The sequence below is a fragment of the Leucopleurus acutus genome (genome assembly GCF_964270905.1).
Source record: "Leucopleurus acutus genome assembly, chromosome: 3".
NCBI lineage: Eukaryota > Metazoa > Chordata > Mammalia > Artiodactyla > Delphinidae > Leucopleurus > Leucopleurus acutus.
The window spans coordinates 58,534,564-58,606,652 of NC_139145.1; the positions used below are offsets into that span (position 1 = coordinate 58,534,564).

Sequence of the window (72,089 nt, forward strand, 5' to 3'; positions counted from 1 at the left end):
TTTGATTTGCATTTCTCTAATAATTAGCGATGTTGAGCATCTTTTCATGTGTCTGTTGGGCATCTGGATGTCTTCTTTGGAGAAATGTCTATTTGGGTCTTATGCTCATTTTTTGATTGGGTTCTTTGTTTTTGTTTGTATGTTTGTTTTTTGGTATTAAGTTGTATGAGCTGTTTGGATATTTTAGAAATTAAGCCCTTGTTGGTCGCATCGTTTGTAAATATTTTCTCCCGTGCTGTAGGTTGTCTTCTTGTTTTGTTGATGGTTTCCTTTGCTCTGCAAAAGCTAATAAGGTGGATTAGGTCCCATTTGTTTAATTTTGCTTCTATTTCTTTTGCCTTGGGAGACTAATCTAAGAAAATATTGCTGTAATTTATATCAGAGAATCATTGACCTATGTTCTCTTTTAGGAATTTTATGGTGTCATGTCTTATATTTAAGTCTTTAAGCCATTTTGAGTTTATTTTTGTGTATGGTGGGAGGGAGTACTCTAACTTCATTAATTTACATGTGGCTGTCCAGAGTTCCCAACACCAGCTGAGAAGACACTGTCTTTTCTCCACTGTTTATTCTTCTCTCCTTTGTCAAAGATTAATCGACTGTCGGTGTGTGGATTTATTTCCGGGATGCTTATTCTTTCCCATTGATCTGTATGTCTGTTTTTGTGTCTATATCACACTGTGGTTTTTTTTAATAATATTTTTTAAATTTTGGATTGCACTTGGGCAAGGGCGAGGGATCTGGTGTGTGTTTGTGTCTGTGTGTGTGTGTGTGTGTATGTGTTTTCCACTCATTGTTTTCACAGCTTGGGACTGCTAAGGTCTTTTCTTTTGTTAAGACCGTGCTGTGCGGCATAGGGGATCTTAGTTCCCTGACCAGGGATCGAACCTATGTCCCCTATATCGGGAGCACAGAATCTTAAACAATGAATCGCAAGGGAAGTTCCCACACTGTGTTTTTTGTAATTTATTTTATTGAAGCATAGTTGAGTTATGATGTTGTGATGATTTCTGATGTAGAGGAGAGTGATTCAGTTTTACATACATACAGATACTTTTACATATTCATGTCCATTACTGTTTTTCATAGGATATTGTGTATAGTTAAATGTGCTTTACAGTAGTACCTCGTTCTTGATCCATTCTTTATATAATAGTTTGCATCTGCTAATCCCAAACTGCCAATCCATATCTCTCCTTCTTGGCAACCACAGGTCTGTTATCTATGACTCTGAGTCTGTTTCTGTTTGCAGATGAGTTCGGTTTTGTCATATTTCAGATTCCACATGTAAGTGATACCATATGGTATTCGTCTTTCTCTTTCCGACTTCCTTCACTTAGTTTTGGGAAGTGGTAGTGGGAAGATATTTTCCATACCATGTCATGGAAAGACCAGAATGAAATTTTTGGCCAACCCAATGTGATAATCTCTTGGTCCATCCGTGTTGCTGCAAACGGCATTATTTCAGCATCTTTTATGGCTGAGTACTACTCCATTATATATGTATATATACACCATATCGTCTTGATCCCTTTCTCTCTTGACTGACATTTAGGGTGATCCCGTGTCTTGGCTATGGTGGGTAGTGGTCCTCTGAACCTAGGGGTGCATGTATCTCTTTGAATGATAGTTTTGTCTGGATGTATGACCAGGAGTGGAATTGCAGGATCATATGGTAATTCTAGCTGTACTTTTTTGAGGAACCTGCCTACTGTTTTTTATAGTGGCTGCAACAATTTATATTCCCCCACACACTGTAAGAGGGTTACCTTTTCTCCACACCCTCTCCAATATTTGTTATTTGTAGAATTTTTAATGATGGCCATTCTGACCCGAGTGAGGTGGTACCTCAGTGTTCTTTTGATTTGCATTTCTCTACTAATCAGTGATGTTGAGCATTTTTTCATGTGTCTATTGGCCATCTGGATGTCTTCTTTGGAGAAATGTCTGTTTGGCTCTTCTGTGCATTTTTGACAGGGATGTTCATTTTTCTTTTATACATTTGTTTGTATGAGCTGTTTGTATATTTTAGCAGTTAAGCCCTTGTCAGTCACATGCTTTGCACATCTTTTCTCCCATTCCGAAGGTGATCTTTTTCTTTTGTTGATGCTTTCCTTCGCTGTGCAAAAGCATATAAGGATGATTAGGTCCCATTTGTTTATATTTGCTTTCATTTCTTTTGTACTGGGAGACCAATCTAAGAAAATATTGCTATAATGTATGTCACAGAATGTTTTGCCTATGTTCTAGGAGTTTTATGGTGTCCTGTCTTACATTTAAGTCTTTAAGGCATTTTGAGTTTATTTTTGTATATAGTGGGAGGGAGTGTCTACCTTCATTGATTTTCATGTGTCTGTTCTCATTCCCAGTACCACTTGCTGAAGAGACTGTCTTTTCTGTCTTATATACTTGCCTCCTTCATGGAAGATTAATCGTCCATTGGTCTGTGGATTTCGTGCCGGGCTCCTTCATCTGTTACAGTGATGTATGTATCTGTTTTTTGCCTATACCACATTATGTTTCTTTCGATTTATTTTATTGAAGTATAGTTCATTTACACTGCTTTCTGCTGTACAGCACCGTGATTCAGTTTTACATATATATATATATATATATATATATACTTTCCACATTCTTTTTTAGTACAGTTTATCAGGATATCGAATGTAGTTCCCTGTGCTGTACAATAGGACCTTGTTGTTTATTTATTCTCTATAGAATAGGTTGCATCTGCTAATCCCAAACTTGCCATCCATCCTTCTCCCAGTTCCTCTCCCCCTTGGCCACCACAGGTCTGTTTTCTATGTCTTTGAGTCTGTTTCTCTTATGTTGGTAAGTTCATTTGTGTCCTATTTCTGATTCCCTGTATAAGTAATATCACATGGTATTTGTCTTTCTCCTTTTGACTTCCTGCATGTAATATGATAATCTCTAGGTCCTTCCAGGTTGCTGCAAATGGCATTGTTGCATTATTTTTTACGGCTGAGTAGTACTCCATCGTATACATGTACCACGTCTTATTTTTTTTCCAATTTTTAAATTTTATTATTATTATTCTACATCTTTATTGCAGTATAATTGCTCTACAATGGTGTGTTAGTTTGTACTTTATAACAAAGTGAATCAGTTATACATATACATATGTTCTCATATCTCTTGCGTCTCCCTCCCTCCCATCCTCCCTATCCCATGCCTCTAGGTGGTAACAGAGCACTGAGCGGATATCCCCGTGCTATGCGGCTGCCTCCCACTAGCTATCTATTTTACGTTTGGTAGTGTATATATGTCCATGCCATTCTCTCACTTTGTCACAGCTTACCCTTCCCCTGCTCCATATCCTCAAGTCCATTCTCTAGTAGGTCTGTGTCTTTATTCCTGTCTTACCCCTAGGTTCTTCATGACATTTTTTCTTAAATTCCATATATATGTGTTAGCATACGGTATTTGTCTTTCTCTTTCTGACTTACTTCACTCTGTATGATGGACTCTAGGTCCATCCACCTCATTACAAATACTTCAATTTCGTTTCTTTTTATGACTGAGTAATATTCCATTGTATACATGTGCCACATGTTCTTGAACCATTCATCTGTCGATCGACACTTAGGTTATTCCCATATCTTGGCTTGTGAATAGTGCTGCTGTGAACATAGGGGTTCATGTATCTCTTTGAATGATAGTTTTGTCTGGATATATGCCAAGGACTCAGATTGCTGGATTATAATGTACCTCTTTTTGAACTTTTTGGAGGACAGTGCTTATTGTTTCCTCTAGTTGCTACACCCATTTACATTCCCACCAATAGTGTAGGAGGGTTTCCTTTTGTCACACCCTCTCCAGCATTTCTTCTTTGAAGGCTTTTTAGTGATGGCCATTTTGACTGGTGTGAGGTGATACCACTTTGTAGTTTTGATTTCCATTTCCCTAATAATCAGCAATGCTGAGCATTTTTCATGTGTCCATTGGCCATCTGGATGTCTTCTTTGAATAAATCTCTAAGTCTTCTGCCCATTTTTGGATTGGTTGTTTAGTTTGCTTGTTGGTTTGTATTGAGTTGTGTGTGCTGTTTGTATATTTTAGAATTTAAACCCATTTTGGTCGCATCGTTGAAAACATTTTCTTTCATTCTGTAGGTTTTTTGTTTTGTTTTGTTGATGCTTTCCTTTGCTGTGGAGGAGCTTCTAAGGTTGATTAGTCCCGTTTGCTTATTTTTGCTTTTAATTCTTTTCTGTTGGCCAGCTGATCTAAAAAAGCATTGCTAGGATTTTTGTCAGAGGATGTTTTGCCTATGATTTCTTCTAGGTGTTTTATGGTGTCATGTCTTTATATTTAAGTCTTTAAGCCATTTTGAGTTTATTTTTGGGTACGGTGGGAGGGAGAGTTCTAACTTCATTGATTTACATGTGGCTGTTTATCTTTCCCTATGCCACTGGCTGAAGAGACTGTCTTTTCTTCATTGTCCATACTTGCTCCTTCATCACAGATTAATTCACTGTCGGTACGTGGATTCCTTTCTGGGTTCCTTATTGGGGTCCGTTACTCTATATGTCTGTTGTTGTGCCAATACCACACCGTGTTGTGTTTTTTTAACATTTATTTCAATGAAGTGTATTTGATATACGATGTTGTGTTAATTTTCTGCTCTGCAGCACAGTATTGAGAATTAGTATATAAAGATTCTCTTTCATATTCCTTTCTGTTACAGTGTATCACAGGATGTTGTTTATAGTTGCCTGTGGTATACAGAAGGACCTAATTGTTTGTCCACTCTCCATGTAATAGTATATATCTGCTAATCCCAAACTCCCAATCCATCCCTTCCCTACCCTTCTGCCCCTTGGCAACCACTGGTCTGTTCTTTATGTCTCTGAGTCTGTGCAGATGAGTTCCTTTTTGTCATATTTCAGATTCCACATGTAAGTGATACCATATGGTATTTGTCTTTCTCTTTCCGACTTCCTTCCTTAGTTTTGGGAAGTGGTAGTGGGAAGATGTTTTCCGTACCATGTCAGGGAAAGACCAGAATGAAATTTTAGGCCAAACCAATGTGATACTCTCTTGGTCCATCCGTGTTGCTTCATGTGGCATTATTTCAGCTTTTTTTTATGGCTGAGTAGTACATTATTATATATGTGTATATATACCATATCGTCTTGATCCCTTCATCTCTTGACTGACATTTAGGGTGATCCCATGTCTTGGCTATCGTGGGTAGTGCTCCTGTGAACCTAGGGGTGCATGTATCTCTTTGAATGATCGTTTTGTCTGGATGTATAACGAGGCGTGGAATTGCAGGATCATATGATAATTCTAGCTGTACTTTTTTGAGGAACCTGCCTACTGTTTTTTATAGTGGCTGCAACAATTTATATTCCCCCCCATAGTGTAAGAGGGTTACCTTTTCTCCACACCCTCTCCAACATTTGTTATTTGTAGACTTTTTAATGATGGCCATTCTGACCCGAGTGAGGTGGTACCTCAGTGTACTTTTGATTTGCATTTCTCTACTAATCAGTGATGTTGAGCATCTTTTCATGTGTCTGTTGGCCATCTGGATGTCTTATTTGGAGAAATATCTGTTTGGCTCTTCTGTGCATTTTTGACTGGGATGTTCATTTTTCTTTTATACATTTGTTTGTATGCGCTGTTTGTATATTTTAGCAGTTAAGCCCTTGTCGGTCACATGCTTTGCACATCTTTTCTCCCATTCCGAAGGTGATCTTTTTGTTTTGTTGATGCTTTCCTTTGCTATGCAAAAGCATATAAGGATTATTAGGTCCCATTTGTTTATATTTGCTTTCATTTCTTTTGCACTGGGAGACCGATCTAAGAAAATATTGCTACAATGTATGTCACAGAATGTTTTGCCTATGTTCTAAGAGTTTTATGGTGTCCTGTCTTACATTTAAGTCTTTAAGGCATTTTGAGTTTATTTTTGTATATAGTGGGAGGGAGTGTCTACCTTCATTGATTTTCATGTGTCTGTCCTCATTCCCGGTAACACTTGCTAAAGAGACTGTCTTTTCCGCATCGTATATACTTGCCTCCTTTATGGAAGATTAATCGTCCATTGGTCCGTGGATTTCGTGCCGGGCTCCTTCATCTGTTACAGTGATGTATGTATCTGTTTTTTGCCTATACCACATTATGTTTCTTTCGATTTATTTTATTGAAGTACAGTTCATTTACAGTGCTTTCTGCTGTACAGCACCGTGATTCAATTATATATATATAGATCGATATTTACTTTCCACATTCCTTTTTAGTACAGTTTATCAGAGGATATCGAATGTAGTTCCCTGTGCTGTACAATAGGACCTTGTTGTTTATTTATTCTCTATAGAATAGTTTGCATCTGCTAATCCCAAACTTCCCGTCCATCCCTCTCCCAGCTCCTCTCCCCCTTGGCCACCACAGGTCTGTTTTCTATGGCTTTGAGTCTGTTTCTCTTATGTAGGTAAGTTCATTTGTGTCCTATTTCTGATTCCCTGTATAAGTAATATCACATGGTATTTGTCTTTCTCCTTTTGACTTCCTGCATGTAATATGATAATCTCTAGGTCCTTCTAGGTTGCTGCAAATGGCATTATTGCATTATTTTTTTATGGCTGAGTAGTACTCCATTGTATACATGTACCACATCTTTTTTTTTTCAATTTTCTTTTCTTTTATTATTATTATTGTACATCTTTATGGGAGTATAATTGCTTTACAATGGTGTGTTAGTTTCTACTTTATAACAAAGTGAATCAGTTATACATATACATATGTTCCCATATCTCTTGTGTGTCCCTCCCTCCCATCCTCCCTATCCCACCCCTGTAGGTGGTCAGAGAGCACTGAGCTGATCTCCCTGTGCTATGCGGCTGCCTCCCACTAGCTTTCTGTTTTACGTTTGGTAGTGTATATATGTCCATGCCACTCTCTCACTTTGTCACAGCTTACCCTTCCCCCTCCCCATATCCTCAAGTCCATTCTCTAGTAGGTCTGTGTCTTTATTACTGTCTTACCCCTAGGTTCTTCATGATATTTTTTTTTCTTAAATTCCACATATATGTTTTAGCATTCGGTATTTGTCTTTCTCTTCTGACTTACTTCACTCTGTATGACGGACTCTAGGTCCATCCACCTCATTACAAATACTTCAATTTCTTTTCCTTTTGTGGATGAGCAATATTCCATTGTATATATGTGCCACATGTTCTTGAACCATTCATCTGTCGTTCGACACTTAGGTTATTCCCATATCTTGGCTTGAGAATAGTGCTGCTGTGACCATAGGGGTGCATGTATCTCTTTGAATGATAGTCTTTTCTGGATATATGCCGAGGCCTAGGATTGCTGGATCATAATGTACCTCTTTTTGAACTTCTTGGAGGACACTGCTTACTGTTTCCTCTAGTTGCTACACCCATTTTCATTCCCACCAATAGTGTAGGAGGGTTTCCTTTTGTCACACCCTCTCCAGCATTTCTTCCTTGTAGGGTTTTTAGTGATGGCCATTTTGACTGGTGTGAGGTGATACCACTTTGTAGTTTTGATTTGCGTTTCTCTAAGAATCAGCAATGCTGAGCATTTTTCATGTGTCCATTGGCCAGGTGGATGTCTTCTTTGAATAAATCTCTAAGTCTTCTGCCCATTTTTGGATTGGTTGTTTAGTTTGCTTGTTGGTTTGTATTGAGTTGTATGTGCTGTTTGTATATTTTAGAATTTAAACCCATTTTGGTCGCATCGTTGAAAACATTTTCTTTCATTCTGTAGGTTTTTTGTTTTGTTTTGTTTTGTTGATGTTTTCCTTTGCTGTGGAGGCGCTTCTAAGGTTGATTAGTCCCGTTTGCTTATTTTTGCTTTTAATTCTTTTCTGTTGGCCAGCTGATCTAAAAAAGCATTGCTAGGATTTTTGTCAGAGGATGTTTTGCCTATGATTTCTTCTAGGTGTTTTATGGTGTCATGTCTTTATATTTAAGTCTTTAAGCCATTTTGAGTTTATTTTTGGGTACGGTGGGAGGGAGAGTTCTAACTTCATTGATTTACATGTGGCTGTTTATCTTTCCCTATGCCACTGGCTGAAGAGACTGTCTTTTCTTCATTGTCCATACTTGCTCCTTCATCACAGATTAATTCACTGTCGGTATGTGGATTTGTTTCTGGGTTCCTTATTGGGGTCCATTAATCTATATGTCTGTTGTTGTGCCAATACCACACCGTGTTGTGTTTTTTTAACATTTATTTCAATGAAGTGTATTTGATATACGATGTTGTGTTAATTTTCTGCTCTGCAGCACAGTATTTAGAATTAGTATATGAAGATCCTTTTTCATATTCCTTTCTGTTGCAGTGTATCACAGGATGTTGCTTATAGTTGCCTGTGGTATACAGAAGGACCTAATTGTTTGTCCACTCTCCATGTAATAGTTTATATCTGGTAATCCCAAACACCCAATCCATCCCTTCACTACCCTTCTGCCCCTTGGCAACCACTGGTCTGCTCTTTAGGTCTCTGAGTCTGTGCAGATGAGTTCCTTTTTGTCATATTTCAGATTCCATATGTAAGTGATACCATAGGGTAAGTGGTAGTGGGAAGATGTTTTCCGTACCATGTCAGGGAAAGACCAGAGTGAAATTTTTGGTCACCCAATGAGATAATCTCTTGGTCCATCCGTGTTGCTGCAAATGGCATTATTTCAGCTTTTTTTTATGGCTGAGTAGTACATTATTATATATGTGTATATATACCATATCGTCTTGATCCCTTCATCTCTTGACTGACATTTCAGTTGATCCCATGTGTTGCCTATCGTGGTTAGTGCTCCTGTGAACCTAGGGGTGCATGTATCTCTTTGAATGATAGTTTTGTCTGGATGTATGACCAGGAGTGGAATTGCAGGATCATATGGTAATTCTAGCTGTACTTTTTTGAGGAACCTGCCTACTGTTTTTTATAGTGGCTGCAACAATTTATATTCCCCCCCACAGTGTAAGAGGGTTACCTTTTCTCCACACCCTCTCCAGCATTTGTTATTTCTAGACTTTTTAATGATGGCCATTCTGACCCGTGTGAGGTGGTACCTCAATGTACTTTTGATTTGCATTTCTCTACTAATCAGTGATGTTGAGCATCTTTTCATGTGTCTATAGGCCGTGCAGCAGGATAAGTTTTCGGTTCTGCGTTCGGAGGCTGCCGCGGAGCCATTACTGTCTTTTGTAGTGCATTAAGGATTTTAGCACACACTACTTTTTATTTTTAATTCTCTGCTTCTATTTTTATGCTTGCCTCTCCACTTCTCTTTGCCGTCTGGAGTCAAAGTTGAACCACGTTGAAAAGAGCCTTGCACTATATCGAAGAGTTTTTCCTCCAGATTGATTCTGGTCTGTTACTGCGAAGAACTAGGCAGGAAGTCTCCTGGGTTTCAGGACTTTCACTCCTTGAGAGAAGGTCTAAAGGCTTGGTTGAGCTTAAACATTTTTGGCAAGAATACTTCATTGGTGATTCTGTGTGCTTTATATTCTCTCACATGTGCTGTTTTGTTTTATTTTTATACGGTTGGACCTCAAGTTCACAGAATTGGATTATGATAAACTGTCATCATTAGTCCATACCTGACCTGAATTGTTTGTTTACTTACCTATCCAGTATCATTTAGCTGTATATCTATATATGTAGTTATCTATCGAAATAGTAATAAGAATTTGTGAACACAGCACCTCCCCACAAATGCCAGGACCTTGGTAGTAATATACATCTGATCGTACAAATGGTCCCTCCTACCACTCCCTGGACCCAGCAAATCAAGGTAATTATCATCCTGAATTCTATGTGCATCATTCTTTGCTCCTCTGATTTTTTTTTTGTATTATATGTTACTCCCACATATATATTTTTCTAGTTATTTTAAATTTTATAGTAAGGGTAAAATACTGTATGTGATACGTTGGTACATTTTATTCTCTAATATTTATTTTTAAAATCCAATCATCTTGTGTTCCTGTATTTCATTTATTTAGATTACTGTAAAACATTCCATTTTGTGAGTATGCCGTAGCTTATTCATTCAGTTGATAGGCATATGGATTGTTTCCTGATTTTTGCTCCTGTTGCCCACTGTCAATATAAACATTCTTATATATACCTCCTGATGCAAATGTACAAGAATTTCTTTTGGGTATATAACTAGGAATAGAAATTCTGGAACTTGCAAGTATTTATCTAGGAGTAATCGTTATATTTAGTAGCTAATATTCAACTATTTTGCAAAGTAGTTGTACTGATTTTTACATGCACTTACAGTATATAGGCCTGAATCTCTTGTATCCACAGGCTTTCCAACACTTGGCATTGTCAGGCTTTTAAATTTCTGTCAAACAAAAAAATCTATCTGATCTTGGTTTTGATCTATATTTCTCTAATTACAGCAAAAGAACATTTCTTTGTGCATCTATTGGTTATATGTTTCTTCTGTGAAATGTTTGTTCATATCTTTTACCATTTTTATATTGTTATTTTTATTTATATTGGTTTGTAGGAGTTCTTTATATATCCTTGATATTAATTCTTTGTCAGTGTGTATATGTGAGTATCCTCTCCTGGTTTGTACCTTTTCACATCTTTAAGATGTCTATTGATAAATGAAGTTTCTTGATTTTATTACAACTGTATTAATCTTTTATTCTATGGTCAGTTTCTTTTTAAAGAAATTATTTCTAGCCCAAGGGTCTAAAATCCATTAACCTGTATTTTCCACTAAGAGCTTGAACGTTGTTTTGGGTTTTGTTTTTGACATTTGAGTCTTAGAACCATTTGAATTAAGACCCAATTTAATCTTTTTCTCTTTGGATAACCATTTTTAACTGAACATTTCATCTTTTCGCATTGATCTGTGTTATGGACTGAATATTTGTGCCCCACCCGCTACCCTAGTTCATATATTGAAGCCTTAGCCCCCACTGTGATGGTGTTAGGACGAGGGGCCTTTGGGCACTAATTAGGTTTAGATAAAGTCATGAGGGTGGAGCCTATGATGGGATTAGTGTCTTTATAAGAAGAGGAAGAAATATCAGAGCTGCTTCTTTACACCATGTATACATACATGGTGTATGTATATGTATATGGTGTATGTATACGTACATGGTGTATGTATATGTACATGGTGAGGAGGCTGCAGCCTGCAAGCCAGGAAGAAGACCATCATTAAGAAACCAGCTGCTACATAGAGAATGGACTTGAGGACACGGGGAAGGGGAAGCTGGGACGTAGTGAGAGAGTGGCATGGACATATATACAGTACCAAATGTAAAACAGATAGCTAGTGGGAAGCAGCCGCATAGCACAGGGAGGTCAGCTCGGCGCTTTGTGTCCACCTAGATGGGTGGGATAGGGAGGGTGGGAGGGAGGAAGACGCAAGAGGGAAGAGATATGGGGATATATGTATATGCGTAGCTGATTCACTTTGTTATAAAGCAGAAACTAACACACCATTGTAAAGCAATTATACTCCAATAAAGGTGTTAAAAAAATTAAACAAAATTAAAAATTCAGTTCCCTGGGATTTGCCTGGCAGTGTAGTGGTTAAGAATCTGCCTGCCAATGCAGGGGACACGGGTTCGAGCCCTGGTCCGAGAAGATCCCACATGCCGCGGAGCAACTAAGCCCGTGAGCCACAACTACTGAGCCTGCGTGCTGCAACTACTGAAGCCCGCGCTCCTAGAGCCCGTGCTCTGCAACAAGAGAACCCACCGCAATGAGAACCTCACGCAATGCAACGAAGAGTAGCCCCAGCTCGCTCCAACTAGAGAAAGCCCGCACGCAGCAACAGAGTCCCAATGCAGCCAAAAATAAAATAAATAAATAAAATTCAGTTCCCCAGTCAAAACAACAAGAACAACAACTGGATTTATCAATAGACATTAAGGAAATGGTGATGTGGCAGTGCCCTTAGCTTTAAGATCAGTGTAACTACCCCTCAAAAAATAGCATTCAGAAAATGTATTAAACTCAAAAACAGAAAATATGTTTCAGGATTGAAGGAGGTAGATACTTTAGGGGACACTTCAGTTGATCCTTTTAATTAACTCTGACAACCTTCCATTTCAAGGTTTAATAACTAAACTACACCATAATTTTGGCAAATCTGAATTGCCCAGAATTTATCTCAAGTTATTTTCTGTGACAAAGATATTTGAGCATCATAAAACTCATAGGCAATTAAAATGCAAAGCAATATTTGGATCATTTTCACGTATAAGCATGGCCTCACATTTTATAGGGTTAAGTAAAGCAGTATGCAAAGGCTAGCATGCTAAACTCATATCTATGAAGTAAGTAAAATCAGGTACAATTAAGGGACAAGCACATTGGAAAAACTTCTTCAAAAAGAGGAAATAGATCATCCTGGAAATTACATATACATCAGCTAACGTTCTTCAACACATTACAGAACAAAGAACTAAAGTACAGTTATGTAGAAGAGCATAATTTTCCTTCAAACTTAACATAAAAAACCAGACTGGTACCAAACCATTTAAATTGCACCCCATGACACACGGTAGCACAGTCTACGAAACAAAAGGGGTCACATTCACACACGCTATTTGCAAACTTCTGGCCTCATAACAATTGGCACGGTCCGTGACTGGAGAGGAAATGTATATATAAAGTGGTTCTATCTCATTTTAAGGCGACACAGAATGTATTTTCTGACAAATTATTATAGGATTTAGATTGTATTTATGTTCTTTGTGGATGGATCAATTGTTTCATTCAATTAGCAAATATTTTTTATCTCCCACGTTTTGATACTAGGCACTGGGACCGGATGAACATGATATTAGACTCCTGATTATCATGGAGCTTCCAGTCTTAGGTGAGGGAAACAATAAGTACATAAAGAAATAAAGTGAATTTTCTAAATGTTAATCACATTTTAAGTGAATTCTCTAAAACTTAGATGCAGGTGTTGATATATTAGAGAATAGAAATTGAAATTTTAGTGACCTCGATAGTCTACCAAATTGATCCTATTAATAAATAAATGGAAATGAAGAGGAATAAGTGGAAACTGTTACACAGTTAGACTGAAGTACTATAAATACATGTTGAAGAATACTTGCCCACCTAAAGAAGAGGCAAGCAGAAAAGTTATCCAAACAGTAGAGGTGGATTTTTTAAAATTCCAAACTAATTTAAAAATTACTGGCAAATGAGTAGAAGGAAGTAATACTTCCATTATATTCTACTTTAATCAGACTATTCGTCTTTCAGCCAACTGTCCTAAATGAACGTGGGCCTCCAGAAGAACACGACCTTCTCTGTTTACATTTATATCTACGTCAAACACATTAAAAAGAGGAATCACTACTCAGCCATAAAAAGGAACGAAATTGGGTCATCTATAGAGACGTGGATGGATCTAGAGACTCACACAGAGTGAAGTCAGAAAGAGAAAAACAAATATCGTATATTAACGCATATACGTGGAACCTAGAAAAATGGTACAGATGAACCAGTTTGCAGGGCAGAAATTGAGACACAGATGCAGACAACAAACGTATGGACACCAAGTGGGGGAAGTGGCAGGGGAGGGGAGGGCGGGGATGAACTGGGAGATTGGGATTGACATGTATACACTAATATGTATAAAATGGATGACTCATAAGAACTTGCTGTATAAAAAAATAAATAAACTAAAATAAAAAAAGAGGAATCATCCTTGTGCCCTCACGGGGTCTTCAAAACAGAAACAGACCGAGTCACGGGCCCCCTACAGCCATCTTCATAATCAACAAACACAGACTAAGAATTATAGTGGGCTGCACGTCCTCACTCCACTGACTTGGGTACTTTAAAATCCACGGTATGGTTAGTTATGAGTTTTTTTATTGGCTCCAGATTGAATATAGCCTGTGGAGATGCTTAGATATTTCCAGAAACAAAAACCACTTTCGCACGGACGCCTAGGAGGTACCCGGCCCCACAGAGATCCGGTAAAAGCCCTGGCTTAGCGGAGGCGGACGGGACAATCTATGTCCTTATTATAATAACCGTTTTCTCTAAATACTTGTGAACCTACAGCTTTTTTTTTTTTTTTTCCGGTACCCGGGCCTGTCAGACGCGCAGGCCCAGCGGCCACGGCTCACGGGACCCGCCGCTCCGCGGCACGCGGGATCCTCGCGGACGGGGGCACGAACCCGCGACTCCTGCATCAGAAGGCGAACTCCCAACCGCTGCGCCAACAGGGAAGCAGTAAACCAACCCCTCTTTACGGAACATAACGTTCATCCCGTTAAGACCAAGTTCTCGCGAGACTACAAGACACGCCGGAGCGCGTTTCGGCGGTTGCGCCTGCGCGCGCTGGGCAGCCCGCACTTCCGCCCGAGGCGTGTTGCGACTCACAGCAGCTTCCCGTCCCGTGTGGTGACGTAGCTCTCTTTTCTCGGCTAGGTCGGCCGTTAACGGACGGAGGCCCGCTGAGCTGCGGAGTTGCAGAATCTGGCGTTTGGAGCTGCGGTTGTTGGCGAGATTTCGCGTTGCCCTTCCTCAGCCATTTCACCGATAATCAGCGGATCGCTTTGCCAAGTGCCGGGAAGAACAAAGGAATTCGGAAGGAGACGCTCGGCTCCCGGCCACCTTGCTCTGAGTGGCTTCCTTTTCCGCTCGCGCCTGTCCGGAGAAACTGGACTTATAATCGTTACTGGATTGTAAGTACCTGAGGCGAAGAGAGCTCACTACGCCCCACTTTTTGCGTATCTTTGTTCCGGGAGAGTTTGTGGATTGGGAGTATCTGCTGAGCCTTACTTTCTGTGCCGAACATCATTCCGTAGGAGCCGCCATTTGCTTTCCCTGCGTTGTCCTGCAGCGGCATCTAGAGGTTGGAACTTGGCATTGCAGCTGATAGATTTAAATGGACCTGCGTAAGGCAATGCGTCAGTAACGACTGGTATTGTTACAGCATATTTAGAAAGACTTGGGGCTTAATTCAGAATAGACGCTTAGTTGCTCTTCTATCCAGAACTGTTTGTAATTAAAGACTTCAATTTATAAAGAAGTGGTCTTTCTGTTGAAATAGCTGAAATTTTTCAGTGCAACAAGTGGTTATTAGAGAAAAAGTGAGTCACAAAGAAATAAAGATGAGTAAGAGCAAAGATGATGCTCCTCACGAACTAGAGAGCCAGTTTATCTTACGCCTACCTCTGGAGTATGCCTCTACCGTGAGGCGGGCGGTACAGTCTGGTCATGTCAACCTGAAGGACAGACTGACAATTGAGTTACACCCTGATGGGCGTCATGGAATTGTCAGCGTGGACCAGGTCCCATTGGCGTCAAAATTGGTAGATCTGCCATGTGTTATGGAAAGTTTGAAAACCATTGATAAAAAAACCTTTTACAAGACAGCTGATGTCTCTCAGATGCTTGTCGCCACAGTTGACGGTGATCTCTATCCTCCTGTTGAGGAACCAGTTGCCACTGCTGATCCCAAAGCAAGCAAGAAAAAGGATAAGGACAAAGAGAAAAAGTTTGTATGGAACCATGGAATTACTCTGCCTCTAAAAAATGTCAGAAAGAGAAGGTTCCGTAAGACAGCAAAGAAGAAGTATATTGAGTCTCCAGATGTGGAAAAAGAAGTAAAGCGGTTGCTGAGCACAGATGCTGAAGCTGTCAGTACCCGTTGGGAAATAATTGCTGAAGATGAAACAAAAGAAGCAGAAAACCAAGGCCTTGATATCTCTTCCCCAGGCATGTCTGGCCACAGGCAGGGCCGTGACTCATTAGAACATGATGAGCTTCGGGAGATATTCAATGACCTTAGCAGCAGCAGTGAAGATGAAGATGAGACACAGCATCAAGATGAAGAAGACATAAACATCATTGACACTGAGGAAGATCTGGAAAGGCAGCTACAGGACAAGCTAAATGAGTCAGATGAACACCAGCAAGAAGACGAGGGAACTAATCAGCTGGTTATGGGAATTCAGAAACAGATTGATAACATGAAAGGCAAGCTCCAAGAGACCCAGGACAGGGCAAAGCGACAGGAGGATCTCATCCTGAAAGTGGAAAACCTGGCTCTCAAGAACAGATTTCAGGCTGTGCTGGATGAACTGAAACAAAAGGAAGACCGAGAAAAGGAGCAGCTCAGCTCTTTGCAAGAAGAGCTAGAATCACTCCTAGAGAAGTGAGGAGAGTTTTGATACTTAATTTCATTCCTGACAGTGGTCAGCCTTGAAAGAAAAACTTTGTTTTCATCACCTGGACTAGATAGTAAAACTTTGTAGTAGTTCCCAATTTCCTCCACTGCCTTCTATTGGATTTGTCTTGCAGACAAAGATAACTGTGAATTTCTATCTCATTTGTCTTTTGGAACCACTTTGGTGGGTGTTTGTCCTGTAGTAAGTAGGAATGTATAGACAGATAAATGTAGGGAAGTTGTAGGATTAGTGGAGTGAACAGTTCAGTTTAATAATTAACCACAGCTTCACTGCAGGACTTTGCTGCTGTTTCTCTGTTTACCAGAAGCTGCCATTGCTACTCTGTGATGCCATCTGAGATAAATTAGTAGAGTCTAGTTTGGTGGCAGTGAAGTTTGTTTACATATGTTTTCCCATGCTGTAGCTATTGTCCCAGTTATTCAAAGCAGTTTTCCACGTTTTGCATTGCAAATCATTTCATAAAGTTGTTTTCACAATAAATAAAAGCAAGTAATTTTCACCTTATAATGTGTCTTGCTCTTTTAGGGGTAGTGGGTATCAGATCCTCTTCTGAAGTGGTTTCTTTATGGGGTTTAAGGGACTGACCAATTGGATTCTGTTTTGTAGGAAAAGAAGCAGTTGTGTTAGAATTTAAGAAAAAGAGGAACAGCAGAGGCAAAGAAATGGGGAAATGTCATCTTTGCATTATGTTTCCAATCCACCTGCTCCATTTGGAGGTCAGGAGATAAAGAACGTTCCTAAACTATCCTAAATTCTTTTCTTTCAGCCTGATCTCACCACATTCTCTCACTATTTTCAATCCTGAGCTTATTTACATTTTTTTCAAGGAGTTTAATTACTACTCTTTCTCTTTAATAGTCTATTGGGATAAATACTGTTACACATCTATCATACCAAAGTCTAAGTTACTTGTTGCTCATGTCCTCACTAGGCTGTAAATTCACTGAGATTACGTACTTTGCCTTGTTAGTCACTGTAAACTTACTAAAGAAGAGTAGAGATTAAAATCACAAGTTCAGGAGATGTGGTGCCTATGTTTGTATCCTATTTCAGTGACCTAGTTGAGATTGATCTTGGGCAAGTAAATTAATCTGTTGGTTTCAGTTTCCTCATCTCTAAAATGGAGGTGATAATATTACCTACCTGGGGGCCCTTGAGTTGTTGGCTATTGAGTTGATACATATAAGGACTTAGAACAATTCCTAGAATAAAAGCAAACTATTATTGCCTATTTACTAGGGTCTGAACGTACAGGGATCAAAAATTTGATTTAAAGCCTGATTGAAATGGTAGAAAAGTGTATAAAGAAACAGCTGCTTTAAGTGGGGTTGACTGATTTCAAATTAAAGAATCATTCTAAAAGTTTATAAATTACAGCAGAAACAAAGTTTGCTTCAAATACATCTGCAGCATAAGCAAACTGAGTCAGTTTACTACTGTAGCTTTGGTTTTTATTTGATTCATTTACGGCTTGGTCTTGCATAAATATTAAAATCTCCATAATGAAGAGTAATTATCTGTTATGTAAACTTCAAAAGAGAAAAAAGAAGATTGGGATCCATTTCCCTTCATGTAAATCCAGAGTTACCAAAAAAGACTCACTTTTCTCACAGCTCCCTTGCCTGAGGAGTGTGATGTATAGGTGGGCTACGGTTTTCAATATTTCTGAGTTCATGAATGGAAGTTGAATTTTTTAAATTAGTGTTTTAAAATATTATAAGAAAAAACTAACTGAAAATTTTAAGCAATGCAGAAATTTTACAAATTCTTAATTTTATTCACTCCCCTATTGCCGGTCACTTAGGTTGTTCCATTTTACATTTGCTATTACACAGAATGCTGTAATAAGCATGTCAGTGTGGTCTCTGTTTTGCATTATTTCTATAGATTAGGTAAATGGGATCTTTATGTTCACATCTAAATGTCATAAAGCCTGACGTTTTGAATTTGTAGATCAAATGTTTGAGACAAAAACTTTGGACAAATTGTGACCAATCATGCCTCTGAAGGACTGTCTTCAACTCTGCTTAAACTTTTATTACCTGGTAAGAATTGTGTGAAAACACAGACTAGGAAGACTGCTCACCACACAGCAGGTATATTGGCCTTCTTTCTGTATTTCAGACGCCCAGCTCTTTCACACTACAGAGCTCTACTTATATTACACTTATATTTCCCTTTTCCTGAAGCAGTCTCCAGATAGTCTCATGGCTAGCTTTTTGTTACTCAGCCCTCAGCTCAAACCTTACTTTCTCTGGTAATCCTATCTGGCTATTCCATCTGATTGCTAGGGAACATGTGATGTGGATGTGCATCTTCACTGAAAATTTGGAAGTTCCTTTGCCATTGTTTTCCATGTATGCGTGGGAGTGCATGTGCTCCAAGTCCAGCTGTTTAAATACATTTCATGGAACTTGAGATCTGTGTATTATTGCACAGCTATGTCTGATAATTCAATGAAATTACAGACGATTTCCCTATTAATGCCCTCATGATCCCTGGCGCTGATTACTAACTTGGTTTCTCCAGAACATATACATATATGAATTTAATGCAAAAGCAGTTGATGACTTATTGTAGTATCCAGCATCTCTTGTGTTTGTAAAAACAGTATGTGCTTTTAAAAAACAAACAATGAACCATAGGTAATTAATGGACAGTTTTAAAAAACCAAAACAGTTTTAAAAACCCTCAAATGTGAGGGACTTCCCTGGTGGTGCAGTGGTTAATCCACCTGCCAATGCAGGGGACACAGGTTTGAGCCCTGGTCCGGGAAGATACCACATGCTGTGGAGCACCTAAGCCCATGTGCCACAACTACTGAGCCTGTTCTCTAGAGCCCGTGAACCACAACTACTGAGCCTGCATGCCACAACTACTGAAGCCTGTGCATCTAGAGCCCATGCTCTGCAACAACAGAAGCCAGCGCAATAGAAGCCCGTGCACCGCAACGAAGAGTAGCCCCCGCTCGCGGCAACTAGAGAAAGCCTGAGCACAGCAACAAAGACCCAATGCAGCCAAAAATAAATAAATATATAAATAAAATTAATTTTTAAAAAACCATCAAATGTGATACGAAATTTTAAAAATTAAAAAATTATTTTCTAGTTTAAAATGGCACATTGTTCTCATGAATCTCTTTTCTCTGTCAGATAGCCTGCTAATATAGTAACCCCCAAGGGCAAGGAAAATAGGAGATGAGACAACAGTGGATGAGAGATGTCAATGTTTTCAGAAGGCCAAAGCAGATGAAGAAACGATAAATTCATAGATCACAGAAAGTTACATGCTAAATGTCTGCAAGGAGGTATACCAAGGAGAAAAAAACCCACCCACTTGATATAGACACTGAGGCTCAGTTTTTGCAGGCAGTTTCCAAGGAAGAGAGAAGGTGTGAGGCTAGAAACAGGATTCATTAATATCTGTGTTCAGGGACTTCGCTGGCAGTCCAGTGGTTAGGACTCTGGGCTTCCACCGCAGGGGCCACAGATTCCATCCCTGGTCTGGGAACTAAGATCCTGCATGCCATGTGGCACAGACAAAAAAAATAAGATAAAATCTGTGCTCAGAGCTGTTGGATGTCCAGGAGCCCTATCTCACTCAAGCCCGATGACTTTTCCTTCCCCATGCCACAGACAGAAAGTTTATTTTCTGGGTTAATTGAACCAAAGAAGGCACAGATGGAGGCTGGGGGTCCATAGCATTGAACAAGGGAATTGTGTGAAAGTCTGTTTTCTGACTGCAGGATGTCAACCCTCTTCTCCCACTTGGTGTCATTAAATCAGTACCCAAGGTAAACACCCCCCGCACCCCCCCTCCCCCGCAAACACACACAGACACACACACAGTCAAAACTGGAAGATTATTCTCTGAAGAAACCATATGGTACCAGAGAAAAGAAATCCAGATACATTTGGGCACTCTCCAAAGAAAAGGCCAAGTCACTACTTAATACAATGAAGTCTACCTGTTGACAAACAGTATCCACGCATAATCTGCTTTTAGGTGCCTCACTTTTAAATATTAACTGATACCCAAAGAATCAGACAAGGAAAGCTTTCTAAATGAAAGAATCCTTTTAGCATAGTTTCTGCCCCCTCCACCATTTTGTTTTTACCCCCAAAGTAAAATACCGCCTAGGGCTTAAAATGTAAACTTTAAGAGAATTCGTTCCAACGCTGGGATTATAAGCATATGGGAGGAAAAGTGTGTCCTGACAGCGGTACCCTCACTGATGCCCCAAACTGCATCTTGCCTACTAGGCCTGTACTCAGTTATATCCAGAACTGCTGCTGCATAAAGCTGCATGGCTCCTCAGCAAGAACCCCGAGACTTAGCACGCACAGAGCGCTGGAGCCACACAGGTCTTTTATATCAAGTTTTTTAGCTGTATATAAATGTTTTCCAATGCGATTGTACACGGCCTTGACTTAACCTCTAGAAATAACGAGGGTGTGCGTCCCACCAGCTCACAGAGCTTCAGGCCAGGATCCTCGGCGATGTTACCACGAAAGAGAGGATCTGCCCGCCTCAGGCCTCCCCCGGCGTCGCCCCCAGCGGGCAAAGAGCTACACCTGGAGAGGCGCGGCGGCCGGCGCCTTTGTGGAGCCGCCATTCCTCTCCGGAGACGATTAAGGGTTTTCTGATCCGAAGGAGCCACCGATTGTCAGGTAAACCCCGCAAAGTGTTTGTTCGTTTTCCCTATTTTAAACCTTTGTATCTGTAGATTGACTCTTTGACCCGAGGCGCGATCAAGCACCTCCCATTTTGTTTTGCCGGGAGGTGGGGGTCTCTGGCCGAACAGGAAGGCGAGTCTTCCTCCGCCGCAGCAGCGCCTAGAGTTTCTGGCCGTAATGGCAGGAATTTATCGGACAGCTTTCTACTGCTGTATTGAGATTCATTAGAAGTGTTTCTCTAGTCGGCCCCGGGGCCCGCGGGCGCTGGGACCGCCGGCGGCGCGGAGCGAGAGGGAGGGCGGCTGACGGGTTTAGGGCCCAGACGCGGCGGCCGCAGGGCGCCAGGAGAGGCGCGCGCGGGCCCGCGGGCCGGGGGTTATTTCAGTGCGTGGGGAGGGCGGCCCGCGGCCTAGTCTGGGGTTAAGCTTCTTCTCCCGCGCCGGAGAGAGAGCCAAGAGCAGGCGGCTGGACACGGGACGGCCTCCTAAGCTCCAGAGAGTTCCCTTCCTCGGAGACCAGCAGAAGAGTGGGCGAACATGAAATCCAATCGTGCTATCCAAGCCGCCATTGACCTCATCGCGGGGGCCCTTGGGGGCACAGCATGCGTCCTGACCGGGCAGCCCTTCGACACAATGCAAGTGAAGATGCAGACGTTCCCTGGCCTGTACAAGGGCCTCGTCGACTGTGGCCTGAAGACGTACTCCCAGGTGGGCTTGCGGGGCTTCTACAAAGGGGCCGGCCCCCGCGCTGATGGCCTACGTCGCCGAGAACTCAGTCCTCATCTTGTGCTACGGCTTCTGCCAACAGTTCGTGAGGGAAGTGGTTGGATTGGACAAGCGGGCGAAGCTGAATGATCTACAGACTGCGGCCGCTGGTTCCGTCGCCTCTGCGTTTGCCGCGCTGGCCCTGTGCCCCACTGAGCTGGTGAAGTGCCGGCTGCAGACCATGCACGAACTGGAGATGTCAGGGAGGATAGCAAAAAGCCATAATACAGTTTGGTCCGTCGTGAAGAGTATCCTTAGAAAGGATGGCCCCTTGGGCTTCTACCACGGACTCACGAGCACTCTGTTTCAAGTAGTACCAGGCTATTTCTTCTTCGGTGGCTATGAACTTAGTCGATCGTTTTTTGCCTCGGATGGATCAAAAGATGAACTAGGCCCTGTCCCCTTGATGTTAAGCGGTGGAATTGCTGGAATTTGCCTTTGGCTTGTCATATACCCAGTGGATTGTATCAAATCCAGAATTCAGGTTCTTTCCATGTTTGGAAAACAGGCAGGATTTATCAGAACTCTTAAGTGTTGTGAAAAACGAAGGAGTAAGCAGCTTTATATTCTGGTCTGAAAGCTACTTTGATTCGAGCGTTCCCTGCCAATGCGGCACTATTTTTGGCTTATGAATACAGCAGGAAGATGATGATGAGCCAGTTTGAAGCATACTGAAGTGTCTTGGTGAATCTGGATCCAAGTACACGCCTTTGAGGACTATAATTTAACTCAGAGTTTCATGGAGCACTGGACCAGTGTGGTGTTATTTTTGACTTCATGGGAACTTTGCTTTTGTCTTCCCTGCTTATATGCTAAATCTTAACCTTTACGGAAGAACCTCTATTTTATATCATATAATTTCTGCCCATAATTGTATTGAAATAGAAAAGTTGCTGCTCTTGTGTTTGGTGAGATAATACAGGGCGAGTGGGTGGCCGTATGTACCTAATCTGAAAAGCTAAACATAGTTGTGTCACCGGGCTTTTGCATAAATCTACACATGTACATGCAGTTTGTTTGCTTATATGTTGTGAGTGAAACACAGTTTGGTTTCCATGTTTAATCTCATGTCACTAGAAAAACCGAGTTAAACATGTTTCAAGATGGTTATAAATGATTACTTAACCCACTCAAGATGTAGGGTCTCTTTAAAAGTCTGCTTAACATGTGCACTATATTAGCCAATTAAAGTTTTTAAAAAGTGTTTGGTGCTTGAAAACGAAAATATCCATCTACATTTTTTCATTTACAATGATTTATTTTTTATTGAGGTAATCTTGATTTATGGCATTATATTTCTACATCTGTATACCCTACAATGTGCTCACCACCAAAAATTTATTTTTCATCTATCACCATACAGTTGATCCCCTTTATCCACTTTGTCTCCCTCGTTTACCTACCCGCTCTGATAACCACTACTCTGTTGTCTGTAATGACATGTTTGTTTTATTTGGTTTTGGTTTGTTCATTTATTAGGGGTTTTGTTTGTTTATTATAGTTTTTCATATTCCAGATATGAGTGAAATCCTATAGTATTTATCTTTCTCTGTCTGACTTACTTCACTTAGCATAATACCCTCAAAGTCCCTCCATGTTGTCGCAAATGGCAAGATTTCATATTTTTTCTCATCTAGATTTTTTGTTTAATATTTATTTGGTTGCACCGGGTCTTAGTTGCGGCATGCAGGATCTTTAGTTGCAGCATGCAGAATGTTTTTTTAGTTGTGGCATGCGGGATCTAGTTCCCTGCGCAGGGATCCAACCTGGGCTCCCTGCACTGGGAGCGTGGAGCCTTAGTCACTGGACCACCAGCGTGGTCTCTGTCATCTTAGATTTTTAAGAGGAGAATATACCTGCATACTGATGTGTCTTCCACAGCCTCGAGTTAAAGTTTCAGAGTAGGCATCCTGGATTTTCCCGAGATGTTCTACGCTTAAAATAGTGCTATTCATCTTCAAAGTGGGATCATATTCCACACTCTTAGTTAGGTGTGGCCTAGAGCATTAGGCCTCTGGGAAGTAGCCTGGCCTTTGTCTGTACCAAATTTCCTTCCTCTCTTCTCCCAAAGAGCTTCCCCTCTGCTCTACTTTAGACTGAGGAAGGGGTGAGGGATGGGGCTGTGCTTCTGTGCTTGGATGAAGACCCATGTAGTTGACAACAGTTCTTGGCTTCCAGTCTCGGGTCCTGGCCTGGGTAGGATTCCAGGATGTACTATTAGCCCATTTAGGGGTTGTTGATTCCTTTTGGATCGTTCACTGTCCTCTCTGCCTCCACCAGTCAGAAACCCTTCCAGGGAACAGAGAGTGCCAAAGCCATGAGAACTTTTTGTGCCCTGATGGTGATCAGGTGACGGTACCAGTGGATGAAGTCCTCTCCTCTCAAATAGAACTACACAGAACTTAGTGCTTGCAGTCCACAGTGATTAATGTTAGGGCTGACCCATCCTGAAGTTTACCTGAGGGCTAATAACTCCTTGTCATTTTTTTACAGTGTTGGAAACTTCTAAATTTCGTACTGGCCATCTGTGAGTTTTATTGATGACTGTATATATGATGTGATTTTACAAAGCAATGAAACATAAGAAAAGCAACTTTATTAAACTGTACCATATGTATGTATATAGGCACTGACAAAAACCAAAAACAGAAAAACATAGTTTGTCTGATCCCCACACTCTTGTGCATGTGTTCTTTGGCCCTATAATGTAAGAGGGTCATTCTTACTAAAGTAAGCCTCATCATTCCATGATGATCCAAGACCAGCAGAGTCTCTCTCATTAAGAAGTGTTCTTAAGCAGCCTGTAAAGCTGAAAACAGGCAGGCTCCCAGTGTTAATGATCGCACGTGGCATGTGTGTCAATCACTGCTGGTGGAATGTACACCTGGTATGGAATCCCCAGTTTCCTTCAGCTTTTTTCTATCTGTGAAACCTCTGAGGTAAGTCTAGCCATATTGCCAGAGGCAAGAGGGTCAGGGTGATGGATGTTGACAAATGGGGGCTGGGGCAGACATTTGGGGAGGGGATGCTCAGTGTCATGCCTGGTGTGCTCCAGAGCGGTGGCTGGTCTTCCATTTGCTTTTTCTTTAAAAGAAAACCATTTTTCTACTTTACTTCTAAGTTATTTATACATTTAAGTTATATATTACGTACGTAAGTGGTCAGTAGCTACTTAATGGGGCTTCATTCAAGCAGGTCTGGATTAAAGTAGAAAAGAGAACAGGAATGGCTTCTGCAGGAAGTGGACCTTTCAAAGTCCGAAGGCCCCCTGCTCAGTACCCATGAGCTTGTCTCAATTAGCCCTATAGTCAACGGACCTTTTCACATGTTGTCCATTAAAGGTTTACCTAAATATCTTCAATAGAAATCATTTGAGGCAAGCAAGAGTGGGAGTAAGGAATTGAAACCTAAGTCAGAAGAATTGTTTTCCACCCTTTTTGCTTAATTCATGGTTCAATCTTTAGATACAATTTGTACCACTTCAGATCTGTACTCAGACAAAAATATAATAACTTGAAATATTGTGTTTAAAGAAATTTGAGTGTTCTATCATTAAATTATGTACCTAAATAAAAATATTGAATTCACACCATTTACAGTATACTGTATTGAGCTCTGGGTATTCAGATATTAATGGTCTGGTTTCTGTTCTCAGGGATCTGATGGTCTAGATGTTTGTTTTCAGTCAGAAGAGCAATATTCTAAAATACAATTTAGAACAAAAAAATAGAATCCAAATTATGTGTGTGTGTATGTAAAATCAATGATGTGTGTGTGTAAAATCTTTTCCTTAACTGTGTTTTTGTTTTTATATTGTGGTTTCTTTGTAGTCTTTAAATTAGTTTCATGGTATTTCTTTCTTTTTTCTTCCCCAGCTTTATTGAGATATAATTGACAAATAACATTGTGCATGTTTAGGGTGTACAGTGTTATGATTTATATATGTGTTTATTATGAAATGATTATTACAATAAGGTTAGTTAATGTCCATCACCTCACAGGTTACTATTTATTTATTTTGAGGTGAGATGGCATTTATTTCTAAGATTTAAGTTGGTCAAATCCATATTTCTGATGCCTAGCCTTATTTTAAACTTTATTTCCATATGGTATAATTTATCCCTCAACTTTTTAAAAATTATTATTATTATTATTTTTTTTTTTTTTTTGCGGTATGCGGGCCTCTCACTGTTGTGGCCTCTCCCGTTGCCGAGCACAGTCTCCCGACGCGCAGGCTCAGCGGCCATGGCTCACGGGCCCAGCCACTCCGCGGCATGTGGGATCTTCCCGGACTGGAGAACGAACCCGCGTCCCCTGCATCGGCAGGCGGACTCCCAAACACTGCGCCACCAGGGAAGCCCTTAAAAATTATTTTTATTGAAGTATAGTTAATTTACAATGTTGTTAGTTTCCAGAGTACAGCAAAGTGATTCAGTTATACATGTGTGTGTATGTGTGTGTGTGTGTATATATATATATATATATATATATACTTTTTCAGATTCTTTTCCATTATAGGTTATTACAAGATATTGAGTATAGTTCCCTGTGCTAAAGAGTAGGTCCTTGTTGTTTACCAATTTTATATATAGTAGTGTGTATGTGTTAATCCCAAACTCCTAATTTATCCCTCCCTCCCCCACTCCCCTTTGGTAGCCATAAGTCTTTGACTTTATTTCTGTTTTGTAAATAAGTTCATTTGTATCATCTTTTTAGATTCCACAAATAAGTGATATCATATATTTGTCTTTTTCTGTCTGACTTACTTCACTTAATATGGTAAACTCTAAGTCCATGCATGTTGCTGCAAAAGGCATTATTTCATTCTTTTTATGGCTGCATAATATTCCATTGTGTGTGTGTATGTGTGTATATATATATATATATATATATGCCACATCTTCTTTATCTATTCATCTGTTGTTGGACATTTAGCTTGCTTCCATGTCTTGCCTATTATAAATAGTGCTACTGTGAACTTGCATGTATCTTTTAAAATTAGAGTTTTCTCTGCTATCCCTCAATTTTTTTTTTTTCTTTTTTGGCCATGGTGCAAAACTTGCAGGATCTTAGTTCCCGACCAGGGATTGAACCCAGGCCATGGCAGTGAAAGCACTGAGTCCTACCACTGGACTGCCAGGGAACTCCCTGGTATCCCTCAACTTTGAAAAATCTTATTATACCCTTTGGTCTACTGTCAGGACCAGATGGTATGCATCTTGCAATGCTATAGTGATACTGTAGCTAGAAATTCATTCTCTGTTCCAGCTTTCATGGGATACTAATACCAAGCTACAGCAGTTAAGTATATGTAATATCTCAGAAGGACCATATCTGGCAGTGGAGTATCAAACTTGATCATTTTCTTGAATTAAACAAGAAAATGTCCCCAAGTTGTTGAACTTGGAAGAAAAAGCCTGTGCGTCTAGAGCCTGTGCTCTGCAGCGGGAGAGGCCACAACAGTGAGAGGCCCGCATACCAAAAAAAAAAATAAATCTGAACCCATTTGTCTCTGATATTCCAATCAGAAACCTCTCATATTAGTAGTTCTGGAACTAAGTCTTAGTGATGTTGACATCCCCAGAATGCTCAGAAGGTGGCCTTATGAGCAGCCCTCCACTGAAGGCTCCTTGTTCATCCTCCACATTTGAGTATCATTGAATGGGAGCAGAGAGAATTGGAAGAGGAAGATGGCTAAATCAAATTAGTGATCAAGAGGATAGAGCATGTGTTGGCTTGAGTAAACTTCTGTGGGTGGTTCAAGGAACAGAAGGTAGGGCTGGGATAGGTCCTAGACCAGGTATAGCATGATTATGCCAAATAGAAGGTGGCTTCTAGTTGTCTTTAATAACAGCACATGTTTGTGCCTGGCTGTGTCTGTCTCTTAGGAGCCTAGATATGCTTCAGTGCTCTATACTTCCAGGTTGTGGGTCCATGTGCTAAACATTAAGTACTTTGAGGCTTTGAATCTTTGATAAAATAGTCATGAGTTCTAGCTCATCACCATCCAGGATACCACCTTGTTCTACCTGGTACCAACTCAGTACACAATATAGGATTGCTTAGCAGTGGGTTTTCTTTGTCATCCAGCAAGTTGGGTGTGTCATCCAGGACCACCATATGCAGCACTGTCATGCATATTAATCAAGACCATGTTTTTTCCCTGTAGGTAATTCTCATGTATCAATTACTTCAGTTACGAATCATTTTCCTCAAAATCAGCTTTATTCTAAGATTAAATCAGCTTGCTTACTCTAAAGATTGAAAAGTAAATGATGTCTTCATTAGCTCTCATGTCTATAGCCTTATCAGACATCATGACAGCCAAGAAGCAGAGGGTGACAGTCCCTAAGATTTTGCTTCATAGAGCAAATGCAGAGCAGTGCCACCCAAGGGAGACTGGGGCCCAGCTCAAACACATCATTAGGTGTTGGTCCAGAACTTCTACTTGTGTGTGGCAAAGTTGAGCTAAGCTTCTTAATTAAGGCTTGGATTTGTAGAGCCTGAGGCTGTAACCACTTTGAGACTCCTTCCTCCCTTTGCAAGACTACCAAAACCAGTAATGGTATGAGGGAAACCTCCAATAGAACATGAGTTCTCAATAAAATATCACCAACTAACAAGACTAACAGTGTGAAAAACAGACTCAACAAATAAAAGATGTTTACAGAAGAAAGAGAGATTGGAACAACATGGAAAGAACTTAAAAGTAGGGCTTCCCTGGTGGCGCAGTGGTTCAGAGTCCGCCTGCTAAGGCAGGCGACACGGGTTCGTGCCCCGGTCCGGGAAGATCCCACATGCCGCGGAGCGGCTGGGCCCGTGAGCCATGGCCGCTGAGCCTGCGCGTCCGGAGCCTGTGCTCCGCAACGGGAGAGGCCACAGCAGTGAGAGGCCCGCATACCGCAAACAAACAAACAAACAAACAAAAAAAGTAAAAGATATTTAATTTCCTCCAACAAAAAAGAAGGAAATGGCAATTGTTTAAAAAAAAAAAAAGAACAAATTGTTGTGAAAACCTGCCAAATGGAAATTTTGGGGGAAAAAAGCCCACCAAAAACTATAGTTAACTTAAAAAAATTCAGTATATTGGGTGAATCTCAGGTTTGGACCTAGCAAATATCAGAACATCAAGAATAAAGAAAACATCTTAGAGTAAAGAAGTTTATAGATAAAAGAATGAGAACTAGACTGATAGACTGTTCATCAACAGTCTTCAATACCAAAAGAGGGAGAAGGAAAATTAGTTTACATTTTATTTTTTGATATAAATTTATTTTTTTTTTTGCTGCGTTGGGTCTTCGTTGCTGTGCACGGGCTTTTGCTAGTTGCGGCGAGCGGGGTCTACTCTTCGTTGCGGTGCGGGGGCTTCTCATTGAAGTGGCTTCTCTTGTTGCAGAGCATGGGCTCTAGGCGCGTGGACTTCAGTAGCTGTGGCTTGTGGGCTCTAGAGTGCAGGCTTAGTAGTTGTGGTTCACGAGCTTAGTTGCTCGGCAGCATGTGGGATCTTCTCAGACTAGGGCTCGAACCCGTGTCCCCTGCATTGGCAGGCGGATTCTTAACCGCTGCACCAACAGGGAAGTCCCTAGTTTACATTTTAAAATCTATGACCAACCAAACTATTGGCTAAGAACATGAGGATTAGACATACAAATAACTGAATTATGCCTAATAAGTTGCCAGCTTTAAAACATGTAACAATCTACTCTAAAAAGCAAAATATAGTAGTGGAATATATGTTTAAAAACTGTAATTTTTTAAAGTCCCCATTTGCAAGGAAGCCATATTCAAGGATTAAGGAAGATTTATTAAAAGTGTGGTAAGTTAGTTCACTAGTTTTAATGAGTGATATTTGAATATAGTTTAGTCTTTTAACAACTCTACATAAAAGTTTAAAGTTCATTTTCATCTCTTTGCCTTTCAGTATTAAAAACTAGATTAGAATATTAGTAAGAGATCAATCTGGAAATAATTCACAGTAATGAATTTGTCCATCCTTTAAAAGGAAAACTACTGGGAAATTATTATGAATGTAGAAAGTCATCATTTTTACCTAGTGCTGGACTTTCGGTTGGGGGAATTCCAAAAAGTGGCAAAGATACTTAGTACTATACATATAGTGCCCTCTCTGTCATGTACTTAATAAAATATCCAGGTAAAGAAGTTTCTGAAAGTTGTCTTCAAATAAAAGGGTAAAAGGTTTCCAATAGCCAAGAAATAAAAGCAACTTTGAACCAAGAGTAAGGTATAATTTTTTCCTATCTTCAAATTTAGTCCATATGATCTTTTCTGGCTTTACGAAACCCTGATCACTTCTCAACAATATGTGAATTTAGTGCATCTATCAACTAAGATATTATTAAGTATCTGTCTTCTTATGTCTGGGTCTAAATAACTCCCCGGTTATATAGTGCCTCCAATTTGAGTCCAAAATCATATACCATATTGGCCAAAAAAGAACTGGCCTCCATATTTTCTGTAGTTGAAAACTTCCCTGGTTCTCACATGAGCTGGAACTAAGCCAGCCAAATACAGAGAAGTCTTGATCAGAATTCTTTGCCTTTTCTCTGATCTTCATGAAAATTCAGCTAAGTATGAAAAGAAGAAAAAGAAATCTGACCGAAGATTCAGATTCAATATCTCTATAAAGTACTTAATGAGTGAAAGGAAATACTGTCTTTCCCCTGATTAGTAAGGATTCGTGTATTTCACTCTCATACCTAAAATCACACCATTTTAATATGATTATAACTTTATGTGTGATTGAAGACATGTCAGTATTAAATTTTTATTTTAACAGTCATTAGGCATTTTAAATTTTTGAGCTGTAATTGACATGTAACACTATATTGGCTTCAGGTGTGACAATGATTTGATATTTGTGCATATTGCAAATGATGACATAAGTCTAGTTAACATCTAGTTAACAACATTCTTTTTCTCTTTTGAGAATTTTCAAAAATTTGAGAAACTTCAGTTCTCTGTCTTCTAGTCATGAGTATTCAATTTCTGGAAAGTTCTATGCCTCTGGATGAGAAAATGCCTATGAGGAGAAATTTTATTTTTTCCTAATCAGATTTGATAATTGGAGACTAAATATTTTGTACTTTAAAATAAGGTTTTTTTCTATTTCATTCAAAATAGACATAAAAATTGATGTTTGGTTGCTTCAAGAGTTTATTCTTAGTTGTAGTTAATTTAGACTTTCACAGTGATATCGCTCTCTCCCCTTTAGAACTTCCCATTCTTCTAATCTTCTTTTAGTTACTCTATAGGAGGTAGAATGCTGATGTGGTTGGGCAGTGTTTATCCCAGAAGGACCATACATAATCCTAAGTCATGTCAGGTTGAAATCTGAAGGAGGGAACTAAGAGAGGAAGCAAAGAAAATATTTCCTTCATATATCACCATATAAATGCCAAGTAGATATTAATTTTTTTAAAGTAGGATTGGATGGGACACCACTTTTGCTATAAAGCATTTAGAGAACATATATACATGTACTTTCTTGAAATTTTTTTAAAATGGCCCTCAGGTTGATAATACTTACATCCAGAAGTTAAAAAACAAACTGTCATTCCACCAGATGCTTATTAAGTAATCTTTGCATGCTAAACGGAAAAGCACGATCAGTTGTTCAAAATGCCTATGTTTAATTTTTTTTCTCAGTCATCCATCATAAATACACTTTAGGCAAATCTAAGAGTAATCTGACCTACATTTTTTGTCCATTTTTAGCCAATATAAGCATATACAGTGTTGAAATATTAATTGCAAATGTCAAAACAGAAAATGAATTATATGTGTAAGTTTTATTTGAGTACTAAGCCCCTACAGGATGATACACCTTAAAATGGTACATATTAAAACATTTTTAGTTATCCACTTCATTAACCACAGACAAAGCTGCTTTAGGAGTAGTATAAAGAATATTACCTGACTATATTCAATAGGGTAAATTATAATATTGGTGGTTCAGAACTCTCTCTACATTGCTTTGGATAGAGAATTTGAAATGACTACCTTAAATAAACCTATTTGAAATCATCATTAAAAGATAATGCATTTATTTTTACTCACCTATTAGAAAAAGAAAGAGACATTAATACTGGATTGAAAAGGTAGGAAGCAGATGAAAAAAGAACATGCAGGGTTAACTAGACAGAAAGTAAAATCAAGATACAAACAAAATACTATATCAACTCAAGAGCCTTGACTTAAAAGTCAAGGAAAGAAAGAAAGCATTTGTAGCCAGAAAACTTTCTGATTCTTCTGTTAATGAAACCTACGCTATTCTTGCAATTGCCTTTTTGCACTAGTCCTGCCCAGTGTCTTGAACCAGACCACTAGGGAGAATCGGCTTCAAGAAGTTAAACTCATTTAACCCGGAGCCTCCCGTCAGACACACCTCGTACTGGTAGCTCTGGGACAGGGTCCCCGTGCCGCTGACGTCCACCAGGTGGCCTGGAAAGTGGCCCTCGGGCACCGAGCAGCGACTCACCGAGGCCGCCCCGCCCCTCCTGCACAGCCGCACCGCGACGAACACCAGCACCGAGAAGAGGAAGAGCCAGGACACCGACGCCAAAGCAACCACCAGGTAGACGGTGAGCCGGGCGGCCGGAACCGCGTCCGCCGCTTCCGCTTCCGGGGCCGGCAGGTAGGGCTGCGAGAAGCCGTCCACCAGCAGCACGTGCAGCGTGACGCTGGCCGAGAGCGGAGGCTCGCCGTTGTCCTTGACCAACACCACCGGCCTGTGCTTGGCCGCGTCGCGCTCGCTCAGCAGCCGGGCCGTGCGAACCTCGCCGTTGTGCGCCCACACGCCGAACAGGCCGGGCTCCATGGCCTTGAGCAGCTGGTACGACAGCCAGGCGTTCTGGCCCGAGTCGCCGTCCACCGCCACCACCTTGGTCACCAGGTAACCCGCCTCGGCCGCCCTGGGCACCAGCTCGGTGCAGGAAGCCGAGGCGTTCTGCAGCGGGTACAGCACGAAGGGCGCGTTGTCGTTGCCGTCCGCCACGAGCACGCGCACCAGCGCCTGGCTGCTGAGCGCGGGCGAGCTGCGGTCGGCGGCGCCCACGCGGAACTCGAACGCCCGCAGGGCCTCGTAGTCCAGGGACCTCAGGGCGAACAGGTGGCCGTTGTCCGGGTTGATGGACACCAGGGAGGCCAGGGGCACGTGCGCGTCGAGGGGCGGCAGCAGCGAGTAGGTGACCTGGGCGTTGGCGCCCGCGTCTCTGTCTGTGGCGCGGACGCTGCCGAAGTGCAGGGCGGGGCTGTTGTCCTCGCGGACGGACAGGGTGTAGGAGGTCTGGGTGAAGGCGGGGGCGTTGTCGTTGACGTCGGACACCAGCACGGTTATGTTGTGCTCGGTTTTCAGCCTGGGGATTCCCATATCTGTGACTGTGATGGTGATGTTGTACTCAGCTCTGATCTCTCTGTCCAGCTCTCCTTCTGACAATAGGGTATAAAAATTCTCTACAGATGGTTTCAAGATGAAGGGGAGATCGTTCTCGATGGAACACACCATTTTCCCATTGTCTCCAGAGTCTAGGTCGGAAACACTGAAAACAGCCACCACAGTCTCTAGCGAGTTCTCTGGGATAGGGCTGGTAATTGAGAACAAGGTCAGTTCTGGTGGGTTGTCGTTCACATCAACCACCTGAACTATATCACTGTTGATTTTCCTGAAAGGCCTCCACCATCCTTGGCTTCTATGTCCACTTCATAAGTATGGATCGCCTCAAAATTCAAATATTTTATTAGTTGGATATCACCAGTAATTGGATTAAGTTGAAAAGTTTTTCTAATTTCTTCAGAAACATGAAAAAATGCATATGATATTGTCCCCATATTTCCTGTATCTAAATCAGAAGCTGAAACAGTGACAATAAGAGAGTTAACGGGGCTGTTCTCTAGAACTTGAACCTCATAGAGGGACTGTGTAAATTCTGGGGTGTTGTCGTTTATGGTTAAGACCAGGATGTGAACCTGGACGGTCCCAGACCTCAGTGGGGTCCCGCCATCCAGCGCAGTGAGCATTAACCTAAGCTCTGGCTGCTCCTCACGATCCAGTGCTTTGTCTAGTACTAGTTCTGGGTACTTCCTTCCATCCCTACGACTGCGTGTGAGAACGTGGAAATGGGAATTAGGAGTGATCGTGTAGTTTTGGAGACTGTTTCTTCCCACATCCAAGTCTTCAGCATTTCCCAAAGGAATTATTGTTCCTGGGGGAGTGTTTTCTAGGATTTTCAGCTGCATTTCATTTTCAGAGAATGCCGGAGAATGGTCATTTACGTCTATCACCTGGAGCTCATTTGTAATAAACTGCAAGGGATTTTGCAGGAATATCTGAAACTGCAGTATGCATGGCTCTGCGGAGCCGCATAGCTCCTCCCGGTCCAATTTCTCATGCAGGAGCAAATCACCGGTCTGATGGTTGAGCTGAAAATACTGTCTGTTCCCTTTAGACACAACTTGGGCCCCTCTCGCGGCCAGTTTCCCTACACTCAGCCCCAGATCCTTTGCTAGATTGGAGATGAAAAACCCCCTCTCTTTTTCCTCAGCCACAGAGTAGCGTCTCGACTGGGACCCAGACAGAGACCCACCCAGAAAAACAAAGAGAAACAGGACTTGCCTTTGTCTAAGAAAGCGCTCCCCTCCGGCCTCCATTGCATTTTCTGCCATGTTCTTCCGAGAAATATTGTCAAGCTAGCCTCCAACAGCACTGGGAAACGCAGTCTTTTGCCTCCTAACCTTTGAAGAAAACCTAGCGAATAATCCTTACTAGAGTCTTAGATTTGCTTGCTTAAAAATCTGCCCCGACTCACAACCCCTAGTTTACTGCACTGAATCGTTGTGTTACTGAGTATACACAGTGCCTGCGGTTTAATTCTCCTTCTTAGTCAACAGCGCCACCGTGCGTTCGCTCACAGTTTCAGAATCTTGGAGAAGGTGATGTTTGCTGGGCTTTTTGTTTTGATTTTTTTAATCGCTTATTCCCTTTTATCAAACCGAGTTGATGCTACTGTAGGAATTCCTTCTGTTATATGGTTCAAATAAACACAATCTAGGGAGAAATGCGCTCTTATCTAAAAGAAGTGACTGTCCCTGGTAGAGTCCCATTTCCATGATTTTGCGGAAGTGGGCACCTGCTAGAACTACTCACCCCACCTCCTGTAATTATTACAGAAAAAGTTTTACAAGATTTTGCTCTAAGTGATGAAGCTTCGCTTTCCTACTTGTGTTTTTCTTTATTTTGCAAATTTTGTAAAATGCACACGAGTTGCATTTATAGTCAGAAAAATGCTACGAAAAGACAACCTCAAGCAAGGTGATAAAAAATTATAATAGATCATGTCAGGGGATATATCCAGAGACCACAAATGCCTAATTCCTTCCACATTTTCGCACTCACTCAAGGAACACAGAGCTTTCTCCTCTTCCTATTTCACAGTAATTCTATGATTACTGGTTTCATCTGTATTAACTCTTTAATCTGCATAACTGTATTTCACCTGTGGAAACCGATATTTATTGCGTTTGTAGAAGTTAGATGTATTGTGGTAATAAGACAGACTATGTCTGTATATCTTATAGAGTTTCCCATCTAATGGGGTGAACAGAATTTAAACAGATGTTTAAACAGTACTATACAGGAAATGTATAATGAGTGCATTATACATATTGGAAGTATACAATATGGAGACCTAACTTAATGGGGGGGATTCAGAAAGTTTCCCAAAGATGTCCCATTTAATCTGGAATATGAAGGATGAGAAGAAGTTTGCCAGGCTAAAACTAAAATGGGAGGATTGCATATATAAGGAATGCAAAGGCCCGGGGACAGTAAAGCATAGCTATTCTAGATAATGAAGGTAGGATAGTGTACCCAAAGTTTAGTGTCTCAAGAGTAAGTGGGGGGCTTCCCTGGTGGCGCAGTGGTTAAGAATCCACCTACCAATGCAGGAGACACGGGTTCGAGCCCTGGTCCAGAAGATCCTACATGGCGAGGACTAAATTAGCCCGCACGCCCTAGAGCCCGTGCTCTGCAACAAGAGAAGCCACCACAATGAGAAGCCCGTGCACCACAACGAAGAGCAGCCCCAGCTCATGGCAACTAGAGAAAGCTGGTGCGCAGCAACGAAGACTCAACCCAGCCAAAAATAAATAAATAGACATTAAAAAAAAAAGAAACATAAATATCACCTATTAAAAAATAAAGAGTAAGTGGGAAGACAAGGCTGGACAGGGAGGCAGGGGCCACATAATAGGTGGCTGGATTTTATTCTAAGAGTGAAAGGAAGCTATTGCAAGGTTTTGGGCAGAGCAACGAAACAGCACAAATATTATGTGTTCAATATAGCTTCTTCACAATTATAAGTAATGTTATATGAAGGACCATTTATTAAATTTACTCTTAATATTAGTGATACTAAAAATAACAAAATTACACTTCTTATCCTTATGTTATCTTATTTGGACATAACTGCAAGCTATTTAAATAGCTGTTATCATTTCTGGGGGTACAGAAATTATATGACTTATCCAAGATCCAACAGGTAATAATTTGATACCAAGATACTTCTCTATATGAATGCTAAACTCAAAATGAGACCTTTAAATTTTATATTATAATTTTAATAGTATGTTCAAATAAACATGAAATAATATAAAAATTTAAAGATAGTCTGAAGAACATTAAAAATTAAAATTCCGTTTTAATGTGTGGATCAGAAATTGAACTGCAAGAAATAAATAAGAATAAAGAAAGTTAAATGAATCACTTAAGGAATTATGGAAGGAAAATATACATCATAAAATTGTAAACACAATTTCCCCATGTGGATTCCTTAAGCTAGTGGGCAGGAGAAGAGATTAAAATTAAGCAGAAAAAGAAAAAGGAAAACTATCTTGAAGGAAAGAGACACCAAGTACTAATAACTGCATAATGTTTGAATAGCAGTGAAGTTCTGTTAATAACCAAAAATTAAATCAGAGAGCATTTAATTCCAGCAAAATTTGTCCTATGAGTATTTTAATGTATTTGAGTGTCAGTGTATCAAAGATGAAATAAAGACATTTCTTTCCTTCAATCAGTCATTTAAAATTTTTATGAAGAACCTAGTCTTGCAGTCATTGTGCTAATCATGCAATAAATGGAGAGCTACTGAGAAACATAACTGAAGCACTAAAAAGGAAACAAAAAAGCATTGAAAAGTCTAGGAAACTGAAAGGGGGAAAATGGAAGTATTCAGTGAAAAAATAATAGAATGAGCAAACCAAGATAAATTTTTTTTTCCATGGGCTTATTTCCAATTGAATCATAAATGCTCCAGATATTTTTTTTAAATGCAATGCCAAATTACATATGAAGTTTCTAAAATTTGATCATAGACAAAAACATGTACTCTCTCAGATCTTTTGGATTTTAATGAAGTACTCAAAGAATAGATGGTTTTAAATAATTAAAACAGATTTTTAAATGGTGGGATTGAAACAATCAGAGGTTTTAAAATTTTTAATAAAAAGCATGAATAATTAGCATGTCTGAAAATGACTGGACATTGCTATTTATTTAACTACATTTTAGAATATTGGTAGTTGATTTATTGAAGACTTTTAATTTGGATGATTTGTAGAATCCAACAGTCAAGGTTTTCACAATCTCTAAAGAATCATACTTATCAGGTATGAACATTTTAAGGAAGTATATATTTAGAAAAGTGTGAGAGGGTGCTTTGTGATTCATGAATGTACCTATGTTAATGGTTTTAGCCAATGTGAGTTCACAGGAAGAAAGTTTAAACTAGCCTAAGAGAATACTCTATACAAACACAAATATTCTGGGTAGGAAAAAAGAGTAACCCTATGTACTTATTGCAAACTTTCAAAAATGTAGGAATGCAAAAATTACCTAGGGACTGTGGAAGGTGAATTTTGAAAAAAAGTGCTCTAAAAATTAAAGACTTCAGAAAATACAAAATACACTTTCACACATTAAATCGAATAAAGTTACAGTGATATTAACAGTAAGAAAGAAAATTTGCATTCATTATACCACAGAGCAGCACATCTAGAAACACCAGTAACATGCGCTGAATTGGAATAAGATGGTTACATTTCAAATACAAAGAAAACAACTCCAATGGGCAAGGCAGTAAAAAAGGACTCTGCACAATTTGACTGAGACGGCATCATAGACCCTTATTAAAATTTAACTGAATTCAAAACTATTCCTGAAACTGGGGTTTGCCTCACTAACCCTCTCCTCATCTTGAGTAAGGAAGTTTGGGATAACCGGCTTGAGGAACTTGAAAGTCCCAGAGCCTCCCGTCAGACACACCTCGTACTGGTAGCTCTGGGACAGGGTCCCCGTGCCGCTGACGTCCACCAGGTGGCCCGGAAAGGGGCCCTCGGGCACCGAGCAGCGACCCACCGAGGTCGCCCCGCCCCTCCTGCACAGCCGCACCACGACGAACACCAGCACCGAGAAGACGAAGAGCGACGACACCGACGCCAAGGCGACAACCAGATAGACGGTGAGCGGGGCGGCCGGGGCCGCGTCCGCCGCTTCCGCTTCACGGGCCGGCAGGTAGGGCCGCGAGAAGCCGTCCACCAGCAGCACGTGCAGCGTGACGCTGGCCGAGAGCGGCGGCTCGCCGTTGTCCTTGACCAGCACCACCAGCCTGTGCTTGGCCGCGTCGCGCTCGCTCAGCAGCCGGGCCGTGCGCACCTCGCCGTTGTGCGCCCACACGCCGAACAGCCCGGGCTCCGTGGCCTTGAGCATCTGGTACGACAGCCAGGCGTTCTGGCCCGAGTCGCCGTCCACCGCCACCACCTTGGTCACCAGGTAGCCCGCCTCGGCCGCCCTGGGCACCAGCTCGGTGCAGGGCGCCGAGGCGTTCTGCAGCGGGTACAGCACGAAGGGCGCGTTGTCCTTGTCGTCCGCCACGAGCACGCGCACCAGCGCCTGGCTGCTGAGCGCGGGCGAGCTGCGGTCGGCGGCGCCCACGCGGAACTCGAACGCCCGCAGGGCCTCGTAGTCCAGGGACCTCAGGGCGAACAGGTGGCCGTTGTCCGGGTCGATGGACACCAGGGAGGCCAGGGGCACGTGCGCGTCGAGGGGCGGCAGCAGCGAGTAGGTGACCTGGGCGTTGGCGCCCGCGTCTCTGTCTGTGGCGCAGACGCTGCCGAAGTGCAGGGCGGGGCTGTTGTTCTCGCGGACGGACAGGGTGTAGGAGGTCTGGGTGAAGGCGGGGGCGTTGTCGTTGACGTCGGACACCAGCACGGTTATGTTGTGCTGGGTTTTCAGTCTTGGTGTCCCCATATCTGTGACGATGATGGTGATGTTATATTCGGATCTTGTTTCTCGGTCCAGGGCTGTGTTTGTGACTAAACTGTAAAAATTCTCAACAGAGGGTTTAAGAATGAAGGGAAGATCATCTTGGATGGAGCAAACCATCCTTCCATTGTCTCCAGAGTCAGGATCTGAAACGCTGAATACAGCAATTACAGTCTCCTGCAAGTTTTCTGGGATCTCAGTGATAAGCGTTGACATGGTCAGTTCCGGCGGGTTGTCATTCAAATCCATCACTTGGACAAACACCACACAACTGCCAGAAAGGCCCCCACCATCTGTCGCCTGAATATTTAATGTATAAGTCTGAATAGATTCAAAATCCAGTTCCTGTGTTAAAAGGAGTTCTCCCGATTTTGCATTTATTCCAAATGTTTTCCGAATATCCTCAGATGCTTGGGAAAGTACATAAGATATTTCTCCATAGGTTCCAATATCTAAATCTCTGGCAGAGACAATGGCAACCTGGGATCCAATGGGGCTGTTTTCTAGGACATGCGCCTCATAGTGCAGCTTTGCAAACTCGGGGGCATTATCATTGACGTCTAAGACTTCAATGCGAATTAGGGCGGTCCCAGACCTGGGTGGAATCCCGCCATCCAGCGCTGTGACGGTTAATCTGATCTCAGGCTGTTCCTCTCTATCCAGTGCTTTGTCCAGCACCAGCTGTGGTAATATTGTGCCGTCGGCACTGTCTTGTAATTTAAGATGGAAGTGGGAATTGGGGCTGACTGTGTAACTTTGGAGACTGTTGCTTCCTACATCTAAGTCCTGGGCACGCTCTATTAGGAAAGTAGTTCCAGGAGTGATACTTTCTGAAATTTTCAATATTATTTCTTTGTCTAGGAAAACTGGAGAATGATCATTTATGTCCCTACTCCGTAGCTCAGCCTGGAAAAACTTCAAGGGATTTTCCAGTAACATCTGGAAAGGTAGTACACAGGGCTCGGTAGGGCCACATAGCTCCTCCCGGTCCAGTTTCTCATTTAACAACAAATCCCCGGTCTGCCTATCAAAATGCAAACGCATTTTTTTCCCTTTGGAAACGACCCGGGGGGCCCGAGCAGCTAGATCATACACCTCCAACCCCAAGTCTTTCAACAGATTGGCCACAAAGGAGCCACTGTCCATTTCCTCGGCCACTGAATAACGCCTAGGCTCAGAGCCAGCCTGAGCTATGCCCAGCCAAACAAAGAATATCAAGACTTGCCTTTGTTTCAGAAAGCATTTCTTCCTCTCTCCTGCCTCCATCGCACTCTCGTCTCCCAGCAAACTTGACCCAGCTCGGATTCACGTTGTCGCTGATCTGTCTCCCAGTATCACTCAGACACTGGGATAGGTGGAGATGCCTATGGCCCTGATTTCCCGGAGCAACTGCCTTAGAAAGCCTCCCTTTCCTGCTTGCTTCTTTAGCAGAGCATCTGGCTAGAGGAGCGCAGACTGGTAGCTTTCTTCCTTCTACTTCTAATGCGGCGCCACCCTGCGTCCTTTCCAAGTGTTTATTTTTACCAAAACATTAAGGAAATCCCAATCCTTTCTTTCAGACTGATGGCAATCTAAATGGAATATTTTCAAGTAGTGTCTCTCAATGTACCGAAGTAACAATAATTCCATATTAACTAAAATCCAGTCCCTAATAACTTTTTAAAATTATCCTTCCATTATCCTCCCCCAGTTTTCTTCAACTTAAATAAGAATTCTATTCACTCTTGAATTCCTTTTACAAATGCACTTATTTTCTTAACCACTTGACATAAGGAATGTCTTAGAAAATTTGTTTTTAAACCAAGTTTCATGATTGTATTGGTGTTACATCTGTTTATTCTAGAACAGTCCCCTGTATTTTATTGATATTGAATTTTTTGAAGTGTCCAGATCAGTTGTCTTACAGGTAAACAAAAGTTAAATATAGCTAAGGCATTGGTACTTGTGACTATAAATTAACAATTAGCTATGCTTCAGAAGAAAAGAAAACACTACTGAAGATAGAGCAATAAAACAACAACTATAGCATTATTCAGAAAGGGGGTGTTTCCTCTGCTTTCTACCCAGAGCCCAGAAAGCAAGAATGCCAAGGGTGATAGCTGTCTCCACATACTATCTTGTTTTTAGCTTCAAGTAACCTAATTTAATTGGAGATAAGGTGATGTTAAAGAGATGTATCTCCCGTCTCTCTGTCTTGCATTAGGTTGGCAGAATATGGGGTTTTTTTTTTTTTTTTTTTACATTCAATGGAAGGAAAATTGTGGAAGGAAGGACCAAGGCATTTTCTTTTTATTCCAGAGTTCTGAGATAATCCTTAAAGAGGTGAAGTCTTCTTCTGGAAGTACTTGTAGGATGAGCAGGTAAGTGTCAACATCACCAATTTTATGGAATTGTCATCCAACATCTTTTACATGAAGAAAGGTATTTCTGAAACTATGTCCTATGTAAATTTCCTGAATGTTTGCCATGTAGCCATGAAGTTGCCTGGTAATTTTCTTGCAGTGGATGTTTATAATGCACAGATATGAGTGGTATTTAAAATGTGTGGTGAGTACGCACCAGAGATTGGAGAATTCAATGAGACTGGAAAATTCAGTGAGCCTGGAGAATTCTGTGAACAGCTCCTTAATATACTGAGATTAAATCTTGAGCAGGCTTTGACAACCAGGTTGCTGAGGAGCATGCATCTCAAAGGTTGCCACTGATTGTCACGATCTGGACCTTAGGAGGTCTGCGACTAGTGTTGATACCTACCATTTTCTTCTGTGAGAGTTAAACTTACCATAGGTTGTTCTTCATCCAGTGATTTTCCCCCAAGAATGGGCAAATTACTCACCCCACTGTTGCATCGCATATTATTGTGAAATTAAACTCCCTGTGTGGTTTCCAATGGTGGAAAATTCGACCAAATCTCATGCACATCCCCATGCACATTCTGAAACATTCACAAGAATTTTTCAAAGGGGCAACATCTCAGATTCATAGATTTTTCTCAGAAAACAAAAAAGTTTACAGGTAATACTTGGAAATGTATAGTTTCTATAGGTCTGGCTTCCTATTCGGGAGGAAAGGCTCTTCTGTGGGTGTATCTAAACTATTCTTTGATCTCTTAATAGTTTAGATCCACCCACAGAAGAGCCTTTACTCACGAATCTTTGGTCAGTTTGGAAACCACCTTGCTCAGGTCTGTCCGCCCGCCGCTACGCAGACACTCCCCTTTCCGCTGCGAGGCCAAATCTCCAGGAACCGGCTATAAAAAGCAGCCTTCCTTTTCCTGGGCTGCTTACGCTACGCCCAGGAAGAAAAGGAAAACTCACCACTTGCCTTTTTCTGCTGGATTTTCTCTCAGTTTCCAGCATAGCCTCTTGGACTGCGTTGTCTTTAATGAAAGAAGCCTTCGGAAGTCTTCCAGTAGGGATAACATCAACATATATCTAGTTCCCATTTGTTTGAAGAAAAGTCTAAAATCTTAGCTTGCTGCCGACGTTTTCCAAGGCGCGTCAACCCCCAGCCCCTCTCAGTTTTGTCTTTTGTAAAATGGAGTCTGTGGCAAGCGCCTGGCTCCACCTCCATTTTTAGCCTGCAGCGGCGCCAGGCGTCTGAACTAAAACCTGGTTTGTACGGCGCTTTCCCTCAGAAACTGTCAAAAAAAAAAAAAAAAATCTGTTCGTGTCACGTGGTCTAGTGGCACAAGTCTTACCTCCTGATAGTTTAAATTACTTCTCCGACTTTTGGTTTAGCTAATTACAATTTTTAATTAGTATACGGCTTTATTATCAGCCAGCTGTACAGTTTCTTTTGAGAGTAATTTGAATTTGATTTCTTCCATTTTAGACAGGCCAGTCGTTGGGCTGTACGTTCACTGAGTTTTTAAATTCATCGGCAGGTGTTTATTACACACAGATTAATTTCAGGCACTGTGAAAGGCATTAGGGATATAAAATGGAATAAAGCCTGGTACTTACACCCCAAGAGGTTACAGCCTAGAAGTAAAGTAAAGCGATAATTACTGTAGTGAGTCATAAGTGCTAAGACAGAGATTTGCACAGGCACTCTGAAGTACTCAAAAGGAATATTTAAGTAAGAACAGAAATGGAGTATCAGGAAAGATTCTCAGAGGAGGTGAGGTTCGAGGTACGTTGAATTTTATGGTACCAACTTAAAAAGAAACCCATTGAAATAGTTTTCGACTGCAGATAAAGTATTTCTCATTTTACAGGAGAGAAGATTTACTCAAATGATGGGAACATCATGGCTTATTTGGGATACAGTCTTTTACTCAGTCAACATCACAGAGTTCTGTATGACGTGTTGTGGGGTGACAGCTAACTAAAAGACTAGGGCTGGGCCCTTTTTTCCTATTTGAATTTGCTCATCTGTCTAATACTCAACTTAAAGGAGAGTCCTAAGCATGAGTATGTGCGTGTATGAGTGGCTTCTTCTGTTAACAGTGTCTTTAGGAGATATTTTTAAGTGGTGATTAAGAGCACAGACTTTTATGTCAGGAAGACTCATATTCAAGTACTGGCTCTGCTACATCGTATATGTTAAGTTAGGAAAATTCTTTACTCTCTCCAGACTTCAGTTTCCTCACCTGAAGGAAAAAAAAAAAAAAAAACAACGGATGTAAGGATGGTATCTACTTCATGAGTTTGTAAGAACTAAGTGAAACAATGCTTATGAAATAGTCAGCCTAGTTCTTGGAACATCATAGTGTTTCATAAGTGCTAGCTATTTTAAGTGGTGATACAGTGAAAACAAGGAACTTATCTACATACTTCGGTTTACTCCTACCAACAAATGTAAGTCTAAATGACTCCCTTGTGTATGTTGGTGGGAATGTAAATTGGTGCAGCCACTATGGAAAAGAGTATGGAGGTTCCTCAAAAAAAGAACTATCATATGATCCAGCAATTCCACTTATGGGTATATATCTGAAGGAAATGAAATCACTATCTTGAAGAAATTTTTGCACCCCTATGTTCATTGTAGCATTATTCACAATAGCCAAGACATGGAAAAAACCTAAGTGTCCATCCATGGATGAATAAAGAAAATGTGGTGTGTATATATACATGGTAATTATGTCAGAAAAAGGATATGTTAACTGACCTTACTGTGGTAAACATCTTGCAGCAGAAAGGGGAATATTAGAGTAGTGGCAAGAGGACAGACCCAAGCAGGGTGGTTTACAAAGAAACCAAAGAATATCTTAGATCCACCCACAGAAGAGCCTTTGGTTCCAAAGGGAAGGCAGATGTATAGAAGCGCTACATTTCCAAGTATTACTTGTAGACTTCCTTTCTGTATTCTGAGAAAAATCTATGAATCTGAGATGTTCTCCCTTTGAAATATTCTTCTAGAGTACCAGAATGTACATGAGGAAGTGCATGAGATTTGCGTGAATATTCCGTCATTGGAAACTACACAATCAGTTCAATTTCCGTTTTGTTGTTGTTGTAATTATGGTGACAATATCGAGCTCTCCTCTCATAGCAACTTTCTATTATTGAAGTATAGTTGATTTACACTATCATGTTAGTTTCAGGTGTACAGCAAAGTGATATAGATATATATACATACATATATATATATTCTTTTTCAGATTCATTTTCATTATAGGTTATTACAAGATATTGAATATAGCTCCCTGTGCTATATAGTAAATCCTTGTTGTTTATCTGTTTTATATATAATATTGTATATCTGTTACTCCAAACTCCTATTTTATCTCCTCCCCCTTCCCCTTGAGTAACCATAATTTGGTTTTCTATCTGTGAGTCTTTCTAATTTGTAAACAAGTTTATTTGTATTATTTCTTATATTCCATATATAAGCAATACCAGATAATATTTGTCTTTCTTGGTCTGACTGACTTCACTTTCTATGATAATCTCTAAGTCCATCCATGTTGCTGCAAATGGCATTATTTCATTCTTTTACATGGCTGAGTAACATTCTTTTTGTATATGTACACCACATCTTTATCCATTCATCTGTTGATGGACATTTCCATTGTTTCCATGTTTTGGCGATTGTGAGTAGTGCTGCTATGGATGTAGGGGTGCGTGTATTTCTTTGAATTATAGTTTTGTCTGGATTATGGCCAGGAGTGGGACTGCTGGATCATATGGTACTCTATTTGTAGTTTTTATAGGAATCTCCATGCTGTTCTCCATAGTGGCTGCACCAATTTACATTCCTATGAACAGTGTAGGAGGGTTGCCTTTTCTCCACACTGTCTCCAGCATTTGTTATTTGTAGACTTTTTAAAGATGGCCATTCTGACCGGTGTCAGGAGGTACCTTATTATAGTTTTGATTTGCATTTCTCTACTGATCAGTGATGTTGAGCATCTTTTCATGTGTCTGTTGGGCATCTGGATGTCTTCTTTGGAGAAATGTCTATTTGGGTCTTCTGCCCATTTTTTGATTGGGTTCTTTGTTTGTATGTTTGTTTGTTTTTTGGTATTAAGTTGTATGAGCTGTTTGGATATTTTAGAAATTAAGCCCTTGTTGGTCGCATCGTTTGTAAATATTTTCTCCCGTGCTGTAGGTTGTCTTCTTGTTTTGTTGATGGTTTCCTTTGCTCTGCAAAAGCTAATAAGGTGGATTAGGTCCCATTTGTTTAATTTTGCTTCTATTTCTTTTGCCTTGGGAGACTAATCTAAGAATATATTGCTGTAATTTATATCAGAGAATCATTTACGTATGTTCTCTTTTAGGAATTTTATGGTGTCGTGTCTTATATTTAAGTCTTTAAGCCATTTTGAGTTTATTTTTGTGTATGGTGGGAGGGAGTACTCTAACTTCATTAATTTACATGTGGCTGTCCAGAGTTCCCAACACCAGTTGAGAACAGACTGTCTTTTCTCCACTGTATATTCTTCTCTCCTTCCTCAAAGATTAGTCTACTGTCAGTGTGTGGATTTATTTCCGGGATGCTTATTCTTTCCCATTGATCTGTATGTCTGTTTTTGTGTCTATATCATACTGTGGTTTTTTTAATAACATTTCTTAAATTTTGGATTGCACTTGGGCAAGGGCAAGGGATCTGGTGTTTGTGTGTGTGTGTGTGTGTGTGTGTGTGTGTGTGTGTGTGTGTGTGTGTGTATGTATGTGTTTTCCAATCATTTTTTTCAGGACTGCTAAGGTCCTTTCTTTTGTTAAGACCGTGCTGTGGGGCATAGGGGATCTTAGTTCCCTGACCAGGGATCGAACCTCTGCCCCCTATATTGGGAGCACAGAATCTTAAACAATGAATCGCAAGGGAAGTTCCCACACTGTGTTGTTTGTAATTTATTTTATTGAAGGATAGTTGAGTTATGATGTTGTGATGATTTCTGATGTAGAGCAGAGTGATTCAGTTTTACATACATACAGATACTTTTACATATTCATGTCCATTACTATTTATCATAGGATATTGTGTATAGTTAAATGTGCTCTACAGTACTACCTCGTTCTTGATCCATTCTCTATATAATAGTTTACATCTGCTAATCCCAAACTGCCAATCCATATCTCTCCTTCTTGGCAACCACAGGTCTGTTATCTATGACTCTGAGTCTGTTTCTGTTTGCAGATGAGTTCGTTTTTGTCATATTTCAGATTCCACATGTAAGTGATACCATATGGTATTCGTCTTTCTCTTTCCGACTTCCTTCACTTAGTTTTGGGAAGTGGTAGTGGGAAGATGTTTTCCATACCATTTCACAGAAAGACCAGAATGAAATTTTAGGCCAAGCCAATGTGATAATCTCTTGGTCCATCCGTGTTGCTTCAAATGGCATTATTTCAGCTTTTTTTATGGCTGAGTACTACTCCATTATATATGTATATATACACCATATCGTCTTGATCCCTTCATCTCTTGACTGACATTTAGGTTGATCCTATGTCTTGGCTTTCGTGGGTAGTGCTCCTGTGAACCTAGGGGTGCATGTATCTCTTTGAATGATAGTTTTGTCTGGATGTATGACCAGGAGTGGTATTGCAGGATCATATGGTAATTCTAGCTGTACTTTTTTGAGGAACCTGCCTACTGTTTTGTATAGTGGCTGCAACAATTTATATTCCCCCCGCACAGTATAAGAGGGTTACCTTTTCTCCACACCCTCCAGCATTTGTTATTTGTAGACTTTTTAATGATGGCCGTTCTGACCCGTGTGAGGTGGTACCTCAGTGTGCTTTTGATTTGCATTTCTCTACTAATCAGTGATGTTGAGCATCTTTTCATGTGTCTATTGGCCATCTGGATGTCTTCTTTGGAGAAATGTCTGTTTGGCTCTTCTGTGCATTTTTGACTGGGATGTTCATTTTTCTTTTATACATTTGTTTGTCTGAGCTGTTCGTATATTTTAGCAGTTAAGCCCTTGTCGGTCACATCCTTTGCAAATCTTTTCTCCCATTCCGAAGGTGATCTTTTTGTTTCGTTGATGCTTTCCTTCGCTATGCAAAAACATATAAGGATGATTAGGTCCCATTTGTTTATATTTGCTTTCATTTCTTTTGCACTGGGAGACCGATCTAAGAAAATATTGCTATAATGTATGTCACAGAATGTTTTGCCTATGTTCTAGGAGTTTTATGGTGTCCTGTCTTACATTTAAGTCTTTAAGGCATTTTGAGTTTATTTTTGTATATAGTGGGAGGGAGTGTCTACCTTCATTGATTTTCATGTGTCTGTCCTCATTCCCAGTACCACTTGCTGAAGAGACTGTCTTTTCCGCATTGTATATACTTGCCTCCTTCATGGAAGATTAATCGTCCATTGGTCTGTGGATTTCGTGCCGGGCTCCTTCATCTGTTACAGTGATGTATGTATCTGTTTTTTGCCTATACCACATTATGTTTCTTTCGATTTATTTTATTGAAGTATAGTTCATTTACACTGCTTTCTGCTGTACAGCACCGTGATTCAGTTTTATGTATATATATATATACTTTGCACATTCCTTTTTAGTGCAGTTTATCAGAGGATATCGAATGTAGTTCCCTGTGCTGTACAATAGGACCTTGTTGTTTATTTATTCTCTATAGAATAGTTTGCATCTGCTAATCCCAAACTTGCCATCCATCCCTCTCCCAGTTCCTCTCCCCCTTGGCCACCGCAGGTCTGTTTTCTATGTCTTTGAGTCTGTTTCTCTTATGTTGGTAAGTTCATTTGTGTCCTATTTCTGATTCCCTGTATAAGTAATATCACATGGTATTTCTGACTTCCTGCATGTAGTATGATAATCTCCAGGTCCTTCCAGGTTGCTGCAAATGGCATTATTGCATTATATTTTATGCCTGAGTACTATTCCACTGTATACATGTACCACATCTTCTTTTTTTTTCCTATTTTATTTTATTTTATTATTATTTTTTACATCTTTTTTGGAGTATAATTGCTTTACAATGGTGTGTTAGTTTCTGCTTCATAACAAAGTGAATCAGTTTTACATATACATATGTTCCCATATCTCTTCCCTCTTGTGTCTCCCTCCCTCCTACCCTCCCTATCCCACCCCTCTAGGTGGTCACAAAGCACTGAGCTGATCTCCCTGTGCTATGCGGCTGCCTCCCACTAGCTATCTATTTTACGTTTGATAGTGTATATATGTCCATGCCATTCTCTCACTTTGTCACAGCTTACCCTTCCCCCGCCCCATATCCTCAAGTCCATTGTCTAGTAGGTCTGTGTCTTTATTCCTGTCTTACCCCTAGGTTCTTCATGACATTTTTTTTTCTTAAATTCCATATATATGTGTTAGCATACGGTATTTGTCTTTCTCTTTCTGACTTACTTCACTCTCTATGACAGACTCTAGGTCAATCGACCTCTTTACAAATACTTCAATTTCATTTCTTTTTATGGCTGAGTAATATTCCATTGTATATATGTGCCACATGTTCTTGATCCATTCATCTGTCGATCGACACTTAGGTTATTCCCATGTCTTGGCTTGTGAATAGTGCTGCTGTGAACATAGGGGTGCATGTATCTCTTTGAATGAAAGTTTTGTCTGGATGTATGACCTGGAGTGGGATTGCAGGATCATATGGTAATTCTAGCTGTAATTTTTTGAGGAACTGGCCTACTGTTTTTTATAGTGGCTGCAACAATTTATATTCCCCCTGCAGTGTAAGAGGGTTACCTTTTCTCCACACCCTCTCCAGCATTTGTTATTTGTAGACTTTTTAATGATGGCCATTCTGACCCGTGTGAGGTGGTACATCAGTGTACTTTTGATTTGCATTTCTCTACTAATCAGTGATGTTGAGCATCTTTTCATGTGTCTATTGGCCCTCTGGATGTCTTCTTGGAGAAATGTCTGTTTAGCTCTTCTGTGCATTTTTGAGTCGGTTGTTCATTTTTCTTTTATACATTTGTTTGTATGAGCTGTTTGTATATTTTAGCAGTTAAGCCCTTGTCGGTCACATCATTTGCAAATCTTTTCTCCCATTCCGAAGTTGATCTTTTTGTTTCGTTTTTGCTTTCCTTCGCTATGCAAAAGCATATAAGGATGATTAGGTCCCATTTGTTTATATTTGCTTTCATTTCTTTTGCACTGGGAGACCGATCTAAGAAAATATTGCTACAATGTATATCACAGAATGTTTTGCCTATGTTCTAGGAGTTTTATGGTGTCCTGTCTTACATTTAAGTCTTTAAGGCATTTTGAGTTTATTTTTGTATATAGTGGGAGGGAGTTTCTTAATTGATTTTCATGTGTCTGTCCTCATTCCCAGTACCGCTTGATGAAGAGACCGTGTTTTCCGCATTTTATATACTTGCCTCCTTCATGGACGATTAATCGTCCATTGATCTGTGGATTTCGTGCCGGGCTCCTTCATCTGTTACAGTGATGTATGTATTTGTTTTTGTGCCTATAGCACACTATGTTTCTTTTGATTTATTTTATTGAAGTATAGTTCATTTACAGTGCTTTGTTAATTTCTGCTGTACAGCACAGTGATTCAGTTTTACATACATGTATACTTTCCACATTCTTTTTTCATACAGTTTATCAGGGTATATTGAATGTAGTTCCCTGTGCTATACTGTAGGACCTAGTTGTTTCTTTATTCTCTATAGAATAGTTTGCATCTGCTAATCCCAAACTTCCCATCCATCTGTCTCCCAGTTCCTCTCCCCCTTGGCCACCACAGGTCTGTTTTCTATGTCTTTGAGTCTGTTTCTCTTATATAGGTAAGTTTATTTGTGTCCTATTTCTGATTCTCTGTATAAGTAATATCACATGGTATTTGTCTTTCTCTTTTTGACTTTCTGCATGTAGTATGATAATCTCTAGGTCCTTCCGGTTTGCTGCAAATGGCATTATTGCATTATCTTTTACGGCTGAGTACTACTCCATTGTATACATGTACCACATCTTCTTGATCCATTCATCTGTCAATCAACATTTAGGTTATTCCCATGTCTTGGGTTGTGAATAGTGCTGCTGTGAACATAGGGGTGCATGTATCTCTTTGAATGATAGTTTTGTCTGGATATATGCCAAGCACTAGGATTGCTGGATCATAATGTACCTCTTTTTGAGCTTTTTGGAGGTTGCTGCTTATTGTTGCCTCTAGTTGCTACACCCATTTACATTCCCACCAGTAGTGCCGGAGGGTTTCCTTTTGTCACACCCTCTCCAGCATTTCTTCTTTGTAGGCTTTTTAGTGATGGCCATTCTGACTGGTGTGAGGTGATACCACTTTGTAGTTTTGATTTGTGTTTCTCTAATAATCAGCAATGCTGAGCATTTTTCGTGTGTCCATTGGCCATCTGGAAGTCTTCTTTGAACAAATCTCTATTTAAGTCTTCTGCCCATTTTTGGATTGGTTGTTTAGTTTGTTTGTTGGTTTGTATTGAGTTATATGAACTGTGTGTATATTTTAGAAGTTAATCCCTTGTCGGTCGCATCGTTGAAAACATTTTCTTTCATTCTGTAGTATTTTTGTTCTGTTTTGTTGATGCTTTCCTTTGCTGTGGAAGAGCTTATAAGGTTGATTAGTCCCATTTGCTTATTTTTGCTTTTAATTCTTTTTTGTTGGCCAGCAGATGTAAAAAAGCATTGCTAGGATTTTTGTCAGAGGATGTTTTGCCTATGATTTCTTCTAGGTGTTTTATGGTGTCATGTCTTTATATTTAAGTCTTTAAGCCATTTTGAGTTTATTTTTGTGCATAGTGAGAGGGAGTGTTCTAACTTCATTGATTTACATGTGGTTGTTTATCTTTCCCTATACCACTGGCTGTAGAGACTGTCTTTTCTTCATTGTATATACTTGCTGCTTCGTCAAAGATTAATTGACTGTCAGTGTGTGGATTTATTTCTGAGCTCCTTATTTTGTTCCAGTGATCTATATGTCTGTTTTTGTGGCAATACCACACTGTGGGTTTATTATTTTTTTTTTATTGAACTGTACTTGTGTTTCAATATTGTGTCCATTTCTGCTCTACAGCACAGTGATTCAGTCTTATTGACATATATATTCTTTTTCGTATTCCTTTCCATTACAGTTTATCACAGGATATTGTGTATAGTTCCCTGTTGTATACAGTAGGACCTTGTTGTTTATCCATTCTGTATCTAATAGTTTGCATCTGCTAATCCCAAACTCCCTGTCTAGCCCTCTGCTAGTTCCTCTCCTTCTTGGCAACCACACTTCTGTGCTCTGTGTCTCTGAGTTTGTTTCTGTTTGCAGATGAGTTCATTTTGTCATGTTTCAGATTCCACATGTAAGTGATACCATATGTATTTGTTTTTTTCTTTCTGACTTCCTTCACTTAGTTTTGGGAAGTGGTACTGGGAAGATGTTTTCCATACAATATTATGGAAAGAGTGGAACGAACTTTTTGGCCAACCCAATGTGATGAATCTCTTGGTCCGTCCATGTTGCTGCAAATGGCATTATTTCATTCTTTTTTATGGCCGAGTAGTACTCCATTATATATATGTATGTATATGTGTGTGTGTATATATATATATATATATATATACACACCATATTGTCTTGATCCATTCATCTCTTGACAGACATTTAGGTTGTTTCCACGTCTTGGGTATTGTGGATAGTGCTCCTATGAACATAGGGGTGCATGTATCTCTTTGAATGATAGTTTTGTCTGGATATATGTCAAGGAATGGGATTGCTGGATTATAATGTAACTCTTTTTGAACTTTTTGGAGGACACTGCTTACTGTTTCCCCTAGTTGCTACGCTCATTTACATTACCACCAGTAGTGTAGGAGGGTTCCCTTTCCTCATATCCTCTCCATCATTTGTTATCTGTAGAGTTTTTAGTGATGGCCATTCTGACTGGCGTGAGGTGGTACCACTTTGTAGTTTTGATTTGCATTTCTCTAATAATCAGCAACGTTGAGCATTTTTTGATGTGTCCATTGGCTGTCTGGATGTCTTCTTTGAAGAAATCTCTATTTAAGTCTTCTGCCCTTTATTGGTTTAGGTTGTTCGGTGTTTTTTTGTTTGTTTGTTTTGTTCTTTGGGTTTTGGTGGGGAGTTTTTTTGTTTTTGTTTTTGTTTTGGTGGGGTTTTTTGTATTGAGTTCTATGAGCTCTTTGTGTATTTTAGAAGTTAAATAATCCCTTGTTGGTCTCATCGTTTGAAAATATTTTTTTTTTATTCTGTAGGTTTTTTTTCTTTGTTGATGCTTTCCTTTGCTGTGCAATTACTTATACAGTTGATTAATCCCGTTTGTTTATTTTTGCTTTTAATTCTTTTTTGTTGGCTGGCTAATCTAAAACAATATCGCTTGGATTTTTGTTAGAGATATTTTGCCTATGATTTGTTCTCGGTGTTTTATGGTGTCATCTTATATTTAAGTCTTTAAGCCATTTTGAATTTATTTTTGTGTTTGGTGGGAGGGAGTGTTCCATCTTTATTGATTTACATGTGGCGTTTATCTTTCCCTATACCAGTTGCTGAAGAGACTGTCTTTCTTCATATTATATACTTCCTCCTTCATAAAGATTAATTGACTGTCGGTGTGTGGATTTTTTTCTGGGTTCCTTATTGGGGTCCATTAATCTATATGTCTGCTTTTATGTCAATACCACACCATGTTTTTATTTATTTAATTATTTTATTGAAGTATATTTGATATGCAGGGATGCATTAATTTTCTGCTCTGCTGCACAGTATTTAGTTTAACTGTATAAAGATTCTTGATTCTTTTTCATATTCCTTTCCATTACAGAGTATCACAGGATGTTTATAGTTGCCTGTGGTATATAGAAGGACGTAGTTATCTATCCATTCTCTATGTAATAGTTTACATCTGCTAATCCCAGACTCCCAATACATCTCCCCCCCATCATTCTCCCCCTTGGCAACCACTGGTCTGTTGTTTATGTCTTTGAGCCTGTTTCTGTTGTGTAGGTAAGTTCATTTGTGTCCTATTTCTGATTCCACATATAAGTGATATCATATGGTATTGTCTTTCTCTTTTTAACTTCCTGCATTTAGTGTGATAATCGCTAGGTCCTTCCATGTTGCTGCAAATGGCATTATTTCATTTTTTTATGGCTGATTACTAGTCCATTGTATACATGTACCACATCCTCTTGATTCCTTCATCTGTCCATGGACATTTAGGTTTTTCCCGTGTCTTGGCTTGTGAATAGTGCTGCTGTGAACATAGGGGTGCATGTATCTCTTTGAATAATAGTTTTATCTGGATATATGCCAAGGAGTGGGATTGCTGGATCATAATATAACTCCTTTGGTACTTTTGGGGGGACCCTATTTACTGTTTCCCCTAGTGGCTACACCCATTTACACTTCCACCAATAGTGTAGGAGGGTTCCCTTTCCTCACACCCTCTCCAGCATTTGTTCTTTGTAGGCTTTTTGGTGATTGCCATTCTGACTGGTGTTAGGTGGTACCGCTTTGTAGTTTTGATGCATTTCTCTAATAATTAGCATGTTGAGGATCTTTTTATGTGCATTTTGGTTATCTGTATCTCTTCTTTTGAGACATGTCTTTTGGCCTTCTGCTCATTTTTTAAAATTTTTTTGATATTCAGTTTTATGGCCTTATTCTCATTTTGTTCATTGTTTTGAATTTTTTTGTAGGCTTGTTTTAATTTCTTTCTTCTTTTGTTCTCCTGTGATTTGATGACTGTCTTTAGTGTTATGTTTGGATTTTTTTTCCTTTTATGTGTGTATCTCTTCTAGATTTTTGGTTTGTGATTACCATGGGGTTTTTATAAAGCAATTCATATATATATATATATATATATATATATATGTGTGTGTGTGTGTGTGTGTGTGATTATTTCAAGTTGCTCATGTCCTACTTTCAATTGCCTTTTAACACCCTGCATTCGTACTCTTCCCTCATGATTACTGTGTTTGATATACTTTATATCAAGTTGTTTTCGTGTATTCCTTAACTGCTTATCGTGGATATAGATGGTTTTACTTCTTTTATTTTTTAACCCTCTTACTAATGTCCTACTAACTTTTTGCAGGGATGATTTTCTACCTTTACTTTATGTTTGCCTTTACTAATGAACTTTTTCAGTTTGTAATATCCATGTTCCTATTTGTGACCCTTTCTTTTTTGATTATAGAATTTCCTTTAACATTTCTTGTTAAGCTGGTTTGGTGGTGGTGAACTCTAGCTTTTGCCTGTCTTTAAAGCTTTTGATCTCTCCATCAACTCTGAATGAGAGCCTTGCTGGGTAGAGTATTCTTGGTTGTTGATTTTTCTCTTTCATCAGGTTAAATATATTGTGCCACTCCCTTCAATTTCTGCTGAAAAATCAGCTGGTAGCCTTATGGTGGTCCCCTGTGAGAGTTGGTTGTTGCTTTTTCCTTGCTGCTTTTACTATCTTTAACCTTTGTCACTTTAAGTACAGTGTCTTGGCGTGTTCCTCTTTGTGTTAATACTGTACAGAACTCTGCACCTTCTGGACTTGGATGTCTGTTTCCTTTCCCGGTTAGGGAAGTTTTCAGCTATTATGTCTGCGAATATGTTCTCAGCCCCCTTTGTCTCTCTCTTCTCCTTCTGGTACCCCTATAATGTGAATGCTTGGTATTGTGCCAGAGGTCTTTTAAATTGTCTTCATTTCTTTTCATTCTTTTTTTTTTCTGTTCAGCATCACTGATTTCCACTACTCCATCTAGCTTGCTGATCTGTTTCTCTGTATCATTTAGTCTTAGTCTCCTGTTGATTCCTTCTACTGTATTTTTTTTTTTTTTTTTTTGCGGTACGCGGACCTCTCACTGTTGTGGCCTCTCCCGTTGTGGAGCACAGGCTCCAGACGCGCAGGCTCAGCAGCCATGGCTCACGGGCCTAGCCACTCTGCGGCATGTGGGATCTTCCCGGACCAGGGCACGAACCTGTGTCCCCTGCATCAGCATGTGGACTCTCAACCACTGCGCCACCAGGGAAGCCCTCTACTGTATTTTTTATTTCAGTTATTGTATTCTTGATTTCTGTTTGGTTGTTCTTTATATTTTCTAACTCCTTTTTAAAAGCTTCTAACTTCTCACTCGGTGCAGCCATTCTTCTCCCGAGTTCTTTGATCAACTTTACAATCACTACCCTGAACTTCTTTTTGGTTAGATTGCCTATCTTCACTTAGTTCTTCTTCTGGGGTTTTATCTTGTTCTTTTCTCTGGAACATGTTTCTCTGTCACCTCATTTTGCCTAAATTGCTGTTTTTATTTTTATGTATGTGATACGTTGGTTATATTTCTCAACCTTGGAGAAGTGGCCTTTTGTAGGATATGTCCTATGTGTCCCAGCAGCACATGCCCCTCTTGTCACCCAAGCTATATGTTCTAGGGGTTCCCCCTATGATGGCCATGTGGGTCCTTCTGTTGTGGCAGGCTATATGGGTGGTATGCTAGGCTTGGTTGGTTCCCAGTCTGGTTGGTTGCCGGACCCTGCCTTATGTGGAGGCTGCTGTCTGCACATTGGTGGGTGAAGCCAGGTACTGGGGTTAGTGCTGGCCTACTGGTGGGCAGAGACAGGTCCTGGGCTCTGGTAGCAGGACCCAAGGGTTCTAGAGCTGGTGTCTGATTGCTGAGGGGGGGGTGGTTCCTGATAGAGTTGGATACAAGGTCCTGGGTATGCTGAAGTTTGTGCTGGCCTCCTAGTGGACAAGGCTATGGCCTAGCTGGTCCAAGGGCAGGGTCTGGCCTGCTGATGGGCAGGCTGGGTTCTCAGGTTCAGGGATTATGGTTTTCTTGAGTCTGGTATCTGCCCCCTGGTGGGTGAGGCTGGTCCAGAGGCTAGAACAGGCTCTGTGAAGGTCAGGACCAGGGACTAGGGGATTCTGGGACTGGTGCCTGCCCGCTGGTGTTTGGAGCTGGGTCCTGGTCCCTCTGGTGGGCAGGGCCATGTCCAGAGGTGACTGTGGGCTCAGGGATCTTAAGGCAGCCTGTCTGTTGATGGGTGTGGCTCTGTCCCTGCCCAGTTAGTTGCTTGGCCTGAGGCATCCCAGCACTGGCATCTCCGTGCTTTTGGGTGGGGCCAGGTCTTGGTGCTTATGAGCTAAAGGGAGGATTCCACAACAGCACTTGCCAGCAGCAGTGTCCACATGGTAGAAGGAGCTCCCCAGAATGGCCTCTGCCAGTGTCTGTGTTCCCAGGGTGAGCTGTAGTTGCCTCCTGCCTCTCTGGGAGACTCTCTGAGATCAGCAGGTAGGTCTGACCCAGGCTTCTCTCAAATTACAGCTTCTGCCCTGGGTACTGGAGCATGTCAGATTTTGTGTGCTCCCTTTAAGAGTGAAGTCTCTATTTCTCCAGCCCTCTGGGACTACTGAAAGTAAGCCCCACTGGCCTTCAAAGCCAAATGCTCATCTTCCTGGTGCAGGGCCCCCAGGCTGGGAAGCCTGTCGTGGGGCTCAGATTTCTCACTCCTTTGAGAGAACCTCTGCAATGTAATTATTCTTCAGTTTGTGGATCACCCACCCAGCAGAATGGGACTTGACTGTATCACCAGTCTGCCCCTTCTACTCATCTTGTTTTGGTTCCTTCTTTATGTCTTAAGTTGTAGAAAATCTTTTTTGATATGTTCCCGTCTTTTTCATAGATTGATTTTTCTGGAGATGGTTGTGATTTTGGTGTGCCTGTGAGAGGAAGTGAGCTGAGGGTCTTTCTACTCTGCCGTCTTGGCCAGTCCTCCTAGGATTTTTGATTTGAGACCTTTCCTTTATCCAAATATATGTATTTAGTACTATAAATTTCCCTCTTAGCACAGTTTTTGCTGTTGTCCACAAATTTTGATATGCTATATTTTCATATTCATTCAATTCATTGCATTTTAAGACTTCCCTTGAGAATTACTCCTTGACATGTAGATTATTAAGATGTTTGTTATTTAGTTTGCAACTGTGTTGGAGTTTTTCATCTTATCCTTCTATTATTTATTCATTTCTAATTTGCTCTCATTATGGTTGCAGAGTAACTTCTGTATCATTTTCATTTTTTTAATTTGTTGGGGTTTGTTTTATGGCCCAGGACATAGTCTATCTTGGTATAAGTTCTGTAAGCATTTAAAAAGAGTATAATTCTGCTTTTATTATGTTCTGAGACTCTGAATTTAATTTAAACCTTCTGTATTAACTGGCTTTCTCTGACACTACTCTGGTAGAGGAGAGAAAGCTGACTCATTATTGCCAGGGAGAGTTGGAAGTCCAGGTTCCCCACTTGGCCTCTGTTGTCATCTGAAGAGGTGAGCTACTCACTACCATGGGTGGGTGGGAGTTCCAGCTTCCCACATTTTCTCCACTGATACCATGGCAGGTAGGGGATAGGAGTGGGGAGGCTTGTTACACAAGTGTGTGAAACACAAGCCTTCCCACTCAGCTTTGCTGGCATGGGTGGTAGGGGGACTATTTTTTTTTCTGTGTTGTTTGTCCAGAGTAAAGCAATTATTATCTAAAAGTTTTATGTCTTGCTAGGCTTCCCCTTTCCTGATCCATTGGGTAGAGTAGGGTTGGGTTTTTTGTTGGGTTTTTTTGAGGCTTTTTTTGCCTGTGACTGTTGGCATTTCTGGATTGTCAGCTTCTTAAACTCCAAGTGTGAGATATATGAGGGGGAAAAAAGTAAGAAACTCATGACTGTGTTGTTGTTCCAGTTCCTAGATCCCTAGCTGGTCTGCCCTCTTCTCTCTACCTTACAAATTTTTCTTATGTTTGTTTTATATATAATTTGAAAGGTTCTTAGTTGTACTTATCAAGAAGTATGGGGAAAAGTATGTTTATTCCATCTTCCTGGAAGTCGAAGTCTTACAGTCTAATGTTTATTCATTGCTATTTTCTCAATATAGTCATTCTATCCATCTATAAAGAAAGGCGGTTGGGAATGGTGGAGGGAGAGAGTCAATAGGAGGGGGTAGAGTGACCGAGAGATTGGGATTAGTTTTGCCAATATTTAGAATTTTTGTATCTGTTGATAGTGATATTGGGAAATAATTTTTCTTTTTTATTTCTCTTGACCAGTTTTAGTATCATAAAACTAGTTGAGGGGTGCATCAGGTACCCCCAAGATCACCCTTTGATGATTTGCTAGTAGGAGTCACAGGACTCAGCATCCAGTTTTACTTACAACTAAGAGATACTAGAACAAAAAAGAAAACAAAGCCAAATCAGCAAAGAGTAAAGGGACATGGGTGAAATCTGGAGGAAATCAGGCACAAGTTTCTAAAAATTCTCTCCCTGTGGAGTTACACAGGCCACACTTGATTCCTCCAGTGATGAACTATGACAACATGTGGGAAATGCTGTCTACCAGAGAAGCTCATTAGAAACTCAGAGACCAAGGTTTTTACTGGGGTCTGGTCATTTCGCTGCCTGTCTTGGGCCAAGATTCCAGACTCCAGAAAGGAAAGGTTTTCAGGATACATCACAGTGAGCCACTTCTATCATTTAGGGAAAGCTTTATATCAGTGTAGTTAACTGTTTATGATTCAAGTCCCCACACTGCCTTTGCTTTGGGTATTATATCCAACAAATCATTGCCAAGGCCAATGTCAAGAAGCTTTTCCCTAGGTTTTCTTCTAGGAGTTCTAGTTCGGTTCTTATATTTAAGTCTTTACCTGTTTTGAGGTAATTTTTTAGTGGTGTAATATGAGGTCCCAATTTCATTCTTTTGCATGTGGATATCCAGTTTTCCCAACACCGTTTATTGAAGAGACTGTCCTTTCCCCATTGAGTATTCTTGGCACCCTTGTCAAAGATCAATTGACCATGTATGAATAGTATTTTTTCTCTGTTCTGTTCTATTGGTTAATACATCTGTTTTTATGCCAGTATCACAGTTTCCATTACTGTGGCTTTGAACTATATTTTGAAATCAGGATGCCTCCAGTTTTATTTTTCCTGCTCAAAATTGCTTTGGCTATTTGGGGTGTTTTGTGGTTCCATGTTAATTTTAGGATTGTGTATTTCTGAAAAAAATGCTATTAGGATTTTGATAGATCTATACTGAATCTGTAGATTGCTTTAGGTAAAATGGACGTTTTAACAATATTAATTTTCCCATACATGAACACCAGGTGTTTTCCCATTTATTTGTGTTGTTTTGATTTTTTTTCAATTGTTTTACAGTTTTCCATGTCTAAGTCTTTTACCTCCTTGTTAAGTTTACCCTTAAGTATTTTATTATTTTTGATGCTAGTGTAAATTGTATTGTTTTCTTCATTTCCTTTTCAGATGGTTTGTTAGCATATAGAAATGCAACTGATTTTTGTACATTAATTTTGTATCCAGCAACTTTACTGATTTCATTTGTTAGTTCTAACATTTTTTTTATGTGGAGTCTCTAGGGTTTTCTATACATAAGATCATGTCATCTGCAAACAGAGATAATTTTACTTCTTTCTTTCTGATTTGAATGCCTTTTATTTCTTTTTCTTTACCAAATTGTCTTGGCTAGGACTTCCAGTACTATATTTAATAAAGTGGTGAGAGTGGGCATCTTTGCCTTGTTCATGATCTTAGAGGAAAAGCTTTCAGCTTTTCATCATTTTGTATGACGTTAGCTGTGGGCTTTTCATATATGACCTTTACTGTACTGAGGTGAGTTCCTTATATACTTAATTTGTTGAGACTTTTTATCATAAAACGGTGTTAAATTTTGTCAGATGCTTTCTCTGCATCTGTTAGGATGATCATGTGATTTTTGTCCTTCCTTCTGTTCCTGTACTATATCACATGATTCGCATATGTTGAAGCATCCTTGCAACCCAGAGGTAAATCCCATTTGGTCATGCTGTATAATTATTTTTAATGTGCTATTAAATTTAGTTTGCTAGTATTTTGTTGAGGGTATTTGCATCTATATTCTTCAGGGATATTGGCTTGCAGTCTTCTTTTCTTGTGGTGTCTTGGTTTTGGTAACAGGGTGATGCTGGCCTCATAAAATAAGTTTGAAGATGTTCTCTATTTTTCTGAAAGAGTTTAAGGAAGATTGGTATTAATTATTCTTTAAATGTTTGGTGGAATTCATCCATTAAACTAACTGGTCCTGGGCTTTTCTTTGTTGAGAGGTTCGTAATGTTTTGATCTATGATCTTGGAATAGGATTTTTGCAGCCCATGCTAATTTGCCATCTTGGCAAGAACCAAGAATCAGTATTATCTTTTCTCTTTCTGCCTTTCCCTCTATTCTCTTTTTCTATGTCTTTAATTGAACATATATTAGGGTTTTTTCTATCTATGTTCTATGTTTTCTGTGGCTGGTTTAAAACTTCGGTCCAAGATTTTTTGACACTCCTGTATTCAAGAGGTAGGACCTATGTCCCTTCACCTTGAATCTGGTCTCTGGCTGCTTGATCAAAGTCAAAAAAGTATAATGAAAGCGATATTTGCTCTTGGACCCCAGCCGCCATGTTGCAAAGAAGCCCAGGCCATATAGAGAGGGCACATGCAAGTATTCTTGTTGACTGCCAACGTCAGTGATGTAAGGGAAATCACCCCCAGATGATACGAGCCTATAGTTACCATGTCAACCCCATCTTTGAGCCTTTCTACGTGAGGCCTCAGAAAACAGATCAGAGACAGCCCATCCTCACTGTGCCCTCACTGAATCCCTGACTCAGAGTCCATGAGAAAAGTAAAATGGTTGTTTCATGCCACTAAGTTTTGGGGTGGTTTGTAACTTTTTGTTCTGTTATTGATGAATCCCATAGTTATATACAAATTTACTAATTTGTTCTTCAATAGCTCCCAGACTAAATTTTATACCATCTACTGAAGTTTTATTACATGACTATGTTTTGTTTCTAAAATTTCTAGTAGGCTCTGTATATATCTATCTAGTTTTGTTTTATTTCAGTCTCATGTTTTATTTCTTCCATAATTTATTGCCCATTTTGTGGGTATAATCCCAAATTCATCTTCACAAGTGTCTTCTTAAATTTTTTATTTTGAATAGTACTTTTTAAAAAATATAATTCCCTTTCCTTCCTCTTCCCACTGATGTTCACCTCCTAGACCACCCAGATATGCTCTAGAGTCAGGTCTTGTAATAGTGATTTGGGCTTCTGATCCAAAATAGTACAGTTGACATCCTTGAGCCTGTTAGCTATAAGGTTTAGTTCATAGTCTGTGCCTTCCAGCCTCCATAGGTCTGAAACATACTACGATGTATAACTTCAGGAATCTTTTGGTGGTTTTTTAACCTTTTTCCATGAATAAGACAGGCCCATCCCAGATCCTGGCTCTAAGCAATGACCCTGGCTTTTATTCTCTATCTTTCATGGAGAACCTTTTGTTCTTGATACCCCATAGCAGCCAAACTAATGGGAACCAATGCCACCATCTGATTTGGCAGCTCAGAAATGAAAGGATTTCATCCCTGCTCATCATTTTATATCTGTTTCATTTCTGGTTTTTGCAGTTAAATTTTTTCTATTTTAAAAGTTTATTATCTGTGTGGTTTAGAGCAAAGCATGGTACATAGAACCATAAGTTTGCTTCACCAGCTGAAACAGAAAACTCTTCTTATTTTTACTTTTTATTTTTATATATTTTTTCCTTTAACATCTTTATTGGAGTATAATTGCTTTACAATGTTGTGTTAGTTTCTGCTGTATAACAAAGTGAATCAGCTATATGCATACGTATATCCCCATATCTCCTCCCTCTTGCATCTCCCTCCCACCCTCCTTATCCCACCCCTCTAGGTGGTCGCAAAGCACTGAGCTGATCTCCCTGTGCTATACAGCTGCTTCCACTAGCTATCTATTTTATATTTAGTACTGTATTTATGTAAATGTTACTCTCTCACTTAGTCCCAGCTTACCCTTGCCCCTCCCCATGTCCTCAGATCCATTCTCTATGCCTGTGTCTTTTTCTTGTCCTGCCCCTATGTTCATCAGAACCTTTTTTTTTTTTAGATTCCATAGATATGTGTTAGCATACAGTATTTGTTTTTCTCTTTCAGACTTACTTCACTCTGTATGACCGACTCTGGGTCCATCCACCTCACTACAAATAACTCAATTTCATTTCTTTTTATGGCTGAGTAATATTCCATTGTATATATGTGCCACATCTTCTTTATCCATTCATCTGTTGATGGACACTTAGGTTGCTTCCATGTCCTGGCTATTGTAAATAGTGCGGCAATGAACATTGTGGTACGTGACTCTTTTTGAATTATGGTCTTCTCTGGGTATATGCCCAGTAGTGGGATTGCTGGGTCATATGGTAGCTCTATTTTTAGTTTCTTAAGAAACCTCCATACTGTTCTCCATAGTGGCTGTATCAATTTACATTCCCACCAACAGTGCAAGAGGGTTCCCTTTTCTCCACACCCTCTCCAGCATTTATTGTTTCTAGATTTTTTGATGATGGCCATGCTGACTGGTGTGAGGTGATACCTCATTGTAGTTTTGATCTGCATTTCTCTAATGATTAGTGACATTGAGCATCTTTTCATGGGTTTGTTGGCAATCTGTATATCTTTGGAGAAATGTCTGTTTAGGTCTTCTGCCCATTTTGGATTGGGTGTTTGTTTTTTTCATATTGAGCTGCTTATATTTTTTGGAGATTAATCCCTTTGTCAGTTGCTTCCTTGGCAAATATTTTCTCCCATTCTGAGTGCTGTCTTTTCGTCTTGTTTATGTTTTCCTTTGCTGTGCAAAAGCTTTTAAGTTTCATTAGGTCCCATTTGTTTATTTTTGTTTTTAATTTGCATTTCTCTAGGAGGTGGGTCAAAAAGGATCTTGCTGTGATTTATATCATAGAGTGTTCTGCCTGTGTTTTCCTCTAAGAGTTTGATAGTGTCTGGCCTTACATTTAGGTCTTTAATCCATTTTGAGTTTATTTTTGTGTATGGTGTTGTTTTAATTTCATTATTTTACATGCAGCTGTCCATTTTTCCGAGCACCACTTATTGACGAGGCTGTCTTTCCTCCATTATATACTCTTGCCTCCTTTATCAAAAATAAGGTAACCATATGCGCGTGGGTTTATCTCTGGGCTTTCTATCCTGTTCCATTGATCTATATTTCTGCTTTTGTGCCAGTACCATACTGTCTTGATTACTGCAACTTTGTAGTATAGTCTGAAGTCTGGGAGCCTGATTCCTCCAGCTCCGTTTTTCTCTCTCAAGATTGCTTTGGCTATTTGGGGTCGTTTGTGTTTCCATATAAATCGTGAAATTTTTTGTTCTAGTTCTGTGAAAAATGCCATTGGTAGTCTGATAGGGATTGCATTGAATCTGTAGATTGCTTTGGGTAGTATAGTCATTTTTACAATGTTGATTCTTCCAATCCAAGAACATGGTATATCTCTCCATCTGTTTGTATCATCTTTAATTTCTTTCATCAGTGTCTTATAGTTTTCTGCATAAAGGTCTTTTGTCTCCTTAGGTAGGTTTATTCCTAGGTATTATATTCTTTTTGTTGCAACGGTAAATGGGAGTGTTTCCTTAATTTCTCTTTCAGATTTTCATCATTAGTGTATAGGAATGCCAGAGATTTCTGTGCATTAATTTTGTATCCTGCTACTTTACCAAATTCATTCATTAGCTCTAGTAGTTTTCTAGTAGCATCTTTAGGATTCTCTATGTATAGTATCACGTCATCTGCAAACAGTGACAGTTTGACTTCTTCTTTTTGGATTTGGATTCCTTTTATTTCTTTTTCTTCTCTGATTGCTGTGTCTAAAACTTCCAACACTATGTTAATAGTGGTGAGAATGGGCAACCTTGTCTTGTTCCTGATCTTAGAGGAAATGGTTTCAGTTTTTCACCATTGAGAATGATGTTTGCTGTGGGTTTATCATATATGGCCTTTATTATGTTGAAGTAGGTTCTCTCTATGCCTACTTTCTGGAGAGTTTTTATCATAAATCAATGTTGAATTTTGTCAAAAGCTTTTTCTGCATCTTTTGAGACTATCATATGGTTTTTATCCTTCAATTTGTTAATATGGTGTATCACATTGATTGATTTGTGTATATTGAAGACTGCTTGCCTTCCTGGGATAAACCCCACTTGATCATACTGTATGATCCTTTTAATGTGCTGTTGGATTCTGTTTGCTAGTATTTTGTTGAGGATTTTTGCATCTATGTTCATCAGCGATGAACATATCAGGATGATGGTGGCCTCATAGAATGAGTTTGGGAGTGTTTCTCCCTCTGCTATATTTTGGGAGAGTTTTAGAAGGATAGGTGTTATCTCTTCTCTAAATATTTCATAGAATTCGCCTGTGAAGCCATCTGGTCCTGGGCTTTTGTCTGTTGGAAGATATTTAATCACAGTTTCAATTTCAGTGCTTGTGATTGGTCTGTTTATATTTTCTATTTCTTTCTAGTTCAGTCTCAGAAGGTTGTGCTTTTCTAATAGTTTGTCCAATTCTTCCAGGTTGTCCATTTTATTGGCATATAGTTGCTTGTAGTAATCTCTCATGATCCTTTGTATTTCTGCAGTGTCAGTTGTTACTTCTCCTTTTTCTTTTCTAATTCTGTTGATTTGAGTCTTCTCCCTTTTATTCATGATGAGTCTGGCTAATGGTTTATCAATTTTGTTTATCTTCTCAAAGAACCAGCTTTCAGCTTTATTGATCTTTGCTATTGTTTCCTTCATTTCTCTTTCATTTATTTCTGATCTAAACATTATGATTTCTTTCCGTCTGCTAACTTTGGGGGGGGTGTTCTTTTTTCTCTAATTGCTTTAGGTGTAAGGTTACTTGTTTATTTGAAATGTTTCGTGTTTCTTGAGGTAGGTTGTATTGCTATAAACTTCCCCTCTTAGAACTGCTTTTGCTGCATCCCATAGGTTTTGGCTTGTTATGTTTTCATTGTCAGTCATTTGTTTCTAGGTAATTTTTTATTTCCTCTTTGATTTCTTTAGTGATCTCTTGGTTATTTAGTAGCGTATTGTTTAGCCTCCATGTGTCTTTATTTCTTACAGTTTTTTTCCTATAATTGATATCTAGTCTCATAGCATTGTGGTCAGAAAAGATACTTGATATGATTTCAATTTTCTTAAACTTACCAAGGCTTGATTTGTGACCCAAATATGGTCTATCCTGGAGAATGTTCCATGAGCACTTGAGAAGAAAGTGTATTCTGTTGTTTTTGGATGGAATGTCCTATAAATATCAATTAAGTCCATCTTGTTTAATGTTTAATCATTTAAAGCTTGTGTTTCCTTATTTATTTTCATTTTGGATGATCTGTCCATTGGTGAAAGTGGGGTGTTAAAGTCCCCTACTATGATTCTGTTACTGTCAATTTCCCCTTTTATGGCTGTTAGCATTTGCCTTATGTATTGAGGTGTTCCTATGTTGGGTGCATAAATATTTACAATTGTTATATCTTCTTCTTGGATTGATCCCTTGATCATTATGTAGTGTCCTTCTTTGTCTCTTGTAATAGTCTTTGTTTTAAAGTCTATTTGGTCTCATATGAGGATTGCTACTCCAGCTTTCCTTTGATTTCCACTTGCATGGAATATCTTTTTCCATCCCCTCACTTTAGGCTGTATGTGTCCCTAGGTCTGAAGTGGGTCTCTTGTAGACAGCATATGTATGGGTCTTGTTTTTGTATCCATTCAGGCAGTCTATGTCTTTTGGTTGGAGCATTTAATTCATTTACATTTAAGGTAATTATCAATATGTATGTTCCTATTACCATTTTCTTAATTGTTTTGGTTTGTTTTTGTAGGTCTTTTCCTCCTCTTGTGTGTTCTGCCCAGAGAAATTCCTTTAGCATTGTTGTAAAGCTGGTTTGGTGGTGCTGAATTCTCTTAACTTTTGCTTGTCTGTAAAGCCTTTAATTTCTCCATCGACTCTGAATGAGATCCTTGCTGGGTAGAGTAATCTTGGTTGTAGGTTTTTCCCTTTCATCACTTTAATATGTCCTGCCACTCCCTTCTGGCTTGAAGAGTTTCTGTTGAGGGCTTCCCTGGTGGTGCAGTGGTTGAGAGTCCGCCTGCCAATGCAGGGGACATGGGTTCGTGCCCCGGTCCGGGAAGATCCCACATGCCGTGGAGCGGCTGGGCCCGTGAGCCATGGCCGCTGAGCCTGTGCGTCTGGAGCTTGTGCTCCGCAACGGGAGAGGCCACAACAGTGAGAGGCCCAAGTACAGCAAAAAAAAAAAAAAAAAAGAGTTTCTGTTGAAAAATCAGCTGTTAACCTTACGGGGATTCCCTTCTATGTTATTTATTGCTTTTTCCTTGCTGCTTTTAATATTTTTTCTTTGTGTTTAATTTTTGATAGTTTCATTAATATGTGTCTTGGTGTGATTCTCTGGGTTTATCCTGTATGGTACTCTCTGTGCCTTCTGGACTTGATTGACTATTTCCTTTCCCATGTTAGGGAAGTTTTCAACTATATTCTCTTCAAATGTTTTCTCAGCCCCGTTCTTTTTCTCTTCTTCTTCTGGGACCCCTATAATTCAAATGTTGGTGTGTTTAATGTTGTCCCAGAAGTCTCTGAGACTATCCTCAATTCTTTTCATTCTTTTTTCTTTATTCTGCTCTCTGGATGTTATTTCCACCATTTTATCTTCCAGCTCACTTATCCATTCTTCTGCCTCAGTTATTCTGCTATTTATTGATTCCTTCTAGAGTATTTTTAATTTCAGTAATTGTGTTGTTCATCACTGTTTGCTCTTTGGTTCTTCTAGATCCTTGTTAAATGTTTCTTGTAGTTTCTCCATTCTGTTTCCGAGATTTTGGATCATCTTTACTATCATTACTCTGAATTCTTTTTCAGGTAGGTTGCCTGTTTGTCTTCATTTATTTGGTCTTGTAGATTTTTACCTTGCTTCTTCGTCTGTAATATACTTTTTTTGTCGTTTCATGTTTTTTTTTTTCTTTTTGATGGGTGGTGCTGTATTCCTGTCTTACTGGTTGTTTGGCCTGAGACCTCCAGCACTGGAGTTTGCAGGCAGTTGGATAGAGCCAGGTCTTGGTGCTGAGATGAGGACCTCCAGGAGGCCTCACTCTGATTAATATTCCCTGGGGTCTGAGGTTCTCTGTTAGTCCAGTGGTTTGGACTTGGAGCTCCCACCATAGGAACTCAGCCTGACCTGTAGCCTGGGAACCAAGATCTCGCAAGCTCATGGCATGGTGAAAAAAGGAAAAAAGGAACAGTACAATATCAAAGAATAAAAAAGAAAATAAAATTAGAAAAATAAAAAATATATTAGGAAAAATAAAACTATAATTGAAACAACTGCAACAAGGTAAAATAAAACCACAACAGAAAAAAGAAAAATAAAGGGGGGGGAGAACAAGCCAAAAGGACAGAACAATAACAAAGTATAAAGAATAAAATAAAATTAGAAAAATAAAAGATTTATTAGGAAAAATAAAAATATAAAAGAATCAACAATGAATCAGCTAGGTAAAACAGAACCCCAATCTAAAAGAGGGGGAAAAAAAAAGCCTTGGCTATGGGGGCAGAGTTTAGGCGGGGGTGGAATTTAGGGCGGGGCTTAGGGTGGGGCAGGACTTAGGCTGGTGGGGTGTTGATGTTGGAGCATGGGGCGGGGCCTAGGCGGGGCAACATTCAAGCATGGGCCTGGCCTCTGCTTAGGACCTGCGCACAGAACGGGAGAGACAGCACGTGGAAAGGAGGGCCTCTGGAGTGTGGGGTTCCAGAGTTTGGAGGTAGGGCCCTGAGTGAGGGTGTGTGGATGGGGTTTAGGCCCAGCGCTTTGGAAGGGGTCTGTGAGTGTAGAGGTAGGGCCATGCGTGGGGGTGTAGGGGCGGGACTTGGGTTCTGCGTGGCAGGAGGGAGGCTCTGAGGGCAGAGGATTAGGCCCGGGAGCCCAACAGGCTCCCCAGTGCCTAAGTGGACTGGGAAAGCACTGCCCAGGTTCCCTTCCATTCCTTCTTACCCCTCCCCCACCATCTCCCCAAGCGTCTCCCCCATCCCGCTGGACCCCTAACCACAGGTGGGTCCCTCTGGGTGTAGGAACTCCTCCCCTCCCCAAGCCACCCCTCAGGAGTGCTGGTCCCAAAGGTCCAGCCTTTACTTTTGCTCCCCCTTCCCTCCCTCCCACTCCCTCAGGACCCACACAGCTGGAGGGGGCCTCCATGGGCAGAGGATCAGGCCCAGGATCTCAGCAGGTTCCTGGGGGCCCAAAAACCTGGCCACACTTCCTTTTGTTCCTCTGCCCTCCCAGTGGTTCCCCAATTTCCCCCTTCCAGCGTGGGATACCTTCCCCTCCCCCAGCCGGCCCTCAGGGGCGCCAGGCCTGTCCTGCCTCCGCTTCTCCTCCCCCTTCACTCCCCCCATGCCCCATGTCCTACCTTGTCGCTGGGGGTTTCTCCCGTCTGCTTAGGTGTCTGTGGTCTCCCACGGATGCCTGGTAGGTGCCCTAGTTGTGAGGAGACATGACTTCCACGTCCTCCTAGTACGCCATCTTGACTCCGCCCCCTATTTTTACTATTTAATATTGTTTCAGTGTTATATAAACACAACCAATACTTTAATAATATAAAAAGTGTTACATAGATTTGGAAATGAGGTCAAATTTTGGGCTGAAGAGTGGATGTGTGATTAATCACCTATTTGATATTCGGCTCTATAGAAAATAGACCTTTATATGAGACAATTATCAGGATAAATTCTGCTTCCAAGAATGAGACAGGTTCATCTTTAAATATAAAACAACAACTAAAAGCACAGACACAGAAAGCAATATACCTATTTATTTTTGGTAGAATTATTAAATAAAACCAAAGAGACCAATTCCATTTTGCATATATCTCTATGTCTAATTTCAGCATCTAAATCTATGTTTAAATGACACCTAGGAGTTCCCTGGTGGCACAGTGGTTAAGAATTCACCTGCCAATGCAGGGGACAGAGTTCGAGCCCTGGTCCGGGAAGATCCCACATGCTGTGGAGCAACTAAGCCCGTGCACCACAACTACTGAGCCTGTGTGCCACAACTACTGAAGCCCATATGCCTAGAAGCCATGCTCCACAAGAGAAGCCACCACAGTGAGAAGCCCACGCACCTCAACAAACAGCAGTCCCTGCTCGCCACCACTAGAGAAAGCCCATGTGCAGCAGCAAAGACCCAATGCAGCCAAAAACAAAATATAAATTTTTTTAAAATTTGAAAATTAAAAAAAATTTTTTAAAGTACAGCATTAAATGACATCTCTGTTATACTTAGCTTGTAAATATATAAATAGGTCTACATAATAAAATTTTAAATTTTCATAGTTTAATATCTAATAGTTTTATAACTAATGGAAATTTAAAATCAAGTTAATGGAATTTTCATTTAAAGTTAAAACATTATAAATAAACCTTAACAAGTGAAAGAAATTTATGCTTAAGATAATGTAACATAGTATTACAAAGAAATACTAATTTTGAACAAATTGTGTTCTATGTGTATAATTCCAGGCTTAAAAATCTCCTCTTCATCCCAGATAAAAGAGTTTGCTCAGCAGTATAACACTAACATTGCATTATAGTCCAAATAATAAAGTAAATGTCCATGAATCCATATATAAAGAAATAAGTAAATAATAAATGTGGGAGAAGTGACAAGCATTCCTTAGAGAATTTCAATTAATGTAAAAGGAATCAGAAATAGAAGATCACCATTCACTGCCACAGTTATTAATTGCCACAGAAAATAGCCCACAGTGGATACTAAAATTTGTGGTCAAAAGTTAAAGCAAAAACATTGTTTTGTTTAATGTTTATTTACTTATTTGGCTGTGCCGGGTCTTGGTTGTGGCACACGGGAATCTTCCTTGCAACATGCAGGATCTTTTCTTTATTTCTTTAGTTGAGGGTTGGGGGATCTTTAGTTGTGGCATGTGGGATCTAGTTCCCTGATCAGGGATTGAACCTGGGCCCCCCTGTATTGGGAATGCGGAGTCTTAACCACTGGACCACCAGGGAAGTCCCTAAAGCAGAAACATTGTATTTGCATAGTTTCAAACTGTCTCTCCCCAGCTATTAATTACAAAGGGAAAAAGAGTAACATTACAGTAAAGAAACTTGACATATATTATCTTAACCAAGTGATCAAGATTAACATCATGGGCTTCCCTGGTGGCACAGTGGTTGAGAGTCCACCTGCCGATGCAGGGGACGTGGGTTCGTGCCCCGGTCCGGGAGGATCCCGCATGCCGTGGAGCGGCTGGGCCCGTGAGCCATGGCCACTGAGCCTGTGCGTCCGGAGCCTGTTGCTCTGCAGCAGTAGAGGCCACAGCAGTGAGAGGCCCGTGTACCGCAAAAAAAAAAAAACCCAAAACAAGATTAACATCACTTTAACACTACTGAACTGTACACTTAAAAATGGTCAACATAGTAAATTTTGTTTTTTTACCAAAATAAATTAACATCACTAGATAAGACATTTTGACATGTACCCCCCTGATATGATGCATTGAGAAGGCCACAGTATCATTTCTGTGATATTCTTCCCAGTAATGCATAACATCAATCTAATTATGAGAAAACAAACACAATGTCAAGTTGAGGGACATGTTTGTTAACTATAAGCTTACTGTGGTAATCATCTCACAATACATGCTGTACACCCTAAAGTTAAACAGTGCTATATGTCAATTACACCTCAGTAAAACTGGGGAAAAAATGAGGGACGTTTTACAAATAACTGACCAGTACTCTTCAAAAGTCTCAAAGTCGAAGATTGGTTCAAGATGGCGGAGAAGGACGTGCTCTCGCTTCCTCTTGCAAGAACACCAGAATCACAACTAACTGCTGAACAATCATCAACAGGAAGACACTGCAACTCACCAAAAAAGACATCCGACATCCAAAGACAAAGGAGAAGCTACAATGAGATGGTAGGAGGGGCGCAATCACAATAAAATCAAATCCCATAACTGCTGCATAGGTGAGTCACAAACTGGAGAACACTTATACCCCAGAAGTCCACCCACTGGAGTGAAGGTTCTGAGCCCCACGTCAGGCTTCCCAACCTGGGGGTCTGGCAACGAGAGGAGGAATTCCTAGAGAATCAAGGCTTTGAAGGCTAGCGGGATTTGATTGCAGGACTTTGACAGGACTGGGAGAAACAGAGACTCCACCCTTGGAGGGCACACACAAAGTAATGTGTGCATCAGAACCCAAACAAAGGAGCAGTGACCCCATAGGAGACTGAACCAGACCTACCTGCTAGTGTTGGAGGGTCTCCTGCAGAGGTGGGGGGTGGCTGAGTCTCACCGTGAGGACAGGGACACTGGCAGCAGAAGTTCTTGGAAGTACTCCTTGGCGTGAGCCCTCCCACAGTCCGCCATCAGCCCCACCAAAGAGCCCAGGTAGGCTGCAGTGTTGGGTCGCCTCAGGCCAAACAACCAACGGGGAGGGAACCCAGCACCACCCATCAGCAGACAAGCAGATTAAAGTTTTACTGAGCTCTGCCCACCAGAGCAACAGCCAGCTCTACCCACTACCAGTCCCTCCCATCAGGAAACTTGCACAAGCCTCTTAGATAGCCTCATCCACCAGAGGGCAGACAACAGAAGCAAGAAGAACTACAACCCTGCAGCCTATGGAACGAAAACCACATTCACAAAAAGATAGACAAGATGAAAAGGCAGATGGCTACGTACTAGATGAAGGAACAAGATAAAACCCCAGAAAAACAACTAAATGAAGTGGAGATAGGCATTATT

The 72,089-nt window shown here is 40.3% G+C and overlaps 2 protein-coding genes and 2 pseudogenes across 4 annotated transcripts; 2 read left to right on the plus strand and 2 right to left on the minus strand.

Moving 5' to 3' along the window:
* The first annotated feature begins 15,039 nt into the window (after window positions 1-15,039).
* On the plus strand, window positions 15,040-16,410 carry LOC309960228 (transcription initiation factor TFIID subunit 7-like). Its single transcript, XM_082836884.1, has one exon. The coding sequence runs from the start codon at window positions 15,124-15,126 to the stop codon at window positions 16,171-16,173; it is 1,050 nt and encodes a 349-aa protein (XP_082693010.1). The 5' UTR covers window positions 15,040-15,123; the 3' UTR covers window positions 16,174-16,410.
* A 5,005-nt stretch (window positions 16,411-21,415) lies between these two features.
* Window positions 21,416-22,318, plus strand: LOC309960232 (mitochondrial ornithine transporter 2-like; annotated as a pseudogene). The gene has a single exon. The product of its transcript is annotated as a mitochondrial ornithine transporter 2-like (transcript).
* A 9,619-nt stretch (window positions 22,319-31,937) lies between these two features.
* Window positions 31,938-34,324, minus strand: LOC309960221 (protocadherin beta-3-like; annotated as a pseudogene). The gene has a single exon. The product of its transcript is annotated as a protocadherin beta-3-like (transcript).
* A 3,529-nt stretch (window positions 34,325-37,853) lies between these two features.
* On the minus strand, window positions 37,854-40,250 carry LOC309960224 (protocadherin beta-2-like; the record flags this gene model as incomplete). Its single annotated transcript, XM_082836880.1, has 1 exon — window positions 37,854-40,250. Exon 1 carries the CDS (start codon window positions 40,245-40,247, stop codon window positions 37,854-37,856), a length of 2,394 nt encoding a protein of 797 aa, XP_082693006.1. The 5' UTR covers window positions 40,248-40,250.
* Between the last annotated feature and the right edge of the window lie 31,839 nt (window positions 40,251-72,089).

Coding starts and splice junctions, on each gene's coding strand:
- LOC309960228 (XM_082836884.1), top strand. CDS start 15,124: ATGAGTAAGAGCAAAGATGATGCTCCTCACGAACTAGAGAGCCAGTTT.